The 72,089-nt window shown below is 32.6% G+C and overlaps 3 protein-coding genes across 6 annotated transcripts; 2 read left to right on the forward strand and 1 right to left on the reverse strand.

Annotated features, from left to right (window-relative positions):
- Window positions 1-21,308: 21,308 nt before the first annotated feature.
- On the forward strand, window positions 21,309-21,941 carry LOC128041044 (secreted RxLR effector protein 161-like). Its single transcript, XM_052630348.1, has one exon. The coding sequence runs from the start codon at window positions 21,309-21,311 to the stop codon at window positions 21,939-21,941; it is 633 nt and encodes a 210-aa protein (XP_052486308.1).
- A 26,990-nt stretch (window positions 21,942-48,931) lies between these two features.
- Window positions 48,932-54,054, forward strand: LOC105765889 (hypothetical protein). Of its 3 annotated transcripts, none has more exons than XR_001124919.2 (5): window positions 48,932-49,574; window positions 50,361-50,792; window positions 51,002-51,305; window positions 52,725-53,115; window positions 53,762-54,054. XR_001124919.2 is itself a non-coding variant. In XM_012585161.2 (4 exons), the coding sequence occupies exons 1-4, from the start codon at window positions 49,098-49,100 to the stop codon at window positions 52,865-52,867; spliced, it is 1,356 nt and encodes a 451-aa protein (XP_012440615.1). In that variant the 5' UTR covers window positions 48,932-49,097; the 3' UTR covers window positions 52,868-53,324. The 3 variants fall into 3 exon arrangements, 1 of the variants encoding a protein (XP_012440615.1); XR_008195963.1 differs by lacking the exon at window positions 53,762-54,054 and adding an exon at window positions 51,522-51,687 and having other exon boundaries at window positions 52,725-52,910; XM_012585161.2 differs by lacking the exon at window positions 53,762-54,054 and having other exon boundaries at window positions 52,725-53,324.
- Window positions 54,055-63,531: 9,477 nt separating this feature from the next.
- LOC105765891 (hypothetical protein) lies at window positions 63,532-67,147 on the reverse strand. Of its 2 annotated transcripts, none has more exons than XM_012585163.2 (4): window positions 66,302-67,147; window positions 65,121-66,208; window positions 64,910-64,991; window positions 63,532-64,042 (listed from the first exon to the last, which is right to left on the reverse strand). In XM_012585163.2, exons 2-4 carry the CDS (start codon window positions 65,954-65,956, stop codon window positions 63,833-63,835), a joined length of 1,128 nt encoding a protein of 375 aa, XP_012440617.1. In that variant the 5' UTR covers window positions 65,957-66,208; window positions 66,302-67,147; the 3' UTR covers window positions 63,532-63,832. The 2 variants fall into 2 exon arrangements, with proteins under 2 accessions (XP_012440617.1, XP_012440616.1); XM_012585162.2 differs by having other exon boundaries at window positions 65,121-66,221.
- Between the last annotated feature and the right edge of the window lie 4,942 nt (window positions 67,148-72,089).

Genomic DNA, 72,089 nt, shown 5'->3' on the forward strand with positions numbered 1-72,089 from the left:
TAACTTGAATTATAGTAATACAAACTGTAAATCTCCCGCTTTAGTCCTCGATAGCTTTCCCTTTTCCTTTTGATGCCGATGCCTCGGGTTATTTGTTAGCTACGAAAATAATAATAATTCATACTATTAATTTCAACACTAATTATGATAAATAATTAAATTTCTATTCAATTTCTTCCTTATTCTCAATTTAATCCTAACTAAATTCACTTACTTTCCTAACTCAATTCACACTCTATTTCTATTCAAATTCCATCCAAACTCAAATTTAACTATCAAATTTCAGCATATTTTCCTAATTTCGAATTCCCTCAATTTAGTCCCTAACACATAAAACTTATAGTTTCTTTTATAATTTAATCCTTTTATCAATTCTAACTTGAAATTTATTCAATTAAATCCCTAATTCAACAATTTATTCAACATGAATCATGCTTAAAAAAACTATAAACTTCCAAAATATCAACTTAATTTCATCAAAACTTTGTTTTAAAACTTCTAAATCATCAAAACTAAATAAAAAAAGGGCTTAATTGACTTACCAAATTAACTCCAAGCTTTAAAATCTATTTTCCCTTTTTCTTTCTTTTTTTTCTTCTTTCTTCCCTGCTTCGCTTGCTTCTCTGTTTCTTTTGTTCTTTCTATTCTTTCTTTTCTTTTGTTTTTATTTCTTTACTTTCTTTTATTTACTTTATTGTTTTAATTATAACAATATAATAATATATTTACTTAATTAATAAGTAATATATTTTATTCTTAAATACATATGTTTATTATTATTACACATGTATTTACCAACACCACCCACTTGTCTATTATCATCACTATACATTTGTCCTTTTTAATTTATTTCTTAATATAATATTTATAATATAATTAATTTAATAATATACTTTATAATTAATTTATATATTATATAAATAAATAATATAAATATCTAAGATTTTTCCCATGTATTGCCGCCTATTCTTAAGCCATTGGCTTATTTACCTATTTAGTCCCTTTTATTTTCTTTTGATTTATAATTAGACTTTTACCCTTTATTCATTTTAATCCTTTTTCCTAATTACTCTTAATTAAGATAAATTCACCTTTCTAAAACCTAATTAAATACACAACTAGTCGAGTAAATATTTCTAATAATTATTTTCAAACTCAATTTACTAAGACGGAGGCCCGATATTATACTTTTCCGATGCCCGTGAATTTTGGGTCATTACAGATTCAATCTTCTTTTCAGTCATTTTTGTATCAAGAACATAAGCAGAGTAAGTTTCATAGCCTTTTCTCACATAACTCTGAGCTTTCATCGACGAAATCACAGCCGACAACCCATTCAGATCATCTGACTCAATCCGGATAATCTCATTATTTTGACATCTCAAATCGATCGTCTTTCGTTTGCAGTTCACAATCGCATCATGCAACGTTAGCCAATCCATACCCATAATTATATCAAATTCATCAAATGGTAACAACATCAGATCGGTCGCAAAACAAAAATCTCGAATCATCAACGGACAGTTCTTGCACACTTTATCTATCAAAACACACTTGCCTAAGGGGTTCGATACTCTAATTATAATTTCAGTAGACTCTACAGGCAAAGTCTTATTGGATACTAAATTCACACATATATATGAATGAGTTGATCTTGGATCTATCAATGCAATTACATTAGTATCATAGAGAGTGAAAGTACCGGTAATCACGTCTGGCAAGGATGCCTCCTCTCGTGCACGAATAGCATAAGCTCGGGTAGGTGCTCGTGCTTTAGATTTAACAGTAGAATCTCTCGTAACACGTCGGTTACCATTCATATTTCTCGCGTTTTGAGGTGGTCTCCCTCTAGTAGCAGTATTACTGGATCTCACATTCTGAACTTTATCGTTCTCTTCTGACTCAGGGCAATCTCGGATGAAGTGATCTAACGAACCACATTTATAACAAGCTTTATTACTTCTATTCCAACATTCTCTGGATTTCTTTGATGAAGATTGACACGGCTTACTCATCGATCTTTTTCTGGTGTCTCTAGCCTCTGAATCTGCTTTCTTCTTTTCCTTGCTGAGATCTTCGGCTCTACAAGCCCTTTCAACTAAAACAACGAATTCCTTCAATTCAAGAATCCTGACTAATAGTTTTATATCTTCATTTAATCCGTCAACGAATCGTTTACACATGATTTTTTCAGTGGAAACATATTCCCGGGCATACTTGCTTAATCGTACGAATTCTTTTTCATATTCTGTCACCATCATCCGACCTTGTTTCAATTCTAGGAACTCTCTATGTTTCTCATCAAGGAATCGCTGACTTATGTACTTCTTTCGGAACTCAAATTGAAAGAACTCCTAGGTAACCCGTTCTCTAGAAACTAAAGATATCAACGTTTTCCACCAATGATACGCATTATCGCTCAGTAAGGATATGACACACTTGGTACACTCATCAGGAGTACAAGAAAATTCATCGAATACTAGGATCGTGTTCTCTAGCCAGAACTCAGCTCTCTCAACATCATCATCAATGGTAGCCTGGAACTCTTCAGCCCCGTGTTTACGAATTTTATCAACAAGTGGTTTATTTAATCGCAGAAGATCAATACCTTGAGGAACTATAGGGGTTTGTTGAGGAACAAGTGGGGGTGGAGGTTATTCAGCAGTCGGATTTGTTCGAACGAACTCCATAAACCACTGATTCATCTTTTGGAAAAATGCTTGCTTTACCTCTCCCCCGTGGCTACTAAAAACAAATCTAGAATCATATTGCACTACCCCTTGAGCGGGAGCGGGTACATTACTTTCAACATCGTCAGCTACGGCTCGATCGGGATCGATTTGCTATACGAAAACACATTTTGAATTGTCAGGAATCATCACACTATCGCAATTCATATATATGGAATGTATAGCTAGACTCTCACATGCTACTTTAGTCCTAGAATCGACTAAACTGTAGCTTTGATACCAATAAAATGTAACACCCCTAACCTGCGTCCGTCACCGGAATAAGGTTATGGAGCATTGCTGGACCTATAGGACAATTTACAATTAATATATAAATAATTATAAAATATAATGGAAAATAATCTTAAAGTCCCTTAGATAAACCCTCGAGGCCAATAATACGAGTTAGGAGCAATTCAGGACTAATTCAGAAACTTGGGGAAATTTTTTTTGTGCGAACTCAATATAACCCCTTTATAAATATCTAACATTCCCTGAAATTTACTTAATTTGTTTTATTATAATAATAATTAATTACCAATTTAATTTTGGTTGAAAGTGATGAAAGAAAGACGGTAACTTAATTTTTTTATTATAATAATTATTAATTACCAATTTACTTAATTAACCTTGAAAAAATTTAAAAATTACACAAATGCCAAGCCATTAAAATCCACTATCAATTCTAATAGGCTAATTACCATATAAGGACTTCCACTTTAAAGCCTTATAGCTATTTAATACCCTTAGCTATTAGAAATCAACTTTTACGCTTTACGCGATTTAGTCTTTTTTACCGAATTAAGCAGTCAAATAGTAAAATTTCTTTATGAAACTTTCACCTAATAATTCTATCATGCTGTAAAATTTAATATAATAAAAAAATTAATATTTTAACTTGAGATTTATGGTCCCGAGACTACTGTTCCGATTTGACCCGAAAACAGGTTGTTACAATTAAAAACAATGTTTATTCAATTTTAATATCCCAATACATTTTCACCAACTAAAGGTTTAGGACAGGCTTTCTTGTTATGACCTATTTCCCCACAATTTTTACAAGTCATCCTCATCCCCTTCCTTTTGAGATGTCCTGACATTGGTTTCTTATGTTCATCTTTTGACTTCCTTCTTCGTTCTAAAAAGAAAATTTTTTTAGATTATCTAATGGCAAAACGAAAATATCATGAGAACCAAACTGAGAACTAAGGAGAAACAAAAAAATATACAAGGTTTTATTGTTCTAGAATGAATCCTCCCATGTTCTTAGCACAAAGCCATTGTAGAACCAAACAGAGTATGTCATTACAGAACCAAACGTGAAAACACTCAATCGCTCACATGTACAAAGCCAAAAAAAATTACAGTATCATCTTAAATAATTTATAGTGGTTGTAGCTTGTGGGACTGTGGTCGTGGGATCAAACAAGAAGCGAAAAATGGGTAAACAATTGAAAGTGGGGGGGCATCAAGCGTGGGGAAGGAATCAAAGCTTTTGAGTAAAGGAGAAAGGGAAAGTGGCGGTAGATTTGGAATGACGTAGTTTTTCCTGTTCTTATTTAGATTTTTGGATAACTCGAATTGTGTAATTCATAATTGAGTTAGACCGAAAAATTTGATTTTTTTTATTTGAGTTGATCCAAATAACTTGAATAACTTAAACTATTTAATTTAAAATTTGAATATTTTTATTGAGTTTTTCGAATCGAATTGGATTTTGCTCACCCATAGCTATTAAGGTTCCGAAAAAGGAAAATGGGTGTTGTCATCATGGATTAATATGATGGCTTGAAATCCAACATAAGTTATGGATTCTCTGAAGCTAGTGTTAGTAGCCTCGTACTAAACTAGTGTCAGCAATCCTAATTTGAAGCTAGTGATAGCAGCCCGAATATGTCAACTTGTATAAAAAATGGGTGTTGTGATTGGGAATTAATTCGATGACTAGAGATCCAACATATGTTGTGGATCCCCTAAAACAAGTGTTAGCATATTCGAACTAAGCTAGTCTTAGGAACCTAGACTCGAAGCTAGTTTTAGTAGCTCGATAATGTCAACATATGTAATCATATCAGTCTTGTGTATCCCAGTTCAATTTACTTTAGTTTTCCGGGTGAAAAATAGAAATGGAAATGGTACTAAATGGAATCGATATGTTTGAAATGAATATATATGTATATGAATGAAATTATATATGTGTTACAAATTGAATATGATTTGGTAATCATATGTGATATAATGGATTGTTATTTCAGTATAGGAATGCGTTTTAAGCTTATGACACATAATCAGACTAACCTATTTGATGTATTTTTGAAAGTATATGAATGTGCAAGATGCTAAAGGATTGCTATGATTGTACCAATGCATTTTAATTTCTAAATTAGTGTAATTTCAAGTTAAGTAACTTTTATATGGACTTACTAAGCATCCAAAATTCTTACCTATTGTCTCGCTTTGCCTTGTAGATTTTCAGGTTGCGAAACTCGTTGATCGAATCAACTTGAAGATTACACTATTCCATAATCGCCTCGATAGTCTTTTGGCTCATTTTAATCTTGATTATGTGGCATGTATTTAGGGTTAATATATGGTGGTCGTAGGAAATATGCCTATATTATAGTAAACATGTAATTATTTTCTATGTGTTTGAACGATGAATAAATAAAGTTAATTTCACATTTCACTAGTATGTCTTTTGTATTTTTGTCTTTCATATTTTTCATGCTTAGCGAAATTGTGACAATCAAATATTAGCTCATTGATTGTCTAAGTTCAAACTGATGAGAAGTGACATTGTAAGAACGTTGACATTGCGAGAAAGATAACTTACTTCAGTAGATAATCTAAACGAGTCAGTAATCTCGTAAAAGAATCAAATCAAGCATTTGATTCAAATACTTAGAATGATTATTATGTCATCTACAATTCCAATTGGGGAGATGGCTAGTCTTGGCTATTGGAGCAGTTGACTTCACGGGTAGAGACATAAATGTATTTATTGAAAGAATGATACATTGGACTGGACCCAAGATGAATTAATTTTGAATCAGTTATTGAATTAATTCACTTGTGACATTCATAGTGTGATTTACCTAAATCCTGAGTTAGTCACTAGCCATGCATATGTAACTCATGTGCTTTGATATAAGTGAAGGCTTATGCTCTAAAGATGATTGAGTCGATAGTCAGTATGTTGGGTACATTACTTTATGTAGATTGATAAATATGGAACGTGGCCACGGGTTGCTTTTTCTCGAACGAGCAATTATCAGATTCATTTGTTGATAGTGATCATATTAATTATTAAGAAGACACAATGATGACAATGAGATAAAATAGGATTGTATTGAGTGAACGAATTTAACTCAAAGGAATCAAGGATATCCTATGAGGGTAACACAAACATGACGAGGTCATTGGACAAAGTAGTTGGATGAATTGCTTTCGTAAAGAGTATACGATAATGAGTTTTCAATCATGGTACTTCTTATGGACTGACTCTATGATTAAGTAGTTGCAAATTATCGGAACAATGCTTCTGGACATAATTGCAATTACTAGGGCCTAATTGTATATGTCTAATTGGTCCCTCTGCTAGCTCAACAAAAGCTCGATTGGACTGCATTTGAATCAGAAGAAAATACCATGACTTTGGAAATAATTTAATTGAGTCGATTTGTTTGATGTGGAATTAAATTGGGCGGTCATAAGAATTGTTCAACTAGAGAATTTGATTAAAGAAATTTCTTGAAAAATTAATTAGGAAAATCTAAGTGATTTTTGGAAAAATTAATTTTGATCAAGTAAAATTAACTTAATCAAATTAATTAAAATTAATAGGATATTTTGGAAATTAATTTTCAAGTGAAACAATTGACCCAATAGATAATTGAACTTCAAAATTGGACCTGAAATTGTAAATTGGGTCCAGGAGCCCAAAATTGAGACCAAAACCCAAAAATTGGTCCAACCAGGCTTGGTATGTGAAACTGGGTCGACGGTCCAACTGTTGGCTAGAATGGATCGGTCGGGCCGTCACTAGCCCGGGCCAAATTGGTAGAAACAGAACCAGCTCGGGGTGTTGGTGGCTCTGACGGCAACATTCTGGTGGTTGGCAAATGGTCGACGACGGTGAGTTTTCGGTGGCTGAGCAGTGAAAGAATTATACTCATATCGTAATTTAATGTTTATCTTGTAGATAAACATTCTATTATTTTAATAAGATTTAATAGTAAATTTAATCTAATATTTATCTTGATAAGTATTATATTAATTTAAAATTAAAGTGATTAAGATTAATAATAGTTGAACTCTCTAAACTCCTCTATATAAAAAGAGCCTTGGATTATTATTTTTCACACACTTGAATTCAAGAGAAAGTTGTAGAGAGAAAATTCTCTATAAAAATTTTTTCAGAAAATTTCTAGAGATATTTTTCTTATTTACAACTTAGCCCAAAATTTTAGAGAAATTGCAAAATTACCCCATTAGTAATTTTTGAGAAAAAAATTTCTGATTCGAAGTGAGACCACCCTTGGTAAATGTGAGCTTGAGGATAGCGGAGAAGACTACTCGGTCGAAGCGTTCATCCTATATGAATCGAAAATGTACAATTTTGATTAAGTGTTTATTACTTTAGATATCACAACCAAATTTTTGTTTTGGAAAAATTTTAAAACAGTAGTTTTTCCTTAAATTTATTTTTACTGCATTTTCCAAACCTGATTTTCCAACATCGTGGTTGTGGGATCAAACAAAAAGCCAAAAATGGGTAAACAATTAAAAGTGGGGGGGGGCGTTAGGCGTGGGGAAAGAATCAAAGCTTTTGAGTAGAGGAGAAAGAGAAAATGGGGGGTGGATTTGGAATGACGGGAAGGAAAGTAAGGCTGATAGATTAAAAATCTTAATTTAAGATTTATCAAAACGACATAGTTTTGCCTTTTCTTATTCATATTTTTGGATAATTTGAATTGTGTAATTCATATTCAAGTTAAATCGAAAAATTTAATTTTTTTTTCGAGATGATCCGAATAACTTGAAGAACTTGAACTATTTAATTCAAAACTTGAATTTTTATTGAGTTTTTTTGAATCGAATCGGATTTTTCTCACTCCAAGCCATTAAGGTTCCAAAAAAGGAAAATGGGTGTTGTGATTAGGGATTAATACGATGGCTTGAAATCTAGCATAAGTTGTGGATTCTTTGAAGCTAGTGTTAGTAGCATCGTACTAAGCTAGTGTTAGCAACCCTGATCTGAAGCTAGTGCTAGTAGCTCAAATATGTCGACTTGTATAAAAAATGGGTATTGTGATTGAGAATTAATTCGATGACTGGAGATCCAACATATGTTGCGGATCCTCTGAAGCTAGTGTTCGTAAATTCAAACTAAACTAGTGTTAGCAACCTGGATTTGAAGCTAGTGTTAACAGCCCGATAATGTCAACATATGTAATCAGATCAATCTTGTATATCCCAGTTCAATTTACTTTAGTTATTCGGGTGAAAAACAGAAATGAAAATGGTACTAAATGATATCAATATGTTTGACATAAATATATATGTATATGAATGAAATTATATATGTGTTACAAATTGAATATGATTTGGTAAGTATATGTGATATGATGGATTGTTATTTCGCTATATGAATGCGTTTTAAGCTTATGACACGTAATCGGACTAACCTATTTGATGTATTTGTGAAAGTATATGAATGTGCAAGATGCTAAAGGATTGCTATGTTTGTACCAATGCATTTTAATTTCTAAATTAGTGTAATTCCAAGCTAAGTAAACTTTCATATGGACTTACAAAGCATCCAAAATTCTTACCTGTTGTCTCGCTTTGCCTTGTAGATTTTCGGGTCACGAAACTCATCGATTGAATCAACTTGAAGATCACACTATTTCATAATCGTGTCGGTAGTCTTTTGGCTCATTTTAATCTTGGTTATGTGGCATGTACATAGGGTTACTATATGTGTTTACTTGAGATAATAGTGATTGGTACTATGGTTGATCCTTGAATATGAATTTGTTAATGTTTAAGCGTATAAGTGAATGTTTGATAACATGTTCAACTTTTGTTAAAGTTTGTGAATGGCCTAGTTGGAAATGAAATGGTTTGTTTGAGTTTTGAAAATGGTTATATGAAAATGAGTATATGATGATAGTTTGCTAATTGGCGTAAGTTTCACTTGAATTGTAAATTTGGTGGTAATTTGGAATTTACTAGTAGTTATTAGGTAACCTTATAATGTTAAGATGGTTTGAAACCTTAATTGCTAATAGAATTAGTAGCAAATGACAATTGATATATATATATATATGTACATGTATTTAGTTTATGAAGTGTTATGTGTGAATGGTAAATGAAGATGTGAGCTTGAATGAAATTTGACTTGAGAAATGAATAGTTGGTATATTGTAATGGTATTAATAGTTTTGATGTGAAAATGGTGTCATTTGAAGCATATTTGATATTTGGATGATAATGTGTTTTAATGTTATGTTTGGAACGTGTTTGGACTTGAACCTATGCAAGTGATGTGGTACATTCAACATGAAATGGTTTGTGGAATGTTGAGCTAAGTGAAATTGATGTTAAATGACCAATTTTTGCATAAAGCAGGTTCTTTGTCCCGACGTTGATTTACCTTTGTTGCAACGTCGGCTAACAGTTTGTGACGTTTGGGCGTCAAGTGGTACAACATCGTTACGTAACATACTGTTTTGACAATGTCACGACGTGTAGGAAGTCAAATCACGGCGTCGATCTTGTATTTTTGAAAAAAAATTCAAATATATTTATGTGCTATAACATGGAATTTGATATATTATAACAATATTTTTATTTAACATGTTTAATTTTTTAAATTTAACTTGAACAATTTCACTCTATTCGAGTAATAAAATTTTGAGTTAATCGAGTTTGCGAGTCCTATTTTATCATCCTAACTCAATTTGAAATTTTTCGAATCGAATCGAGTGAAATTAAAAAATTAAACATGTTAAATAAAAATATTGTTAGAGTATAACTAATTCCATGTTATAGCATATAAATATATTTGAAAATTTTTTCAAAGCAAAACAATAAAAAATAAAATACTTGAGTATGATAAATTAGAATCATTAAATAGGTCCAAGAATTATTATTTTAAAAATTTCAATTTTTTTATAATTTTTTAAAAATTTTAATTTTTTTTAAAAATATAATCTTTGAATTTTTAAAAAATTATTTTTAGACCAATTTGCTTACTTTCATAGATGACATGGACTAAAAGGGTATTTACACCAATCTATTATTCGAGTTATTCGAATTGTGAAATTCAACTCGAATCAAGTTATTCGAGTTGACTCGAATAATTCGAATAGCTCGAATCGATTAACTCAAAATTTGAATTTTGTGCGATTTTTTTGAATCGGACCGAGTTTTGCTTACCCGTAAAGGTAACCTAGTTAGCTTATAAAAATTTTGGTATTACAAATCTATGTTGTTGGCAGTTGGCTTGAATGGCATGGAGATAAATTATTCAGTTGATGTACGCTACCATTGAATTAATTTTAGTTAAAGAGAGTAATAAGCAAGACAAAAAGTAAACAGGGCCTCTGGGTCTACATTTTATGCTTCTCTATATGATAAGTAAATATACATTAGGCCTTTGAAAGAGAGATTTAGTTACTATTGCTAAAGGCAAAGACACAAGATAACATCAGGTTTTTACATTGTTTTCTTTTTGGGGTTATGTAATAAAGCAATAGATATACATGTTTTGATTCAAGTAATACTAGTATTTAACATCATAAACTACTTCATAACTTCAACTATACATTTTTTGGGGTTAAATCAACTTAGAGTTTTTGAAGTGCAAAGCATAAAGTTGAGTTGACTCGGAATGACCAGAGTTGAACAAGATCTACAACTTTGAGTCTGTTGTTCTTTACAATAGAATTCCAAGATGTCGTAAGGACATAGATTGAATTTTTGTGCATATCCCACCATTTAAAGTTGATTTCAGTTTCCTCCATTGATGGTTCCACCGAGCAAGCTTTAATGCTTCTTTATTTTTCAAACGCTTAACCTTGGATACATTGAGGAACTCATGGGATTTGACTTGCCAAAACAGTATGAACAATCGACTCACTTGAGGGTTCACATCGGAGAAAAACAAATTTTTAAAATCACCAAAATACAATTTGATCTACCCATGTTTTCAACAATTGTAGTTTCAAGCCTTTAGGCAACGGTGGCTTAGGTGGATAAGAGGTAACGAGTCTCTTGTTCTTGTTATTTTCTCCTTGGATTCGCGTTTCCTTTTCAATTGGCCATTCTTATTCTTCTTCATAAAGATTCATTCTTGCATTTTTTCCTGCTCGACTCTCACAACTTCTAACAAATAAGTTATACCTGTCCATTCAGGTTCAATCCTTATGTTCTTGACATCTTCAGAACTAAGAAGCTCCATTTTTGTTTTAGATAATTATATGGCTATTAGGGTAGAAGTATAAACATATAGACATGAGAGCTGAACAATTTGTGTAGAGTTTTTTTTTAAGTATTAAATTAATCCAAATACAAATAAAAATAGGATTTGAATTATCCATATGCTCAGTCGCATTCGAATACATCATGCGATGGAGCTACTAAAGCCAAACCAGTCCTTGCAGGCAGTGGGGGAGTATTGAGGGACTCCAATGACAGTCATTAATTGATAGATCAACAAAAACCAAAGGAGCACCAACATTGAAAACCAAAAATAACAACTACAAGGAGAAATTGTTAGTTCAAAACTCCGGTAAGGAAAATCTCGAACACACGATCGAAACTCGAACAGAAAAAAATAGGACAGGCTCCAAGGCGTGTATCAAGTCACTATATTTAAGGTTATATTCGCCCCCACCTACCTTCGGTGGGCAAATGAGTTCCAAGCAAATTAACCTCGAGGATACAATGAAGCCAATGACTATTTACGTTTTGCACTGACAAGAATAGTCCACTATGCATTGAGCAATGTGTAACAAAAAAACTCAATTTCTATAAAGGATTTCTTCAGTAATACTTTATAGAATAATCTAATAATATTAGAAAATGAAGGAAGGAAAGAAAGAATATTAGAATTTGTTGATATGATTTCCAAATGAAATCTCATTCCTATTTATAGGAATTTTCATGTCTCTTCATAGAGACATCTTTCAATAGGTTTCTTTATGAATCAATAAATAATAATTATTCATTTAATTTTGTAACTATTCAAATAATATTTTTGAATAGTTATAATTTTTTTAAAAAAAAATCAAATGATATAACTTTTGACCAATGACCAAAAGATTTATCTTTTGATTAATTACACCCATTCATTTATAGTTATTGGGATACTATAAATATTTGAAAATGTTCCAACAATCTTCCCCCATTTTCAACATATTTAGATTTTGACATCCTTGGAAATAAATTTGCATAAATAAAGGTGTCTTACGATTGAACCTTCACTTAGTGAAAACATGTTAAAGCTAATCGAAATTGCTTGGTAGACTAAGCTTTGAACCAACTATTCCATTTGATTAACTAAACACATCTCACACAATGATTTCAACATCGGTCAATGCATAGTATCTAGGGACACTATTATGGCCATGTGTCTATGTCCTCTTTTCATGAGTGCTGTCAGAGCCAAGCCCTTGAGCTCCTAGAAGCGGCCACACTTCCACTCACATAGGTGGATCCCATCAAAAGTGTTCCCGTAATTATAACACTCTAACATATTTATGTTATGGGTCCATGAAGAATACATTACTCATCCTTCCCTTATCATTACGGGTACCTAGCACTTTAATCTTAGGATGGATTTATTTATAGTGCTAACAGTCACATACTAATGATGTACTTTGTCTCATTGAACTCAAGACTTGACGTTATACCAAGCGTTGAGTCTAGTTTCCATTATGGGTGACTCTAATTAATAGGCTTGAGTCCCATCCCTTTTGAGGTCCTTTTTACTGCATCTCTAGCAAGACTTTTTGTCAAAGGATCTGCCAAATTTTCACTTGACCTCACATAATTAATAGTGATCACTCCATCAGAGATTAATTGTCGGACATAACTATGTCTTAATCCAATGTGTCTAGACTTTCCATTATATACTTGGCTATATGCCTTTGCTAGAGTAGCCTCACTATCACAACGGATAGAAATAGGTGAAATTGGCTTAGGCCATAAAGGTACATCATAAAGCAAATTTCTTAACCATTCTGCTTCTTTAGATGCAGCGGCTAATGCAATAAATTCTGCTGCCATGGTGGAATCAGTAATACATGTTTGTTTTTTAGAACCCCAAGAAATGACTCCTCCACCAAGAATGAAGATCCATCCACTAGTAGATGCATGATCTTCCAAACTTGTAATCCAACTAGCATCTGAATACCCTTCTAAAACTGGAGGATATCCATTATAACACAATCCATAGTTAATAGTTTTCTTTAAGTACCTAAGTACTCTATTCAAAGCTTGCCGAAGCAAACTACTTGGATTACTTGTGTACCTACTCAATTTTCCAACAACATATGCAATATCTGGTCTTGTACAAGTCATTATATACATAAGACAACCAATTAGACTTGCATATTTCAATTGATCAATTTTCCTACCAGCATTAGATACTAATTTTAATTGAGGATCCATGGGTGTAGATGCTGTTATACAGTTGAAAAGATCAAACTTTTTAAGCACATTTTCAATGTAATGTGATTGTGATAAAGCTATAATTCTTTCATCTCGGGTTATTTTAATCCCAAGAATAACATCTGCTACACCCATATCCATCATAGCAAAGTTGTTTGACAAGAATTTCTTTGTGTTTTCTATTTGTTCCAAATCCGTGCCAAAAATGAACATGTCATCTACATATAAGCAAATTATGACACCTTTTCCATTTTCGAATTTGCTATATATACACTTATTGGATTCATTTATTTTATAGCCATTAGCTAAAACAACCTTGTCAAACTTTTGGTGCCATTGTTTTGGTACTTGTTTAAGCCCATATAAAGATTTAACAAGCTTACATACCTTATGCTCTTCTCCTGGAACAACAAATCCTTCCGATTGCTCCATGTACACTTCCTCTTCCAATTCACCATTTAAAAATGCAGTTTTAACATCCATTTGGTGAACAACCAAATTATATATAGAGGTAAGTGATATTAAGAGTCTAATTGTAGCAATTCTTACTACTGGAGCATAGGTATCAAAGTAATCAATACCTTGTCTTTGTGTAAAACCTTTTGCTACCAACCTTGCTTTAAATTTATCAATGGTTCCATCGACCTTCATTTTCTTTTTGAAGATCCATTTACAACCTATTGGTTTAGAACCTGGTGGAAGATCAATTAAGATCCAAGTTTGATTTGCCATTATTGAATCCATCTAATCATTTATTGATTCTTTCCAAAAAGCAGTCTTGAGATTTCACTGCCTCTTCAAATGTAATAGGATCAGATTCAGTATTATAACAATAAGGTATCTTATTGCATATACTTTCATCTTTTCCTTCTACAAGAAACATAATGAAATCTGGTCCAAAATCTTTGACCTTTTTAATCCTCATACTTCTTCTTAATTCTTGACAAGATTCATCATTATTATCAATTTGTTTCAATGGAATCTCATTCTCATTTGAAAAATGAATCAATTGTTGTGGTTGTAATTGTCTTGATATAGAATTAAATCTATTTTCATCAAAAATAGCATCTCTTGATTCAATAACAGTATTAATTGGAATTGAATCATTTGGTTTAATTACCATGAACCTATATGCCTTGCTATTATGTGCATAACCTATAAATATGCATTCAATTCCTCTTTCACCTAACTTTTTATGTTTAGGTGTTGGAACCTTTACAATAGCTCTACAATCGCAAACCTTCAAATAATTAATGTTTGGTTTCCTTTTCTTCCATTGTTCATAAGGGGTTATTTTAGTTTCCTTATTAGAAACTCTATTCAATATATGACAAGCTGTTAGAACAGCTTCTCCACAAAAACCTTGTCTAAGACCTAAATATGATAACATTGAATTTACCATTTCAGTCAAGACTCTATTTTTTCTTTCAGCTACACCATTTTGTTGTAGTGTGTAAGGGGCTGAAACTTGATGGACAATTCCAGTGAGTTCAAAATAACTTGGATTATAGTATTCTTCACCTCTATCCGATCTTAAGCACTTGAGAAATAATTCACACTGAAGTTCAACTTCAGATTTATAAACTTTAAATTTATCAAGCGCTTCATCTTTTGAATGCAATAAATATACATAACAATATCTAGAACAATCATCAATAAAAGTAACAAAATATTTCTTTCCACCTAATGTAGGAGTATTATGCATGTCACATAAATCACTATGTATCAAATCAAGCAATTTTATTTTCCTTTTAACCTTAGGGAAAGGGTTTCTTGTAATTTTAGTCAACATACATGTATTGCATTTTCAATATTATTATTAAAACAGAATTAAATCTAATTTATACATGTCATTCAATTTTCTATAATTTAAATGACCTAATCTATAATGCCACAAACAAAAGATTCAACCATATAAGCAAAAATAGTATTTTTATTCTTATTAATAATATTGAGTTTGAACATGCTCTCATACATATACCCTTTCCCCACAAAAATTCCTACCTTATACAAAATAAACTTATCTGCCTCAAAAACAAGTTTGAAACCAAACTTTCAATAGACTTCCAGACACTAAATTCTTCCTAACTTATGGTACATAACATACATCATTTAAGGTTAAAACTTTTCCAGAAGTGAATTGTAGTTCAACAGACCCTTTTCCTTTAACTGCTGCGGTAGAAGAATTTCCCATGTACAAGACATTGTCTTTTTCACATTGTGTAAACTTTGTGAACATGCTTTTGTCTTTGCACACATGTTTGGTTGCTCCGGTATCAATCCACCATGTATTATCATCTTGTGCCATATTAATTTCAGATATCATTACAATGAACTTTTTGTTATTATCAGCCTTAGAAGATGATTTCTTATTTAAAAATCGACGTTCATTCTTGAAATGTCCCGGCTTTCCAAAATGATAGCATGAGCCCTTTTGTTTCTTTTTGAACTTAGGTGCTCTATCAGTCTGATTGAACTTTCTCTTGAATGGTTTAATAGTCTGTACTTCTTTCGTAACATGTACTTTGGCATTTTCAAAATTTAGGTTCTGATAGCCCCCAATGCTCAGCTGCATTCAAATATATCATGTGATGGAACTGCTAAAGCCAAACTAGTCCCTGCAGGCAGTGGGGGAGTATTGAGGGACTCCAATGACACTCATTGATTGATAGTTCAACAAAAACCAGAGGAACACCAACATTGAAAACCAAAAATAGCAACTACAAGGAGAAATAAGAACCAATTTGAAACAGGACGTTATCACACCTAGAGCCAAGTAAAGGTTGCTACAATTGGCCACATGTCAAGGAAAGGTTGCTAATTCTCGACACACAACAGGTTTCTCCAAACTATCGGCTACACGCTGAGAATGATGCAGCCAAGTTGACATATAAGGATCTGAAAATTCACATTCATCTTCTAACTTGAATAGAGTCAAATTTAAGATCAAGTAAACCTCTTCTAACAAGCTTAAATTTTGTTCTTACAAGTTGCATCACCCACCAGAAATATGGAAAACATTTTATCCAAAAAAAAAAACTTGTGATTGGTTTTAAGAAAGAAAATAGAAATACAGTGCCTGATTCAGGCATTTCATCAAACGACCAAGATTCTCAGCACAAATCCAAGAAACTGTTACAATAAAAACAACCAATGGAAAATGCTTTAACCCATTTCCCAAAAATTGGCAAATATGTATGTATCTAGAAACCTATGACAAAAACTCTATTTTTTCTACCGAGATTGACAGAACGAAACAAAGAATTACAAATATATATATATATATATATATATGGTTCTGATTTTCTTGAAGTATATATACAATATGCTCTTTCAAAGATTTAGAAAGAGGAAAAAAATTCAAACAAGGAATCTGTCGGAGGAAACCGAAATATGAACAGAGAGAGTCTTAGTTACCATTGGTGATAATATATCTTTCAAAGATATCGTTTGAGCTACTTGACTTTGAAGTATAGAAGCTCAGACTCTCTCTAAATATTCATATATCAGCAACACTATGGTACTTAGGTGGGAACCCAAATGAGCATTTGTGCACTTGCTACCACAAGGACACCTACCTAAGATTTTGCACTTATCCAATGCAACCAATAAATGGTAGCCATGATTGGCCAAAGACATGAATTTAACATGTACTTCCTCCTATTGAGAGAACTATGCCTGGGAGGCCAAAGAAAAATAGGAGGAAGTCAAAAGATGAACCTAAGAAACCAAGGTCTGGAATAGGAAAGGAATGAGGATGACTTGTAAAAATTGTGGGGAAGTAGCTCATAATAAGAAAGCATGTCCTAAACCTTTAGCTGGTAAAAAGGTATTGGGATATTAAAATTGAATAAACACTATTTTTAATTGATATTTTCTACTAATTATCATTTCCCAACATTTTGCAAAGATCCCAATCTTCTTCAAATGCTATTACTAGAAGGTCCAACCAAACCAACAATAGAAAAGCCCCTCAATAGGTATAACTAAATGCAAATTGGTAATTGAATTGCATTGCGACATAAAATTAACCAACCCAAACTATGAAATATGTTGTGCAAATTTGCAGTCAACCCAAGCTCAGCAAGGAGAAGGTAAATGAAGTTGATGCAAGACAATCCTTTCAATAGATTGGACTCTACACAAATCTCAACATTGGAGAGTTGTTGAAGCAATGGTCAGCATGCAGCAACCAAGACTGCCGAGGGCACTACATGCAGAAGCTGCTAGTTCATCAAGCCAGCAAGCTGTTTTTTACTTATTTTGTATTTTTAAGTTAATGTAATGTAACTTAGTTGTATTTCAAATATGTTAGGTTTATGTTTGATGTAAAACTGATGGTGATTGAGCTGATTAATCAGCTTTGTTGATTTGTACAAGTTAATTAGCTCAAGTTACTAAGTTTGTTAGTGGTAGTAGGTAGTGTTTAGGTTAACCTACTGTTTGGTCAAGTTGTAAGCTTGTTTATGTATTGGCTTTATGCCATTTTCAGTTTTTTTGAATGAATTCAACAAGTTTTCATCCATATGCTCTCTATTTTAGCTTTGCTTCAAAATCTGTTTTGTTTTTCTGCTTTGTTTCTTCTGCAAGTCACGATTCTTGCTCGACAAGCTTCTTGTTGAACTTGCTGTTTGTTGCTCTCGGCTCCAACAATTGGTATCTAGAGCCATATTCTTAGAGGACCTGTTGTAGTTCAGTAAAAAAACCATGGCATCATCAGGTTTTTCACCAGCTTCACCACCTGTCTTCAATGGAGAGGGCTTCAACATTTGGGCAGTTAAGATGAGGACTTACCTACAGGCATTCGACTTATGGGAAGTTGTTAACTCAGATGCTGAGCCAGCACCTCTTCGAGCTAATCCAACAGTTGCTCAAATAAGGCAACACACTGATGAAAGAACAAAAAGGCACAAGGCCATGTCATGCATACAGAATTGTGTGACAGATGTGATCTTCATGAGGATTATGGCCTGTGAAACACCAAAGGAGGCTTGGGACAAATTGAAAGAAGAATTTTAGGGGACTGAGAGAACAAGGCTACAACAGCTGCTCAACTTGAGAAGGGATTTTGAAAATCTCAAAATGAAAGAGGAAGAAACAGTCAAGCAGTATTCAGATTGAATTATGGCTGTTGTAAATAGTATAAGGCTCCTTGGAGAGCAATTCAGTGCAATTTAGTGAAGTTAGAATAGTTGAGAAGGTCATGACCACTCTACCAGAGAGGTATGAAGCTAAAATTTCATCCCTCGAAGACTCAAGGGACTTGACAACTATCTCCTTAACTGAGCTAATCAATGCCTTGTATGCACAAGAGCAAAGAAGAGCCAGTAGACAAGAGGAGCACCAGGAAGGGGCTTTTCAAGCCAAAGTAAAAGAAGCCTCGAGCATCAAAGCTCACAAAGGCAAGAAGTTCTAGAAAAACAGGCCTAAGCCTGATGCTGCTAGGAGCAGTGACCAACTCTGCAGGCATTGTAAAAAAGCTGGTCATCCAGAAGATAGATGCTGGTTTAGGCCAGATACAGTATGCCAACACTGCAAGAAAAAGGGCCATGTTGAGAAGGTTTGCAAGAACAGAAGCAAACCAAGGCAGATTCAATTTCAGCAACAAAAGGCAGAAGCTAGAGTGGCTGAAGAGAGCAGTGATCAAGAAGAACAGGTTTTTGTTGTGTTATGTGCAGCAAATCAGAAGAAGGGTTAAAAGGGCTGGCTTCTAGACAATGGTTGCACAAACCACATGTCACCAGATGAAACTATTTTCAAAACCTTAGACAGAACTTGCAAAACCAAGGTAAAAATTGGGAATGGTCAGTTCATAAATGCTGAAGGAAGAGGAGATGTGCTGATCTATACTCCAACAAGTGCCAAAATCATTTCAAATGTACTCTTGGTACCTGAAATTGATAGGAACCTTCTCAGTATAACTCAACTGCTTGAGAAAGGTTACTCAGTTGTGTTCAAGGAGAAAGAATGCCAAATTTTTGATCCAAGTGGATCAAACCTCATAACAGTCACCATGACTGACAAATGTTTTGAAGTAGACTGGCCAAATGACTTGCACTCAGCCAGTATAGCCTCTACTGATGACTCTAGACTCTGGCACCAGAGGCTTGGACATGCAAACTACAAATCCATAGCTCGAATGGCCAATGAAGGACTTGCTGAAAACTTCATCGATTCAATAAAGAATGATGAGCTTTGTGAAATATGTCAACAAGGAAAATTGGCAAGATTGCCATTTCCTACAAGCACAACATGGAGAGTATTAGAGAAGCTGCAACTTGTGCACACTGATGTGTGTGGACCAATGAAGACTGACTCTCTCAAAGGAAACATGTACTTTATTCTCTTTTTTGATGATTATACAAGATACTGCTAGATTTATTTTCTAAAACAGAAATCAGAAGTTGCATCTGTGTTCTTGAAGTACAAAGCTGCTGTAGAAACTGAGTCTGGTTGCAAACTTAAAGCACTGAAGTCAGATAATGGAACTGAGTATACCTCAGCTCAGTCCCAAGCCTACTGTGAAGAAGCAGGCATCAAACACCAGCTGACTAATGTGTATACACCCCAACAGAATGGGGTCAGTGAAAGGAAAAACATAAGCTTGATGAATATGGCAAGATGCCTTCTGTTTGAGAAGAATTTGCCCAAAACTCTGTGGGCTGAAGCAGTTAATACAGCAGTTTACCTCCAAAATAGGCTCCCAACCAAGGCTCTAGCTCAGAAGACTCCATTTGAAGCCTGGTTTGGGTTCAAGCCATCTCTGGCTCATCTCAGAACATTTGGTTGTCTGTGCTACACTCAAGTTCCAGCTGAGAAGAGAAACAAGCTAGATAAAAGGGCTCAAGCAGGGATCCTAATCGGCTATAGTATGGTTAAAAAGGGCTACAGAATCCTAGAACCTGCTACAAACAAGATACTGGTAAGTAGAGATGTTGTGTTCAATGAAAAAGGATGCTGGAATTGGGGGAAGGCTGAACCAGAGGAAGTAACTGAAGACCTGGCATTGGACCAACCTGAAACTGATCAAAACACATCTAAAATGGATATAGATGATGTTCCAGTTAGAGGCACTCGATCATTGACTGATGCCTATGAAAGAGCACAAGTGGCCATTGCTGAACCAAATTGTTTTGAAGAGGCAGAAAGTTAGGAGGGCTGGAAACAGGCAATGATTGAAGAAATCAAAATGATTGAAAAGAATCAGACCTGGAGTCAGGTTGAAAAACCAACAAACATGAAGATTATTGGTGTAAAGTGGGTCTATCGAGTCAAAAACAATGCTGATGGTAGCCTAAACAAGTTAAAGGCTAGATTGGTTGTGAAAGGCTTTAGTCAGAGGTATGGATCAGACTATCTGGAGACCTTTGCACCAAGGGCGTGCTCGATACCATCAGACTGCTAGTTGCCTTAGCAGCACAAAGGCAGTGGATGATACATCAACTTGATGTAAAATCAGCATTTCTAAATGGATACCTTGAAGAGGAGATTTATGTGGAGCAACCTCAAGGTTTCAAGGTGTCTGGCAAGGAAGTAATGGTGTACAAGCTCAACAAAGCCTTGTATGGCTTGAAACAGGCTCCAAGGGCTTGGTATAGCAGAATAGATGGCTATCTGACAAGTCAAGGATTTGAAAGAAGTCTCAACGAGCCAACTTTGTATGTTAAATCAACTAGTGTTGAAACTCAGCTTATTGTCTCAATATATGTCAATGACTTACTGGTGACAGGAGGAGATCGAGAGATGCTAAGCAACTTTAAAGCCAAAATGCAACAGCACTTTGAGATGTCAAACTTGGGATTGATGTCTTACTTCTTAGGCATGGAAGTAACTTAAGCTGAAACTGGAATTTGGCTAAGTCAAAAGACCTTTGCTATGAAAGTTCTCAACAAATTCTCAATGGAGAATTGCAAAGCAACTAGCACACCGGTTGCTGTTGGAGAAAAACTATCGAGCCAAGATAAGCATGAAAAGGTTTGTGAAACAACCTATCGAAGTCTAGTTGGATGTTTGTTGTATTTGACTGCTACTAGACCTGACATAATGTATGCTGTGAGCCTACTCTCGAGGTTTATGCATTGTTCAAATGAAAGTCACTTTAGAGCTGCAAAAAGGGTTCTAAGATACATCAAAGGAACCTTGTCCTATGGAATGCAGTTTACCAAGGCTGAGAACTTGAAACTGGTTGGCTACTGTGACAGTGATTGGGCAGGTTCTTTAGATGATATGAAGAGCACTACGAGTTATGCATTCAACATAGGCTCCGCTATGATTTGCTGGAGTTCAAAGAAACAGGGAGTAGTGGCTCAGCCGACTGTAGAGGCAGAATATGTGGCTGCTGCTGCAGCAATCAATCAAGCCATATGGCTTAGAAAATTTTTGAAAGACATTAACCATGAGCAAAATGAAGCAACTGAGATAATGTGTGATAACCAATCTGCAGTTGCTATTGCAAAGAATCCTATTTTTCATGGAAGGACCAAGCACTTCAATATCAAGCTCCATGCAGTTCGAGAAATGGAACAAGCTTAGGTTATTAAACTGGTTCATTGCAGTTCTGAAGAGCAAATTGCTGATATCTTGACAAAGGCACTCAGTGTTTCAAAGTTTCAACATTTGAGAGCTAAGATGGGAGTTAGCAACATGCTAACCAAGGAGGAGTGTTGAAGCAATGGTCAGCATGCAACAACCAAGACTGTCGAGGGCACTACATGCAGAAGCTGCTAGTTCATCAAGCCAGCAAGCTGTTTTTTACTTATTTTGTATTTTTAAGTTAATGTAATGTAACTTAGTTGTATTTCAACTATGTTAGGTTTATGTTTGATGTAAAACTGATGGTGATTGAGCTGATTAATCAGCTTTGTTGATTTGTACAAGTTAATTAGCTCAAGTTACTAAGTTTGTTAGTGGTAGTAGGTAGTGTTTAGGTTAACCTACTGTTTTGTCAAGTTGTAAGCTTGTTTATGTATTGGCTTTATGCCATTTTCAATTTTTTTGAATGAATTCAACAAGTTTTCATCCATATGCTCTCTATTTTAGCTTTGCTTCAAAATCTGTTTTGTTTTTCTGCTTTGTTTCTTCTGCAAGTCACGATTCTTGCTCGACAAGCTTCTTGTTGAACTTGCTATTTGTTGCTCTCGGCTCCAACAAGATTAAACCTTCTATGCACGCAATCTGAACATACTCATTTCCTACTAACACAAAGACAATGAAATAAGTTTTTTGCCACTGACTTTATATTTATCTATTGTTGCAGTCTGGTTCAAGCACTAGGGCAAGGTCATATAATGCACCTCGAAAAATTGGTGGAGATTCCTCAATGCTATCTAAACCCACAAGCAACAAGAGGAAAGCTAATGGAGACCCTATAGGAACACAAGAGTCAGTAGCACCTGTCAAGATGAAAGCACCAAGGAGCAACAACTCACCAAGGAAGACAAAACCAACAAACAAGTGATGTTTGTAGAAGTGAATGATGACATTTTTTGTTTTGGTTTTTTCTTTTTCGTGTTTGGTATAGTTGATTTCTTGTAAATCGGTATAGTATGGTTTGCAAAGGCACTATGATAACAAAACTAGAATTGGTTGAGGCAAGTGATACATATATAGATTGACTATTTTTGTATAGCCAAGGTGAAATGGTATACCAAAAATGTATTGTTTGGTTTATTTTGTTAGAAAGAATAGGTTGTTTGATTTTGTTAGAAGGAACACGTTATATGCTTAGGCTCAGTTGCATATTTTGTAACTAGACATTATTTCTAATGAACTTATTCAGTTTGATCCATCAATTTGATCAAATTGAATATACATATAATATAATTAATATTTATGGAATTATGTTTTATATTTGATTTTTTTATCAGTTTCATCATCCCAAGCTAAACCCAACCTAACCCTTACAAGTCTTTGATTATCTTCAATATAAATGTGAAACTAAAATTGAACCAATTTCAATGTAATACAACATTTGGTATTAATATAAAATACACATACATTTCATTTACATCCTCGCGTTCCCCAAAAATTATATATTCGTTGTGGTAATTTGAATGAGGTTTTACCACTATTACCAACATATATCCCTATCAAAATACAGATATTGAAAATTACATTGAAAATAAGCAATGTCTTAGACAAATATCCCTTTTTGCTTCATGCTCTTAATCTGCTTCAATAATAAAGCCTCCCCTTCAACATCAAAAGCTAGTTTCGACCCACCAAACCCACTTTGCACACTCATACTTTCGGAGTAAGAAACCTTGTCACTTTTTACCTCCACCGTAACTACCATTATCACTCCCATAATTCCTAGTCTCATATTCTCCCTTGCTAGCTTTCGTTCACCATCCCGTAATTCTCGTAATAATTCAGTAGCATGATTACACATTCGATCATCATACTACTGGAAAAAATATGTATTAATAGGTATTTAGTTAGGGAAGATCTCGTTGTCAGCCTGAAAGTGTAAAAAGAAAATTGCAGTTGTTGATGAATAGAATTAATTAAAAAAAAAAGAATGAATAACATAATAGCATTATATTGTAAAATTCAAATATGTTTATGAGCATACACTTGTTTGATATGAGTTTGAACAGTGTTACTCTCATCCTCACCTCTAATATTATATAAAAATTAATATAATACATAAATAGTATAAATCAGTTATATAATTAACATATGAAATTATTAATTAAGAAATGTAGTTTTGTGTTTAGATTTTATAAAATCAAAAATATATATACATAGCCAATTTCAATATATATTAATTAATTTTAATTGTACAAGTTTACAGTATTAATTTTGAGTTGAAATTATTGGTACATTTAAAGATGTAAGAGCACAATTAAAGAATGTATTGAACATCTAAGGGACGTATCAAGACATCTCCTTTTAAGGTTGTAATTTGGTTAATGACATGCAATGTACTGAAACCTAGATTCTTAATATCAATACAAAATACCAACATGCTTTAAAAACATTTACAGCACCTTGGAATATTTTGGAATTGATTTAAAATTAAAAATTTAAAAACATTATTATTATTATATTTTAAAATATAAAAATTTGAGAAAAAATTACAAAAGAATTATTTAAAAATGTTTCTAAATCTTAAAAAAATATAATTTTGAATTTTAATAATATTTTAAAACTTTTATAGAAAAATTTTCAATTGGGACTTTTATTAACTTTTAGGAACTTATTTTTTTATAACTATAAGAATCTTATATATATTTGAATTTTTTTATTTTTTAAAATTTACATATCTTGTCTATTTCTTCTTTTGGAATTCTTTAATCCCTCCAAACCCTAATTAGGTGGATTTGATTTTTTTTTCTCAGTACTGGATTATAGGTTTGAACATAAAAAAAGAAGAAGAAGAGTGAAAATGGTTTTATTTGAAGTAATTAATAGTTTGGTTCTTTAATTTCAGTTAGCAAAGGTGGGGGCGAATCCATGGCAGAAACCCAGATGCTTTTATTAAAATTACGTGCAATTAATTATTTAATTGTAATTTCTATATATAAAAAATCTAATTAATCTGTTCTTCGTGGACTCGATATTTTGGGCTGTAGAGGTAAATAATTTTTTATTAAAAAAAGTATGTGCATATAATTAATTATTGACAAAAAATGGGCAATGGTTATTATGTTCTATTACCAGACAAGAGACCTATTACCTCTTATGAAACGATATATTGTTGAAAACATGGGCAGATCAAATTGTGTTTTGGTGATTCAAAAACAACTGTTTATCTCCGATGTGAATCCTTAAGCGAGTCGATTGTTGATATCATTTTCGCAAGTCGGATCCCATGAGTTCCTCAACGAATCTGAGGCTTAGTGTTTGAAGAATAAAGAAGCCATTAAAACTTGCTTGATGGAACCATCAATGGAGGAAACTGAAATCAACTTTAAATGGTGGGATATGCACAATAATTCAATGTATGTCATTATGATATATTGGAATTCTATTATAAAGAGCAACCAACTCAAAGTTGAAGATGTTGTTCAACTTTGGTCGGTCCGAATCAACTCAACTTTATGCTTTGCACCAGTCGTGAACCCAGGGGTGGTAGGGGCCCCAGCCTCCCTAAAATGGAAAATTGCCCTTTGCCCCCCAAAATAATAAAATTTTGATTTAATACTTTAAAAATTATAAAAGATATAGGCTATTAAAATGGTAAAATTATATTTTTACTATCGTGAAAATATACAATTTAATTTCGGCCCTCCGTAAAAAATTTCCTGGTTTCGCCACTCTGAGTTGATTTAACCCCAAAAAATATATAGTTGAAGTTATGAAGTAGTTTATGATGGTACTCAATTTTTATCAGACATCCAAAAAATAAATTTTTCCAGATTCTTATTTTTTTATTTTTAGTTTATGTAATATTAAATTATGTTGGTGATGATAAACTAAATTTATTGAAGTAATATTTTTCCATATTCAAGTTTCAAACAATTATATAAGCTAAGCAAAATTTTCATCAAAATACATTACTGTATCAGCGTATGGATGCATGCATGCTACTATATATAAGGCAATGCAGAGTGTTGAAATTTTGTTAAGTTAAATTTGATGAAAGCTTGGTCGAATCTTGTGGTAGACGTTCTTATTCAATTATTGGTGACTCTGCTGGCGGAGATACCACCGAAGACGTCTGTTTAGTTGCCCATTCGAAGCTTGTAGTTATAGGTGCTTCCAATGGTGACACCAGTTGGATCTGGTACGTGGATATGGGAATTAGATAGCTTTTTTTTGTTAACAATATGAGACTTCAAACCATGTAAAACTGCACTACATTTAAGGTTAAATATTATTATTAATTGAATCAGAACATGTAAAATACAAAACATATATATATTACTTGAATCAATTCTGTTTATCTATCAGCACCTTGGTTTATTACATGACCCCCCTGTCATTTGCTATTCTCGCAACAACATAATATCAAATATGACCCCGTTAACTACTTGCTAACTTCATCTCTACATATTTGCCGGTTTTTGGGAAAATGGGTTAAAGCATTTTCTAGCGGTTGTTTTGATTGTAATAGTTTCTTGGATTTGTGTTGAGAATCTTGGTTGTTTGATGAAATGCCTGAATCATACACTGTATTTCTATTTTCTTTCTTAAAACCATAAGGTGTTTTTTTTTGGATAAAATGTTTTCCATATTTCCGGTGGGTGATGCAACTTGTAAGAACAAAATTTAAGCTTGTTAAAAGAGGTTTACTTTATCTTAAATCTGACTCTATTCAAGTTAGAAGATGAGGGTGAATTCTCAGATCCTTATATGTTAACTTGGCTACATCATTCCTAGCGTGTATAATGACATTGCCAATAGTTTGGAGAAACCTTTGTGTGTCGAGAATCAACAGCCTTTCCTTGACCTGTGGCCAATTGTAGCAACCTTTACTTGGCTATGGGTGTGGTAACTTCCTATTCCAAATTGGTGCTTATTTCTCCTTGTAGTTGATATTTTTGGTTTTCATTGTTGGTGTTCCTCTGGTTTTTGTTGAACTATCAATCAATGACTGTCATTGGAGTCCCTCAATACTCCCCCACTGCCTGCAGGGACTGGTTTGGCTTTAGCAGTTCCATTGCATGATGTATTCAAATGTGGTTGAGCATTGGGGGCATTTAGGACCGTTCTATGGATAAGGATTTGGATTTGAATTAATTCAAATTCTATTTATATTTAATTTCAATAATCCTATTTTTATTTGTATTTGGATTAATTTAATATTTTTCAAAAAAAAAACCCCAACTCTACACGAACTGTTCAACTCTCATGTCTATGTATTTATACTTCCACCCTAATAGCTATATGATTATCTAAAACAAAAATGGAGCTTCTTAGTTCTGAAGATTTCAAGAATACAAGGATTAAACCTTAATGGACAACTATAGATTATTTGTTAGAAGTTGTGAGAGTCGAGCAGGAAAAAATGCAAGAGAAGGAGAATAACATCTTGGAATTCTATTGTAAAGAACAACCGACTCAAAGTTGAAAGTGTTGTTCAACTCTGTTCATTCCGAGTCAACTCAACTTTATGCTTTGCGCTTCAAAAACTCTGAGTTGATTTAACCCCAAAAATATATAGTTGAAGTTATGAAGTAGTGTATGATGTTAAATATTAGTATTACTTGAATCAGAACATGTATGCATATTGCCTTATTACATAACCCCCCCCAAAAAAAAACAATGTAAAAAGATGATGTTATCTTTGTCTCTTTGCCTTTAGCAACAATAACTAAATCTCCCTTTCAAAGGTCTCATGTATAAGATACTCAGTTTGAGCAAACGCTCACCCCTAGTTATCTTTACATAACCTATGGGTAAAAAGTTGTCTCAACTAACTAAATCCTCTTCTCAATCTCGGTCTTGATCAAGAACTCATGCCATTCGACTTTCAAAATCGGTATCAATAATTGAATTGCTTGAGGGTTCACATAAGAGAAAAATTATTGTTTCCGAATCACCAAAATGCGTTTTGATCCCCTCATGTTTTCCACAATACGTCGTCTCCTCCATAAAATTTCCTTCTTGCATTTTTTCTTGGTCAACTCCAACAAATAATACAAAGACAAATAATCTAAAGACCTCCATTCAGGATCTAACCCTTGAGTTCCCAAAATCTTCACAACTAAGAAAATCTTAGATAAGTATGCAACTATTAGGGAGAAAGTATAAATACACACACACACACACGAGAGATGAACTGCTCTTAGATAATTCCGAAACACATATTATTAAAATTAGATAATTAATTGCAAGTAATTTCAGTAAACTATTTTAATATGGTTAAAATATGCCACAAAATCTTCTACTCTTCTTAAATTTGCAATTTAGTCCTAACAATTTTATTTCTTAGAATTAGTCTTTCTACTTTTAGATTTCAAAATTTAAGTCTAATTGTTAATATTATTAAAATTATTTTATTAAATTCAAGTTCATTATAAGGTCATTTTTCAATTACATGACTATTAAGTGAGTATTTTTATTTCAAAATGTCACGTCAACAAATTTAACAAAAAGAATTAATTGTTTTAACAATTAGACCTGAAATTTAAAATTTGTAAAATAAAAGGACTAAAATTCTAAAAATAAAAATAAAAATATAAAAACTAAATTCTATTTTTTTTGAAAATACAAAGCCTTATATCATATTTTAACTTTTAGAAATTATACAGAATTTTATTCATTTTTGGAGTTAAATTACTCGTTCGAAAGTGAAGAGAAAACTTAAATGATATAAAAGATTTCTGTAACTAAAATTACAAGATTTAGTAATATTAAAACATCTTAGGAACTTATTTCCAAATGAAACTTAATAACCGTTTTTGGCTTTTTTTTTTTTGAAAACTGATTTTTTTAGTTTAATTATGCCTTTCAATTAATATCTTTATTTTTAATTTAGGTTAACTATAAAAATTAGTACCCGAACTTGTCAACTTCTCCCAGATTAGTACCTGAACTTTTTTTTCTATATACTATATTGGTACTTGACACTAACGACGTTAATTTTTTTGATGATATGGCAGTGCTGGCCAATCGTGCGCTGCCACATGGCGTCCTATTATACTTCATTTTTCTTTTTATTTTATTTTTTATTTTCTTTCATTTTCGTTTCTTTTATTTTTTTTTCTGGGTCTTCTTCTACATCTTTCTTCTTTATTTTTTTTTCTGTCAAACCCCCCAAAATTTCCCAATGTTCATACATCGTCTCATTCCCCTTAACCTAAGTTGTTGCTTCCGTCGTTGCCGGCGGTTGGCCTCTTTTTTGGCCTGAAAATGGCACTAGAGCTGAGCTGATTTGGGGTTTCCAATTAAGGTTTTCTTTCAAATTAAGGTTCATCTGAATTTGAATCTTTTAAAATCCTAGTTTGTTCCATGAAATCGAGCTTAAAGAAAACTCAATTACCGAGAAATTTGAACCCAGTTTCAAATTATTGAAATTATATAAGTGTTTCCAAGAAATAGGAAAGGGTTTCTTCAACATTCATATTCTAATCTTAAACTGAGAATCCACTAACAAACATGTTAAGTAAGATGCCATAAAGGGGAAATGATAAAGTAAAACAATTGAATACAATGGAGAATAAAACGGTGAACATAAAGGAATGATTGAATTCTGGAACATAATCAAATACAAATAAAGTGTTCATCGAATTATACCCAAATTTTTTTTGTAAAGTTGGAGGGTCAAATAAGTCATTGTGCAATTTAAATATGTGACATTTTAATATTTAATAGTTTTATTTAATATTCATATGGAAAGCCGCCTAGTAACTAGATTTGAGTGCAATGCACATGTGTGACATGTTTGGATAACCAATGTGATTAGTAACTAGATTTAAATCTAGTTCGATTTTAATCTTTAACGATCGTGTGACCCCTGTTTTCACTTGTCACCTAACTATTCATAAAAATTTCAGTTTAGTCCATATTTGTTTTCTGGTTAATTTAAGAGCTATGTAAGCTCAATTAAGGTTCGGTTTTGATTGGATATTGTTGAATAATTGCAATTATATTGCATTATGGATTTTTGGATTATTTATGCCGAATTTTTGCACGATAGTGATGTTTAATATTTTTAATGCTTTATAGCTCGAGTCAGGTGAACGAACCGGGTATAGATTGTTATATTTAGTGGTATCTAAGCTACGATTTAGTCGATTCTAGGACTAAACATAACATGTATTGAGTCTAGAAATACATGCCACTTCATAACCTGTGATAGTGTGATGACTCCAGATCAATTTGACTTGATTTTTTATACATAAAAGATGTCAACTGAATTCAATCGAGCAAATTTCGACGAGGTACAAAGTAATGTTCCAGCCACCGATCAAGGGGTTGCTCAAAGTGTGCCCGAGTCTTAAGGGCTTGGGGAAGAGGCTCACGATGCCTTTCGCTGAATGATGAGTAATATGTTTGCTAATTACATGCGAGTCAACCATGCTTTCTATAGATAAAGTTTGAAAATGTAGGGCTAAATAGTTTCGCGGTGAAGTGGGTGATGATCCGGCTAGAGCCGAGTATTGGTTAGAGCATACGCAGAGGGTTTTAGATAAGATGTTGTGTCCTCCCCAGGATTGGTTGAGATGTACAGTATCGTTATTAAAAGAGGAGGCTTTTCATTGGCAGTCGAATTTATTAGCTGTGGTACCAAAAGAGAGAATTAACTAGGATTTCTTTCGAGCTGAATTCCGAAAGAAATAAATCAGTAAAAATTATCTCGACAAGAAAAAGAAAGAATTTCTAGATACGAGAGTGAGTTTGTTCAGCTTAGTAAATATGCTCGTGAGATTGTTTCGACTGAAGAAGAAATGTGTGTACGCTTTGAAGACAGATTGAATGATGAGATCAAAATGCTCATGGGTGCAATAGAATTACTTGAGTTTGTAGTTTTATCTGATCGGGCTCAGAAAATAGAAGAAATTTGCAATCACAAGAAACATAATGAAATGAAAGCTCGCGACTTCAATAAGCGAAATACATCCAAAGTGTTTTCTACTTCCCCGCCGAAGAAAATAAAAGAATCTAGTAGCCGTTTTTCAGTACCATCAGGGGTTTCTTGCCAAGATAGAACGAGATAGAGTAATGTGAGACCACTGAAAACTTCAGTAGTCAGTGCTGGTAGTGTACAAAATGTGGATAGTCTTGAATGCAGCCCTTGTCGCCGGAATCATTCTGGGGTGTGTAGATTAATAGACGAGTCATATTTCATTTGCGGATCTCTAGATCATTATAAGAAAGATTGCCCGAATCAAGTTGATTTGAACAAAGATCATAATGTGAAACCTATTGTTACTCCTACGAGAAACAGACGGCTAGGAAATAGTGGCATAGTTGGAGTCAGTTGAAAATTGGTTGGTTTAGAAGGTATGTTTAGGTGCATAAGGCCTGCCACACGACCATGTGACATACACATGTGTAAGGCACGACCATGTGGTTTATTGAAATTAGGTGTAGGTTGATTTACACGGCCACAGTCTGTTACACGACCTGGCGACACAGCTGTGTGACGCTAGTTCACACAGCTTCAGTTTGTTACACAGTTAGGCAACCAAACCATGTTATAGAACCACACGACTGTGTGACCCCTGTTTTCACTTTTTACCTAACTTTTTGTAAAAGTTTCAGTTTAGTCCAAATTTTTTTCGGGTTTTTTAAGTAGGGTGAGTATTCGGTCGAGCCAAGTTGAATCAAATCAAAAAATTTCGAGTTAGTTGAGTTGACGAATCCTATTTTAGCAACCGAACTCAATTTGAATTTTTTTTGACTTGAATCGAATTGAGTAAAAAATTTCGAGTCAAGTCGAGTCGAGTTAACAAATCCTATTATTTATACTCAATGTTGCATTTACATGGATCAATTATTTAACTAGTAGACGAAGTACAAGATTATTTAACTACATAAACAATATAATGGTTTTGCCTTTAAACGTAATAAATAAACATTTATCAAAACGACATAGTTTTGCCTTTTAACTTAATGGTTTGGAATTTGAACTTTAGAAAAGATAAACATTATCAAAATGATGTAGTTTTGCCTTTTCATTTTTGGATTTTCTGATAACTCGAATTGTGTAATGCATATTCAAGTTAAACTGAAAAACTTGATTTTTTATTTGAGTTGATCCGAATAACTCAATTAACTCAAATAACTCAAACTATTTAATTCAAAATTTGAAATTTTTTTATTGAGTTTTTCAAATGGAATCGGATTTTGCTCACCCCTAATTTTAAGATCTATGTAAGCTCGATTGAAGTTCAATTTCTATTGAATATTGTTGAATAATTTTAATTATATTGCATTATGGATTTGTGGATTATTTATGTTGAATTTTTGTATGATAGTGATGTTTAATAGTTGTAATACCTTATAGCTTGGGCCAGGTGACGGACCGGGCATAGGGTGTTTCTGTAACAACTCGTTTTTTAGTGGTGTCAAAAACAGTGATTTCGAGGCCACCAAATCTGACAAATAAGTTTGTAAATTTTATATTTAACATTTACGAGTTAATTTTGATTTTAAAAAGGTTTTTGATATAGTGATTTTTGTTGTGTAAATGATTTATTAAGTTCAAGTGGTTTTCGAATATGAGGTATCGGGACCTTGTTTCTATAAACCATGCCGTAAATATTTTTATAAATATTTACGGAGGGTAATTAAGGTGGTAATAAAGTTTTGTTGGAAAATTTTATCGTTTCGATAGTTAATTAAGCAAAAACGACTAAATCGCGTAAAGTGTAAAAGTTGTGTTCTATAAGCTAAAGGTATTAAATAACTATAGAAATTTAATGTGGAAGTCCTTATATGGTAAATAGACCATTAAAGGTGATAGTGGATGTGCATGGCTTGGAATTAGTGTAATTTTTAAACTTAGGTAAGGGTAAAATGATAATTTGATTATTAAATTAAATAAAATAAAATAAAAACCAAAATGTTATATCAGTATTTTGGTGTCTTCTTCACGAATGAAAAGAAGAAAGAAGCCATGGCTATGGAAGCTTTGTTCAGCCATGTTTTATTCCTTGTATGTAAGCCTCTAAGCTATTAGTTTCTTGTAATTTTTATGTTTTTGAGATCGTTGCAACTAGGTTCAACTAGCCTGTACCTTCGATTTTGAAATTGTTAAAGATTTTGAATGTTACCATTGATGAATCTTGTGATTTTTGATGTTAGATGATGAATTTGGAATGTTGATTTATATTTAAAAGTATTTTTGTTAACTGATTTTGATGAATTTTTTGATTAAAGACTAATTTGTTAAAGTAATAAAAGTACAAGGATTTAATGTGAAATTGTTGCATAAATGGGTTGTTTTGGATACAGGTTAGGGGTGTTACAGTTACAAGTGCGATCCCAGAGCAATCTCCACTTACAACTGTCTTCACAACAGAATAGAAAAGTTCTGAATACACGAACATGAAAAGAAAACTAAAATTTGAATAGTAAAACTGTCTTTCTAGGTTTGCTTACAATTTCGGTGACCCTAAGGTTGCTTATATAGGCAAAGGTCTACTTGGTGACCGCTCAACCCAAGATACACTTAGATACCAATGAATAAAATATTTTGCTAAAAGCTAGGGTCCAAATAAGGAAATTTCCCAAATGTTTCGTCCAAGGAATCGACCATATTATAGACTTCCATCGTCACATCGTCGTGACGTGGGAATGCTTCTCGTCACGACGTCGCCACTATGAATTACCTCCCCTACTCGTCACATCGGCGTGATGAGAGAAATTTTGTCGTCATGATGTCAAATGTGTCCTGGGCCTTTGGTAGCTTTGTTGGCTTATCAAGTTCCTTGTCTCACGACCCAATCATCCTTCCTTGTATTCTTGGACCTAGATTAGCATCCTACACACTTAAAGAACTCATTAGTCACTTATGAGGCCTAATTCGGCCTTACGAGTCATCGGAATAGCAGAAAATGCGTAAAACGCTAATTTTTATTAACTTTTAGTTCCTAACCTACTAATGTCGAAAATGTAATATTTAATTATAAAAGTCTCAGAAAATAAACTTGTTAAATACGAAAATGACCTAAAATAAATACTACATTTGACGTCAGGTCACAATGATGTGACCTTTGACAGATGATGTGGTCGTTGATCGATGTTGAGTGGCTAAAATGAATCTGGACAAATGGATGTACAAATTCTTTTGAATCTGGACAATCATTTTGAACGTGGTTCAATATTATATAAAATATTGAAAAATTATAAGAATTAAAAAAAATTTAAATTTAAAAAAAAAAACTAAAAAAAGCAAGTCCATAATGAACATAGACAAATGGATGTCTATTAGCTTTGATGTCCCAAGCTTTGATATAACACTATTTAAGATAACTTTTTATTAATTAAGTCATTCCATGATCAAACATTTTCAATTCATTTTCAAAGACTTGCAAAGTACTCAAAAACATGTTTCAAATGTGATTTAACTTATGCAAATGTTTTTTAGTCAATACCAAAATGTTTCCAGCTGTTTTAAATGTTTTTAAAGCATTTTGGTAGTTTTGTATCGATATTAAGAGTCTAGGTTTTGATGCATTGCAAGTCATTAACCAAATTACAACCTTAAAACGAGATGTCTCGATACATCCCTTAGATGTTCAATATATCCTTTAGTTGTGCCGATACATCTTTAAATGTACCGATACATAAGTTGCAGTGACACTTTTTCAACTCAAAATTAATACTTCTAATGACTGTAAACTTGTAGAATTAAAATTAATTAATATATATTGAAGTTCACTATGTATATATATATTGATTTTACAAAATCTAAACACATAATTACATTCCTTAATTAATAACTATATTGGTTAAGTACTAAATATTCTAATATGTTAATTATATAACTGTTGTATACTATTTATGAATTATAACGTTCTTTCCTGTTAATTTTTTATACAATATTAGAGGTCAGAATGAGAATAATATTTAAGGTTGACAGCAAGATCTTCCCTAACTAAATACCTATTAATACATATTTGTCTTTACTAGAGGCGTTAATGGGTTGAATCGAGACTCAGTTTCAAAAAATTCAAGCTCAAGCCAATTTTTGACTCGACTCGTCCAAATTTCCGTTTTACTATTTGAAAATTAATAATATAATAATATATTTTTTAATTAATATTTTATACCTGAATTTATTTTCCATTATTTAAATTGAATTTGGGTCGGCCGATGTGCAAAAACACTTATCCAAACTTAACCCAAATCGGGTCGAGCGGACCACCTAACCCATGAATAAACCTAGTCATTACCATATATATGATAAAATTAGTCGATATTATATGATTTGTATATAATATATTTGTGAACAATTGCATTTTATTTTATTTTTACAATTTGAGATTCATTTTCGCTAACTAGACTTATATATACAGTATTATTTGTCATTTCCATATATAAATACAATATTATATGATTCGTAAAAATATATGATATTTTTTTAATTATATATGACGTTATTTTATAATTAAATAAATCACAATTGAAATCTCTAGATCATGACATTACAACTTTGATATCTTCCATATACTAAATTTATTAGTTAATAATGAACATTACATTTTAGCATATTTTCGCTCCCTTCATCTCTTTATATAGCATAAAATTGGTGTTTGGGTAAGCAATACATAAGAAATCCTTCGATTTGCAAGGCATGACCATAAAAAAAAGTGAAGCTTACCTATATTATCATTGACTCGACAAGGAAGGCCACCTACTAGAAAAGAAAGAATGGGTTTAATGAAGAAAGAAAACCCTTTGTGGGATCAATGCTTGTGATATTATGTATAGTTTTTATGCATGTTTGTGGGATCAATGCTTGTGATATTAGGTATAGTTTTTATGCATGTTTATTATATCTCTTTTCCCCATAATTTTAGTTTGCTTAATAGCTAAATCAAGTCATTTTAATAATAATTCATGTTTTTACATGACTCAACAATTGAATCGTTGGAGTTATCGTATTATTAGTCTCGGGTTTATCTTTTTAACCATAGGAATTCTTTCGGGAGCCGTATGGGCTAATGAGGCGTGGGGATCATATTGTAATTGGGACCCAAAGGAAACTTGGGCGTTTATTACTTGGACCATATTCGCGATTTATTTCCATACCCGAACAAATACAAATTTGGAAGGTGTAAATTCCGCACTTGTGGCTTCTATGAGATTTCTTATAATTTGGATATGCTATTTTGGGGTCAATCTATTAGGAATAGGTTTACATAGTTATGGTTCATTTACATTAAATTAACATCTAATTGAATTGAATATAGAGGCTAGGCCTAACAAATACTAACACAGGATGGCGTATATATTATATATAAGTATAAGAAAACTTATTGTAAGCTGTCGAGAACCTTTTGAATCGCTCCACTACTTGATTCAAAAGGTTTTAACAAAAGCCAAAGATGTTTGATTAAAATTCAATTTAATGCTTTTACCTTTTTTTACTTAACTTAAACTTAAGAGAAGAAAAAAAACTTCTTTTCTTTTTTTCTTTTTCATTGTACAACGACCAACTTTTAAAACCATAGAATTCCTTTTTGATTTTTTTTATTCATGAAAACTATCTATAAAAATAATTATATAGAATAGTTTCGACCTTCTCACCTAATAATGAGAGGACCGGATTTGTAAGTAGTTAATTTATGTTTTTCAATAGTTTTTATTGTATTTGATAACTAAATAAGGTTATGTGGTTATGTAGGATGAACCGAAAGCTAAATATGCAACTTCGGGCTAAACTTGTTGCCAATGACGCAACCACGAAGTATGAAAGTTGCAACACCAAAAACATACACGAAAGTAGCCTCGGGATTTAAACTAGTGTAAATGTCGCGACATTGAAGACAGATGCGAGGAAGGGCCACAAACAAAGTCGATGTCACAATGAGCAAGGTACTCCATATTGCGATGTCGCGATGATTCTCCAAGCACGACAACTACGATTTTAAGGGGCAGTTTAGGGTCTTTTTCGGATTTAAATCCCTAATTGTTGTATTAAGTAGAAGGGCATCTTAGTCCTTCTATTTTAGCCTATATAAGTAACATTATAACTAGAATTAGGGAGTTCTTTGGACGACTTCTCATATTTTGCCATTATTCAGTTTTCAGTTTCTACTTAGTTTAGGTTTTTCTATTTGCTTAATCAGAAATATTCTATTCTAAAGTTGAAACATTGCGAACAAAGATTGTTCCGAATGTGTGTTTTTACATAAATATATCAATGAGCATTCTCTTTCTTATTCTTTTTATTTTTATATCAATTTCAATAATTTAGTTAATTGAATGTTTGTATAAATGTTAGAAACCTTATGCTTTTATAAATATCTCGCAAGAATGGATTGTTTAACTGATTGATCAATTACGTAAATAGTTATCCGAAATTGGGTATTTATTTGAGTTTGGTAAATAACTTAGTATACTAGGATTGACAATCCTAGTAGAACATCTAGACAGGTGAGAACGAAAAGGTATCCTGTTGAGTACACATTTAGTGAATTTGTGCTAAGCGGTGAGACCGGAATGGTATCCGTATGCCTAGGTGAGACTAAAAGGGTATCTTAGGTAGTAACTCTTAGTGAGGATGAGACCGAGAGGGTATTGTTAGTTAAGAGTGGTAAATAACTCAATTAAGGGTAATAATTAGCTTAATTAATAATTAGTAATTTAATCAATTCTAGGCCTTGTAGCTCGTATCGTTGAAACTAGGAATAGAGAGTTCCAATTGGTTAATCTAGGTTAGTTTAATTTAGTTAGTTTAATTGTCATCTTAATTTAGAATTTGCACTACTGATTCGTAACTCGACTAGACTAGTAATTGTTTTCAAATAATTGATTTTGTAATAGTATTCACCAACCTAGTAATCCATTGGGTATGATTCTCGAAATACTTATGTGTTTTGTTGTAAACAAAAATCTATATTACAATTTGACATGTTCGGTTGCAGATAAAACACTCTAATTCCATATCTAATTGTAGTTTTCTAAGCCTCGGTGCACGCACATTACGGCTCAGTCAAGTTGTTGGCACCGTTTCCGGGGACTTCGACAGTGTAAACTTGTTACTAAATTAGTTGTCCAGTAAAAAAATATTAGTTGAAAGATGAACGTGCTAGATAGTGCTCTAATTATCTTATATAAATATTTTTATATTTTTATATTTTCACTATTATTACTATTTTGTTTTTTTACCTTATTTACAATTTAACTTAATCATGGATTATTGTGAATATAGGTGGTGTGATGATTGGTACATATATGAGTAGGACTCGTCATCCAATGCTTAGATGAGTGCATTGAAGGATGATCTAGTTGAGTGCAGGATGATGTTGTCATTTGTTAAAAGCCACATGTCCCATACGGCGGCCCAACTAAACCAGCTGTCCATCCTAGAAGACATAACGACTCAAATGAATGAATTTTACCAGAAACAATCCGAAGTAAATACTCCAACAGAAGAGGACATGCATGATGTTACTGACTCTAATGATAAGGACCATTGTATTGTCGTTAACCAAGTCGAGTTAAACTATAAAGTTGAACAAGTGATTAGAATCAGAGACCATGATAAGGATTTGAACATGGAAGAAGGAGTTTCCAATCCAATTGACGTAGGAGTAGGAGTAGATGTAGAACTAACTGGTGACAGTGAGCTTAAATCGTGTCTAATTGAATGTGTAATAGAGCCAGCACAATTTTTGGCCTTAGTAGGGGAGGTGCCAAATGTAACACCCCAAACCCGTATCCGTCACCAGATTAGGGTCACGAGGCATTGCTAAACATAAGTACAGATCAGAACAATCACTTATTACAATTCATGTATAAAATTCTATCAACTTCTTTATCAAAGTTCTCAAGCTCAAATAACATCTCACTAATCATACATAAATGTCAAGTCATTACATATATATATATATATATATATATATATATCACATATCCAATTAAATAAATCATGAATCATTCACGAACCAAGTAGCCATAGTTCACTCAATTACATAAACCAAATTCGCATTACAAACCATGCTCTGAAACTCAACCAAGTCATTACCATTTACTTATTCAAATATTCGTACCAACTAATATTTATATCCATATCCTGTTTCTTATGCTTCATAAATTCAATGTTCAAAGCATATGCCCATCTTTTCATGGCATTTGAATACATAAAATATAATCAAATATATTTTGTTCCATATAACAATCACATATTTCATCTCATCCTTTTGTATACATCTAATTCAATGGCTAATTATTAAACGTACCATTTCATAAACCTAAGTGCGTTAGCAAATAAATTCAAACCAATCCATATTATACGACCTATTAATTCTCCAAATATAGGTCATTATCAAATATCACCAGATAGTCAAATATAGTTTTAATACATTACAATTTCATGCTAATATGCTATAATAACAATAGCTATTCCTAAACTCGATTGCGAATCAAGTATACCAAATTTATAAGCTTTACACATTTGTATATTATACCAATTCGACCATTTCCCACAGCTTAATTTCCATTAACAAAATAGATAATAACTAGCATTATCACATTATCAAAATATACCTCTTTTCACATTACAAAAAAAAATATGCGCATATTACATATCAATTTGAACCATTTTCGAACACTAATAAATAGACATTTCATGCCTAGTTCGCATGCTAAAATCATGTCAAGATATCACCCTTTTCAAGCATCCAATGAGTCATTTAAAAACCGAACCTAAATGACCAACCATTCAAACATAAAACATATGTATACTTTGCCATCACCAACCGTACCTAAACAACCAATATACAAGCCATCAATAATACCAAACTTAGTTTATAAAAACTCATGCATTTTAGCAAAACACAACCATCAACTAACTCATTATTCAAACCGAATTATATAACCAAATATCACACATATATACACCATGAAACATACTTCCATAATAATCTTGAGATATGACTAAATACACACAAGCATTAACATCATATAATCAGCATTAGCATCATGATCAAACCATTTTCGCATGGCTATACACAAAAAATTTTCAAACCAAATCTATCAAAACTTACCTATACATGCCACATAACCAAAACTCAAAGCATTTATTTATTGAAGCTAAAACTGGATAGTGTGATGTGGTCTCCTATGACTTCCAATCCGAGCAAGTCTCCGAAACTCTATAAACATAGGGAAAATACACAAAGTAAGCTTTGAAAGCTTAGTAAGCCATAAGCAAATAATTCATCACAGTAACATATATAATTCAATTCGAATAGATTGAATTTAGTTAATCTCATACACATATACAACCATGCTTTAATGAACATATAAACCATGCTTTAAAATTCAACCATTTCAATCCATATTGTCACATTACACAACTTCACTTACCTTATTTATTAATGAACATATAAACCATGCTTTAAAATTCAACCATTTCAATCTCATTTATCAATTCAAAATTCAAATTAACTACCATACATCAAAGTCATATCACACATGCTTCATAATTCCACTGTTCGAACCATACATACTCCTCATTCAAATATCTCACATTCGGTCCTACAAAACACATAACTAACAATTCAAAACATGCTTATTTAACTCTTTCACATACACATAACATATTTAATAATTTAACCTTATCAATAACATTTATCTAATCATCTTTCAACCTAAACTAGCATACCTCAAAACCATGTTTCATGTTTCATAAATCCCATGTTCGAAACATAGGACCACAATTTCATGGTATTCGAACTCTTGAATATAATTAAGCTTATTTTATTACAATTTCATATAACAAGCATACGTATCACAACGTTCATTTATATACATTCATTTAATTCATTGTCATGTATTTCACATATCGTCATTTGAAACATACCCACCTTTCATTCTTGCAAATCATATACACTTCGTACGTACCTGAATCAGATATACTTTCACATAGTCATTCATTTCTCGATATTGCCCGTTGAACCGTTCGGAATCAATAAGGATACTCGGATAGCTCGGAAGCCCTTACAATGCCAATGTCCTAGACGTGGTCTTACATGTAATCAAATATCGATGCCATTGTCCCAAACAGGGTCTTACACGAAATCGTATACGATGTCGATGTCCCAGACATGGTCTTACACGTAAATCTCAAATCAACGACAACGTCCCAGTCGTGGTCTTACACGATAACTCATACCGGAATCCTATGTCATGACATATGTATCCTAAATTATTCCTATGGTTTATACAGGGCTTTCAGATGTCATAATTCGATCGATTCAAGCTCGTAACTAGTTCTCCAATGCTTAATTCATTTCGGCATATACACATATACTTATTATAATTCAATTCATCACATATAACACACAAAATTTTGAATTTAACAGCATTTATTTACTTATGAACTTACCTTGTACAGACATGAACGAACCGGACGGCTATTCAAAAATTTTTAATTTTTTTCCAATCCAAATCCGATTTCTTCTTTTCTTGATCTATTTCAATAAAAATTTGACTTGCTTAGTAATCTATTTATTCAAATTTATTCAAAAACACATAAATGGGAAAATTGCATTTTAGCCCCTAACATTTCACATTTTTTCGATTTAGTCCCTATTTCAAAACAACTCAAAATATTCAAAATTTCAACATACTTCAGTTGGACCAAATTTACTTTAGGTCCCTAGCAGCCCAATTCTATCATTTATTTCACATTTTAGTCACATAATTTCAATATTTCATAATTTAGTCCAAAATTGACATTTTTATCAAAAATTCATTAACAAAAATTACATATCTAACAACAATGATTTATTTTCCATCATTAACTATCAAAATACTCATGCATTCAACAATGACAACATTTAAATACTTTAACAGTTTTGAAATCGGAGATACGAGCTAGCTAGATTAAGGTGCAACGATCTCAAAAACGTAGAAATCATTAAAAATGAAGCTAAAATCGTACCTATTTGGGCAATGAGAGCTTGGCCAAATGTTAAAGCCAACAATGGCTTTTTTCTCCTTGAATTTTCGGTGAAGATGAATAGTGGAAGATGACAATGCATTTTTTTTATTTAATTTAACATATAATTGCCTTTTTACTTATTTAACCTTTAATAACATTAATAAATACACCAAATGCCACTCCACTATCATCCACTAACTCACAAATGAGATATTTGCCACACAAGGACCTTCACTTTTAAGTTCTATAGCTATTTAACACCTTTAACTAATAGAACTCAACTTTTACGCTTTACGCGATTTAGTCATTTTTATCAAAATTAACCATTTAAACGGTAAAATTTTCACACGAAATTTTCACACATAAATTAACATGCTGTAGAAACCAAAAATAATATTAAAATGTTTTTCTAACTCAGATTTGTGGTCCCAAAACCACTGTTCCATCTAGGGTCTAAATCGGGTTGTTACACCAACTGAAGGAGTCAATGAGTTCTTTTCGTTCTCATTCGATGATGGAGGCAAAGCTCGAGAAACCAGAGCCACATGCGATATTAAGGTGAGGATGCACGAAGTAATAATATCTTGAAAGCTAGTATAGGGTTGGCTCGAATTTGACATCAAGTGGCTCGTAATGTGGATGTTGTGTCGGTCCAAGATAAGGCACTATTGGTGGAATCAATCGAAGATGTTGGTTCAAATTAATTGACGAAAGAATAAATGAAGGATCAAAGTGTTAAGGAACTGCTGGAAGTTCTTCTACAATGGCAATATGGATCGTCCTAGTTTTTAAAGGACTTCTATGATTTTTTTTACTTTTTTTTAATATTTGTTTTTTAATTTTTCTTGTTTGTTTACTTTATTTTTAGTGTCAATCCTAGTTACTTTTAATTTTTTTCACAGCAAGTGTTGATATAGTGAACTGATGGAATCGAAAAATTGAAGAAGCCAAAAACTGGGCTCAATGTTGCGACTTTGCAACCCGATGTCATGACAATCAATTCAATATGCTACATCGCGATGAGGTAAGGTTTGGTGTCACGACAAGCTATCTCGGTGTAACGACTATATCATATGGTGTCACAACGAACACTGAAGTGCCAGGTTTCGTGATGCGAACCGGCTCGGTGATGTGAGTCGAGTCGTTAATGTGCCCAATCGTTAAAATGAGAAGTATCGCTCGATTTAAAATAAAGGGGTTAAATTTAGCTAAGTGTGGTATTTAGCTTCCAAAATAGGTTCAAGATGGCTAAGTATGATATGTAATAGATTCAGTTAAGTGAAGAGGCTAAAGGTTATTTGAAGATGGATTTGCGGTTGGCTCGAATAGTTTTAAGGTCAAGAAGGAACCAGTACTAAAATGGAGTACTAACCCGAATCTTATAAGACACTTAAAGGTGATGAAAAGGATCTTGCCCCTCTAACTATAAGAGTTAGGAACCAGAGGTATCAAATGGTTGAACTCCACACTCGGGATTGAGTGATAAGTTCGAAGAAACAAGGAAGACGCCACTAGCAAGCTAGATAAGTCTACTTGAGTCTAAAACGAAATAAGAGAGTTGAAAAACTCACAAAATGTATAAACATTAATCAAAGGTTCAAAAAGTCCCTACAAACAGCAACTAGCTAAGTATTTATAGTAAAAATGGCTGGGTTAGCCGAATAGGCACTTTGGATAGCCTAATGGACAACATGCATCAAATAAATGAACTTGAAATTTCTTGGCACCTTCCTAGAACGTCCCTTGAAGCTTCTTTGAAACTTCTTAGCTTGGGATACATCAATGGGCAGATTCTAGAAGCCTTCAATCAGCTGGGCATGAACGAAATTAAGTAGGAGCTGAATTGAGCTGAAATGACTTTGTAGATTCGGTTCATGTGCTTGAATGGCTTTAATTGAAACTCTTTGTTCAGCTGAATAGTTTAGTAGCTTTAATTGGTAGCTTGAGTATTGTAATGGTCATCCAAGTATGAAACCGAATGCAAACAGCCTTGTGTGTGTGAGAAAAAAAATCTGGAAAGCCTTGTGATGTGAACGGAATGTGCAACAGGTGTGAAAGCTTTCAAGGTAGCTTTGGGGAGCTAGCCGGCCACTTTGGGAAGAATAAGCATCAGCTACTTGTGGCTGTTGCAATGACCGAACGGTCACTTGGAGGAGAGCAATCAGTAGCTCACTCTTTTAAATGCCGTCCATGCATGGTACCTGCATCCAATAAATTCAGCAAATTAATTCTCTTTTAGACACATAATTCAGCAACTAAAACACATTAAAATGATGCATTCAGTTAGGGCACATTAAAGCTGATAATAACTAGGACATATTAAACACAAAGAAACTAAGACACATTTAAAAACCTGTATTTAAAATGTTCAGCTAAAGGCACATTAAAATGTTGTAGCTAGACATATTAAAAACAAATATTAATTAAGACTCAAATTAAACATAACAGCAACTAAGACAAATTAATTAAAAACACGAAATTAATTTTTCCCAACTTTAGACACATTTAAACACTTCTAATTAAAACGTCCAGAATTAAAATGCAATTTAATTATTTAAGCTGAATAAACTAATTGGCATTTATTTTATTCCAGCAACTATAGAAATTAAAGTAAGCTCAAAACGAGCAAACAAGCTCCTTGAGCTGGAAACGAGCTGAATTGAGCTCAACGAGCTAGAATCGAACTAATTCAGCTTGCAAAAGATTGCAAGCAACGCTTTGAGAGCTGGTCCAAGAGTGTGCTCGGGGCATGGCCATATCATCCCCTCCTTCTTTAAAGCGGTTTGTCCTCAAATCGGGCCACTTGCTCGCGAAAAATTTCTCATCGTTATCAACCCTTTTGTTAATGGAATTGGCATGGTTGCCCCTAAGAACCTGAAAGTCACACATTACTCGAAAAGATGATAGATTAATCACATGCCCTCCCTTTTTAGGACTGAGCCGATTCAAAGTGTCATCTAAATGATAATGAAGAGGATTAAAAACACGATGGATTAAAGACTTACTGACTCTTTCTGAATTCTGAATCCAAATTTGAGCACATATACCATGGCAGAGTTCAAGAGTATGAATGGATCTTACCTTCTCAAATTGGTTTTCCATATTCGGCGGTAGGGAGAACAAAGAGATCAATCTTAAATTATATCCAAAAGAAATGATAAATTCATTCAATCGGTCATGCATCCAAAGTCTTATTCGGTCAAAACTTGCATACCTCAAATTATCAAACAGTCTTGATATGTCATTATTGCAAACAAATGAACTCAATCGGTTCAAAGGATAATTAATCATGCATGTTCGCACACAATCAAATTCAACAGTCCTTTTCCATGCCTTTCCAACATGATCAATCTCAAAGAAAGATTTATATGGATGTTCATCTTGCACAGTCAAAGTGTGCCAAGGACGATGGATTACAATTTCATTTGTTTACTGATTAGCATCACAATTTGTATTAACATTATTCTTGCATTCATCACTCAAAACATACACTTCATGGCTTTAAGTCTCTTATAAGAACCGGGTTAGTACTCCATTTTAGTACTGGTTCCTTCTTGACCTTAAAGCCATTCGAGCGAACCGCAAATCCATCTTCAAATAACCTTTAGCCTCTTCACTTAACCGAATCCATTACATATCATACTTAGCCATCTTGAACCTATTTTGGAAGCTAAATACCACACTTAGCCGAATTTAACCCCTTTATTTTAAATCGAGCGATACTTCTCATTTTAACGATTGGGCACATTAACGACTCGACTCACATCATTGAGCCAGAAACGAGCCGAATTGAGCTCAACGAGCTAGAATCGAACTAATTCAGCTTGCAAAGGATTGCAAGCAACGCTTTGAGAGCTGGTCCAAGAGTGTGCTCGGGGCATGGCCGTATCATCCCCTCCCTCTTTAAAGCGATTTGTCCTCAAATCGAGCCACTTGCTCGCGAAAAATTTTTCATCGTTATCAACCCTTTTGTTGATGGAATTGGCATGGTTGCCCCTAAGAACCTGAAAGTCACACATTACTCGAAAAGATGATAGATTAGTCACATGCCCTCCCTTTTTAGGACTGAGCCGATTCAAAGTGTCATCTAAATGATAATGAAGAGGATTAAAAACACGATGGATTAAAGACTTACAGACTCTTTCTGAATTCTGAATCCAAATTTGAGCACATATACCATGGCAGAGTTCAAGAGTATGAATGGATCTTACCTTCTCAAATTGGCTTTCCATATTCGGCGGTGGAGAGAACAAAGAAATCAAGCTTAAATTACATCCAAAAGAAATGATAAATTCATTCAATCGGTCATGCATCCAAAGTCTTATTCGGTCAAAACTTGCATACCTCAAATTATCAAACAGTCTTGATATGTCATTATTGCAAACAAATGAACTCAATCGGTTCAAAGGATAATTAATCATGCATGTTCACACACAATCAAATTCAACAGTCCTTTTCCATGCCTTTCCAACATGATCAATCTCAAAGAAAGATTTATATGGATGTTCATCTTGCGCAGTCAAAGTGTGCCAAGGACGATGGATTACAATTTCATTTGTTTGCTGATTAGCATCACAATTTGTATTAACATTATTCTTGCATTCATCGCTCAAAACATACACTTCATGGCTTTAAGTGTCTTACAAGAATCGGGTTAGTACTCCATTTTAGTACTGGTTCCTTCTTGACCTTAAAGCCATTCGAGCCAACCGCAAATCCATCTTCAAATAAACTTTAGCCTCTTCACTTAACCGAATCCATTACATATCATACTTAGCCATCTTGAACCTATTTTGGAAGCTAAATACCACACTTAGCCGAATTTAACCCCTTTATTTTAAATCGAGCGATACTTCTCATTTTAACGGTTGGGCACATTAATGACTCGACTCACATCATTGAGCTGGAAACGAGCCGAATTGAGCTCAACGAGCTAGAATCGAACTAATTCAGCTTGCAAAGGATTACAAGCAACGCTTTGAGAGCTGGTCCAAGAGTGTGCTTGGGGTATGGCCGTATCATTTCGTCTGAAACTATTTATTTTAATGTTCTATTATCCATTGTCAACACTTTCTTTGTTCCTATTTTTGTTGTTTTACATTTACATTATCATGTTTCATGTTATTTGGTCGTAGTTTTTGTTTTTCGTTAGGTTCTTTTCCGCATGCTTGGAGCACATGGGATCCCGATGATAGTTGACAGCAAGGATGCGACCTTTTCTAGGGATGTTTCCTTGTTTACACTTCATGTTTACATTGAGGACAATGTATGCTCTAAAGTAGGGGGGATTACACAGGGTTATGTTTGTGTGTTTTCTTTGTTATTTATTTTATGATATATACCTAAAAATTATTTTTGTTTGAATTGCACGGTGCTTGGAGTATTTTAATGCTAACAATATTGGTTGAGAATAATAGTTGATTTTTGTCAAGCATGCACTTTTTGATTGATATGAGATGATTTACTTAGTTTTAAGGTAGATTAATTAGTTTACTTAGTTAAATTGCATAATAGACTAGAGGTACGTATGTAAAAATGTTTGATTGTGTGTCATGGGATAAATAAGCATTATAGATATTTGTAGATACATGATGGTTGAATTAATTATTATTCATTGGTTTAATTAAAAACATGAAAGAGATTGTGTATTGTAGAATGTTTAGGGATGACCTAAACCATTATCTAAATAACTAGAAATTAAATAACTTTCTCTTATGCTATGTCTCCCTAGTTCTCATATTTGATCATATTTACTCTTCCTTGATGGACCTTTCGGCAATATTGAAACCTTGAGCCAAAAATTTAATTAAAACTTGAACATTTCCATATCTTTGGTCTCTTATTGCATTATGAAATAAACCCCAAGCCATGAACATAGAGGGATTAGGTAGAGGTACCTTGGTTGTTTCAAAAGAATTGAGTGGAAAAATAAGAAATGATACAATATAATGAGTATATGACTCTTACAAAATTGTGCTTAAAATAAAAAAATTAATTTATTGAACAAAAGCATTGTGAGAGTTAAAAATAAAACGAAATAATTAAAACATGAAACGAGATAAAATTAACTTTTACATTTAATACTAAATTTATGATTATGCCTAATTATATATCAAACATAAGAGCCTTTGGACACTCGTTCCGGATTCGCATATAATAGCAATGGTTAGTCTATCTTTATGTCTATATGTTTCTGCTTGTCTTTTTCTTCTCGTACGCGAACCTGACTTTGTTCTCGACAAATATAAAATATAAGTTTTTTTTCTAATTGTTTTAAAGAGAGAAACAAAACAATTTAAACTCAAAATTTTAATTAAAAAAATTAATTTATTTCCAGTAATACACTTTAATCCGCCAAGTGCCTACTTTAACTATATTATTCTCCTTTAAAACTTGCATCCTGTTTGGTTTCTTACCTTTAAAAGAAAAAACCTTGCATTTAATTATGGCGGGAAACTCCAACCCTCCCTCCTTCTTCGTAATAATTTCAACAAAATTTTAATTTTTTTTTGAACGAAATTTCTTAATAAATTTGCTTATATCCAATGTGGTAATGTTTATTTATTTTTGAGTATTTTATCTACCTAATCTTCTTTTTGTTCATAAATTAAAAAGAAGTTAAAAAAAAAAAACAAATTATAATAAAAGGGATTCAGTGTCAAATTATAATTTAATGTGCTTAGCAATATGTCAGTCTATTGAATTAAAAAAAAATTATTTATTAATATATTTTATATCAAATAAATTTTAAAATACTTTTTGCACCGGATGTCTCTTTACTCGCTTTCATGAAAATAAGAGAGTACAAATTCCAAGTAATAAAGTCCGGTCCCACTTCCACTAATCTGACGCCTTGATCATAATCACACGCGAATTGGCCAGAGATCTCAGTATATCTACGGCTGAAATCACATGATCATCAGCTAACCGTTATTAAATTTCAATAAAAACGACTTCGCTCAATAATTACCCTCCACACCATATAATTAAAAAAAATTTAAAAAAAGTTTCAACCATCAAGGGGATAACCTCCGACACACTCCAAAAATTCATCCTTCACTGGTTTTTTTTCTATTAACGATCTTAAGAAACAGCGAAATACTTTTCTATTCTTTTTTAAAAATTTAGAGCTGATTGAGTGAAATTTTTGAAAATCTTTTTCCATTTTTTTTATGGGTGATAATACTGAGTTACGATCAGATGAAGAGCAACCACCTCCCGCGCAAATCCCTTTGCTCAGTTCAAACCTTCAAAACGACGCCGTTGGAGGCCTCCACCAGCGGCAGCAAGAGATCCGAACGAGTAACCGTCTCGATGATTCGTTGGAATATTTGGAGAGGTTTTTGACCTGCCTCGGTTTCAACCAGTCGTCTTTGCTGAGTTTTTCTTTATCTTGGGCGGCGTTCACGGTGGTCGGGGTTTTGGTCCCTGTTTTAGCGCTGGAACTTTCTCAATGCGACGGTTGTGAGATGTACCAGATTAAGAATTTCGAGGTCGGTATCGTGGCTTCTCAGGCTTGTTTGGCGGCCGTTTCTTTGTTTTGCATTTCGTTTAATCTCCGAAAGTACGGCATCCGGAGGTTTTTGTTCGTTGATCGATACGGTGGTCAAATGGTTCGCTTTACCGATCTCTATGTTAAGCAGATTGCGGTAAAGCTTCTCTCGTTTCTTCGAAAACTTGTGGTGTTAAAATCGATTAGTTAGGATTTATACCTTGCTTTATCATATGATTAACGCATTCAATGTTCTGATCTTTGGTTTATAATTTAATGTTAAATATTGGATTCATGTTGCTGGATTGGTCACTGTTACTAAAATAGAAAGATTAATCCTAGCTCGGAATGATCTCTGACTTCGACTTTTGCTTGTTTTATAGATTTGGAAATTACTAAGTATTTGAGTAATTATATTTCGGTTTAATTAGATCATTCAACAAAACAAGAAATTTGAATCCTATGTTTTTCGGATTTGGGTGAGTTTGTGTTCAGTTTTTCATGTATTTGGTGGGTTCTTGGGGTCCTATCCCTATATATATGTCGAAATGTGTTGTATACAGGTATTTCAGTCAGAATGAACAGTTGAAGCAGCACAGTCTGAATTTTCTAGTAGTTTTAGCACCACCATATTGGTAATAATAATGAATCCTATGTTATTCAACAAAACAAGAAATTTGAATCCTATGTTATTCGGATTTGGGTGAGTTTGAGTTCAGTTTTTCATGTATTTGGTGGGTTCTTGGGGTCCTATCCCTATATATATGTCGAAATGTGTTGAATACAGGTATTTCAGTCAGAATGAACAGTTGAAGCAGCACAGTCTGAATTTTCTAGTAGTTTTAGCACCATCCATATTGGTAATAATAATGAAACTACGATGCACTTGAAAAACTTTCCTTTGTATACCACTGTTTCTTGATTTGGGTTTACTTTCGTACAGGCTTCTATGCGCCTGCTGATATGGTGGTTGCTTCCATGCTTTATTTTGAAGACAGCACGTGAGGTTATCCGAATTTTATATGTGCAACACGATTCACGGTGGATATCTGTTGCTATTTCAGTACCTTTGACTTTGTCCTGGACTTATGTTAGTACGATTAGTCTATCCGCCAGCATCTTGTTTCATTTACTCTGCAACTTGCAATTCATTCACTTTGATGATTATGCAAAACTCTTGGAAAGGGAATCCGATGTTATGGTATTTATAGAGGAGCACATTCGACTGCGGTATCATCTCTCCAAGATAAGCCATAGGTTCCGGATTTTTCTTCTTTTACAGTTCTTGGTTGTCACGGTTAGCCAAGTTGTGACTCTTTTCCAGACAACAGTTTATAGTGGAATGATTAACTTGAGCAATGGCGGTGATTTTGCAGTAAGTTGTGAATACTTATTTCTCTGGAGTTCAATTGTTCAGTCCGTAACCTTTACTTATCTCCTGAATGAAAAAACAGAAGTTGCTAATTTAAATGTTAACTTTCCAGAAATTTCTTAATTTCTTGGCATATTTTCTTCAGAGTTTAACCATTTAATGCTTTCATTTAATTGCATCATTTGTCTGTTCTTTTTCTTGCCTTTCTCTAGATCTCCGCGATTGTTCAGGTAGTTGGGATCATTCTTTGCTTGCATGCAGCCACCAGAATTTCTCATAGAGCTCAAGGAATTGCATCTTTTGCATGTAGATGGCATGCATTGGCGACATGTACATCTACTGATGCTTGCCTGAGACATTCAAACAGTTTAGGAAGCATGGAACCTTTAAGTCAATCAAACTTGCTAGATATTACTTTTTCGGAAAGTGATCTGGATTCGATGGATTACATTGCCATGCCTACAACCACACAGTTGGCTTCTTATATGTCTTCATATCACAGAAGACAAGCTTTTGGTATGCAATTTATCTTGTTTCTATGGCTAATTCTGTTTATTTCTCATGCAAAGATTTAGGACCTTACTTTTAATCAAGCCAAAATGCGAACCCTCTACTAGCATCATAAATAACCTGGATAAAAACACACACCAGTGGCTGCACTCTATGTTGCTCCACCTCTTAATTTTTCTGAAGTATCCGTGTTTGACACTTGTGTCTGGATATATAAACTAGGGTATAAGACATGATCCTTCAAGTACCCTCCAAATATGTGAAAATCTTGGAAAATGCTGAGCATACTTGTTTCAGATATACACCCATGTCCAACAACTTGAGTCCAAGTAACATTGGCCACACTTGCTGGACTGTTTTTAACGGCATACTTTGTGATGTTATGAAGGTATAATACGACTCTCCTAGACATAACTAAAATATTGTTTGGATCATGCAGAATTATGTAGCTATTCAGGGTGCTCATAAAATCTCTAAGATATGTTTAATTGCAGCTTCTAGATCCCATACTCCATCCAATATAAATCAATAGAATATGGATGGTTTATATCAACTTTATTTTGTTCTATTTTTCTTATTGTCCCAGATATTCTTACTTTATCCTTTTGACCTATGTTGCTCCAACTCTTCATTTTTCCAAAAGCACCCATGTTAGACACCTGTATCTGACACATAATTAGAAATAGTAGATTACCTTTCGAGGATCCTCTTCATAAAAAAGTTCTAAAATTTTGAAGTTTTTAACATAACTGTCTTGGACACATACCCACATTTGACATATACACCCGAACTTGAATAACATCAAATTTGACCTAGTAAATGGATATATACTTGCTTTGCATCTATAATTTATAGCATTTTTCAACATAGTTGCTTGAAGAAGAGGGCTAGAGATATTTAGTTTACAAGCATGTTCATACTTTTGAAATGACAACTAGATCACCTATAGTGTATCGCTAGGCACAGTAAAAAAAACCTGTTCTTTCAACTATAAAACCCTTTTTTTTGGTTGGTTATCTTGTCCTTTTTTTTATTGATCTTCTCATTGGTTGACATAAATGCTTTGATTGTAGGGTCATAGTTGAATAGCCTAGAGCAGCATTGAGAATAAAAAGTCTAGCTTGTTTCTCTTTTAGGACTGCGACCTTGAAGATAGCATCCATTCAACTTTTTCCATATAATTTAGAGATAAAAGAAAATTCTTACATTAACCCATGACGTAACCTAGTTGTTTTGTGTATTCATGTTTAAGAGGTGACATCTAAACCGATTCAAGATTTAACCTAGTTGATTTGTTATATTGAACCGGAAATAAGTTGATATCTGGCTTGGTTTGACCAACTGATTCGGTTTGGTTTTTTAATCATTGCTTATGGTGTTTAATCCTTGGGTATATTGATGCAAGTGGTTCTTTGTGTGATGCAGTGATGTATTTGCAAGCCAACCCTGGGGGCATTACTATATTTGGATGGACGGTTGATCGGGGACTTATCAACACAATATTTTTCCTTGAACTTACTCTGGTGACCTTCGTACTTGGACAAACCGTAGTCTTCAATTCTGCATGATAAAACCTCCGATCATCAAATCAGCTTTTTCCAGAGATCACACCTTCAAAATGAGTTTTTTTTTTTTCAGATTTACGGACCGATGATTGTTGTTAGATCATAGCATTGTTGAAATGACTCGACAACCGCTGCGATTGGTAAATTGTTAGAAATGGCTGAAGCAGCTATAACGGAGTTAGCCAAGGTTTTGCGATGATAAGGCTGTTGGCTGAAGGTTTTGGAAGGTTTGTAGACTGCGACATTCGGAAGTAAGGCAAATTCCTAAACTTTCAATTACATTAATTTGTTGTACTTCCATTGTATTTATATCTACCTCTATACTGGTACAGTAAGGAAAGTGCACAACCACCAAACTCTAAAATAAGCAATATAAATTTATAAAGGTAATATTACTGAGGAAATAAAATTTTATCCATTATTTATAGCATGGAAATGATGAAAATTCAAAATTTGCAAATATTTGACTTACTTTTTACTGATTTAGATAATTTTTTATATTTTAATTATTATTCAAGGATGTAAATAGTAATCTCTAGATATCCCATATTTGAATCCATGTTACTTTTGTTAATTAGGATATTCGCGTTATTTTTCAAAAATTATTTTATTGTAAAGATGTTTTAGACCTACTAAATGTGAATTTTAATGGATTTGTATATACAACGAATAATTTAATTAATTTCAATTCAAATAATAATTAATCAAATTTAAAGTAGAAAATAAACAAATTTGAATTTCAAAGCAAATTTGTAAATTTATATTTTATAGAATTTGTAAATATCCAACATGCTCATCCCTAATTATTTGTCTACTTCTCATGTTTTATTTTTTGAAAACAATTATTTTAAGGGTTTTTTTTAAACTTTAAATAACTTCTTTTTTCTATAATTGTAGTTCTACGATCTAGACGGTTGGCAGGCGTCGTCCAAGTTCGAGTTTCCTAATTACACCGTTGGTTGGAAGGTTGGAAAGACAACAATTTATATCCTTCAATTTCCTACTTGATTTATTTCTTTAATCCTTAATTTTATTTATCAATTCTCTAATTTTGGCCACTTACTTTCTCTCTTTGTTTTCTTTATTTAATCCTTTAATTCCATATTTAAATTTTGATTTATTTTTGTATCTAATTTCAGATCGAAACTTCATCTACTATAATCTATTCAAATCCAAATTCTTAAAATCAAGTATCTAGTCTTTCGGTTTTTTCTCAATAAAGAAATTAAATATCATTAAATTAAAATTAAAGTATTATTTGATACATGATACTAGTTAATAGAGAATTTAAACAACTAAGAGAGAGTTTTACATAAATAAAATAAATTTCGAATTGATATAACATTATCTATAAATGAATTGGGTTAAAGTTACTCTCAAGTCAGACTAAAGTATCTGTACACTTGTGGCCTTCTCGAAATACATGCTTCAGTGACCTAAATGTCATATTGTGAAAGAGTATCCTACACTCATCAATCAAAAGGGATAAATAAATATTATAAACTTTATCAATAGACATAAATTGAATAATGGTAGTAATGTCCACTACTATTTCAAGAGTAGTAATGTCCATATCTCTAAAGCCCATCTCTCAATGCCCATACTACCTCAACACTAGTGGCTTTTTGAGTTGATAAGCTCCAATTATCCACCCACCAAAATAATTCTTAATGAGAGCTCCAGTCTCCGCTCTTTTAGGATCACTTATGGATGATCTATTAATGTTAAATTTGAATCAATCTATTAGAGACGTTTTCCAAGACACTAAAATAAAATAAAGTAGTTCTTTTTCCTATTCATTATTGGAAAAAGAATAAACTTTCCGGTCGCAGGGTTCTATCAAATCCACATCAACTAGTGATTGAACATGATTCATAATAAAAGCAAACAGAAATCCTAAAGTTTACAAGAATTGTGATGATCCTCTATAAACCATGTGTTTTATGCCACATGTAAACTTTGTTCAATTGGGCACTTTTCCCTTAGCATGAATCAACAAAATTTTCTTAATAAATATCTCTCATTTAGACGATGAATACAAATAATTCCCAAGATATCAGTGTCAATTCAAATGCACAATTCTTCATTAGGTATGTTCCACTTTAGACATAGAAATGCCATGAGATTATTATCCTTAGGCATCTGAATTGTATAAGGAGTCAATGATATATATAATAATGTAATACCAAGAAAGCGTTCTCAATTCAAAAGAATGGTCTCAAAATTATTTTTAATATACCATAATTCTAAAAATGTGATAAGATACCTTAGCCCTCAAGAAATTCATGACTAAATTTACGGTTGTAGAGGAAAATAGGAATGGGAATTTGAAGAACTGAACATCACATTAAATGATGATATGGATGGTAGCGACCTATAATTTGAATTTTACTTTATTTAGGTTTTTTTTGCATGTAAAAATGTATCTTTTAACTTTAGGCTTTGTGTTAGGAAGATTATTTTGTGTATGTAAAATATCTTTTGAACTATGTTTGTGGTGTTTCTTCTCTTATCCTCTACATTACGAGAAGCTTTAGTTGTAAGATGGCAACTTAGCCTCCAATAATAAAACTTAATATGTTTAATTAGCCATGATTTCCTAAATTTCTCTTTTTTCCACTTAAGAATTTTACTCGAAAATATATTATAAATCATTAATGAATTTTTTGAAAGTATGGTTTGGATTTCTCTCGTTGATTGAATTTTGTATATAAAAATTTAGATAATGATAATAGTAGTTATTGGAAAATAAGGTAAAAACATTGCTTAAATTATTATAGGTAAAAGGCAATGTCTCATCCTAAGCCAAAATGAAAGAATTTCTGTATATATTCAACAATAGAAGAGTTACAGTATATATAACCTACGGCACATGAAGCTTTACAGGGAAAAAGTTGAAGAACCCCTATAATCAAGGATTGACTCAATCCTAAATAAAGAAATAAATAAAATATCATCAAATTATAATCAAGGATTGACTCAATCCTAAAGAAAGAAAGAAATAAAATCTTATCTAATTTGTATCAATCAACTCATTGATTTCTATCACTCCCCTTAAGTTGGTGCATGGATATCACACATGTCTAACTTGCATAAAGTTTTATCAAAAGCTTTTCTGGAAACAACCTTGGTAAGTATGTCAGCATAGATCTCGAGTGCCATCGATATAGCTCTTGGGGGGCTAGTAAAAGGGCTTGAGAGTTGATCTTCGGACTTTACAAAAGGAAATGGAATGGTTCCAGCTTCAAGTTTTTCTTTTATAAAGTGTCTATCAACTTCTATGTGCTTTGAATGATCATGTTGAACTGGGTTGCGAGCAATCTCAATCACTGATGTATTATGACAATATAGGTTCATTGAACTTTGAGGATTAATGTCTAATTCTTCAAGCAATTTCTTCAACCACAACAATTTATATACTCCAAAAACCATGCCTTTGTATTTTTCCTTTGCACTTGACCTTGCAACGATTGGTTGTTTCTTACTTCTCCAAGTTACAAGGTTTCCTCCAACGAAAGTGAAATAACTTGAAGTAGACCTTCTATCATCAATTGATCCTGCCCAATATGCATCACTATAACCCTCTATTATCAGATGATCACATTTCTTAAAAATTATCCCTTTTCCCGGAGCATCTTTTAAATACTTCAATATGCGTTCAATAGCCTCCATATGTGACTTTCAAGGATCATGCATAAATTGACCTACCACACTTACTACATAAGCAATATAAAGTCTAGTGTGAGATAAATAAATCAATTTTCCCACAAGTTTTTGATATCTTGCTTTGTCAGTTGATGATTCACCTAAACAGTAATATAACTTATGATTTTGTTCAATGGGAGTAGTCACAGGTTTACAACTAAGCATTCATGTCTCAGCTAACAAATCAAGAATATATTTTCATTGAGATAGGAAAATATCATTATTTGATCTACCTACTTCAATACCAAGAAAATACTTCAGATTACCCATGTAACAGCCTGATTTTTTTTACTCTAATCGGAACAGTGGTTTTGGGACCACAAATTCGAATTAGAAAAAAATATTTTAATATTATTTTGTGTGTTTATGATGTGTGAATTTAATTGTGTGAAATTTTCGTGTTTTAATTTTGTCGTTTGAGAGATCGATTAAAGAAAATGGCTTAATCGCGTAAAATAAAAATTTAGGGGTTAAATCTAAAGGTACCAAATTGTTGTTATCTTTATAAAATGGAGGATTTATGATGTAATAAGCCAAAATATAGTTAGTGGGTGGCAAAGTACAAGTATAGCCTTATATATATATATATATGTATATATATATATATATAAAGGTTAATAAAGTAAACTAATTATTAATGTTAGTGTATGTTTAATATATTAAAACTAAAGCATTATTTCTCCATCTTTTGGCTGAAACTAAGAACAAAGAAGATTGTTTAAAAGCTTTAACATATTCGGCACTTGCAAGCTTGATTGAGGTATGAATTTTGTTTGGTTTTTGATAATTTTTACGTTTTTTGAGATCGTTGCTTCAAGTACTACAAAGCCCATGCTTGAATTTTTGAATTGGTTGTGTATTTTGTGATATGCCATTGAAGAGAGCTTGTTGTTTATGTTGTTAGATGATGGAAAATAAATATATGTTGTTATATTTTCATGTTTTAAGTAGTAATTTTTGATAAAAATATGTATTAAGGACTAAATTAAGAAAAGTGTAAATTGAGGGACTAAAATGTGAAATAAATGACATGCAAGGATCTATGTCGGTCTAGGAAATATTTGGCCAAAACATAGTGTGCTCAATTTGGAATATTTTGTGTTTTGTACAATTTGGACTAAATTGTAAAAATGTTAAATATTAGGGGCAAAATGGTAAATTTCCCATTTATGTGTTGTTGGACAAAATTGAATGAAATTATGTTTGAATGAGTTCAATTTGAATGTGTTTAGATCAAGAATTAAAGAAATCGGACTTGGATCGGGGGAAGACTAAAGTCATTGACTAATCGTTCCATTTCGATTACCGTTGTCAAAGGTAAGTCTATTAGCTATTTAATTTTATTAAATCAGTATATGTGTATGTATATCAATTGTATTTTGTTGAGTTAAATTTAAAAGTATAAAAATCGAATTGAAAGTATGAAATTATGTATATATATATGTGTTAGGTTCGAATGACCATGAATATGCAAATATGCATATAAATGTCCTTGTAATAAATTTAGGTATGAACATATATGTATGTATAAATTATATTCGAATATATACATATATATATACATGTAAATTTTATTGTAATGAATTTAGGTATGAAATTACAAAGGTATGAGATATATTCGAACATATGCATGTATGTGTGAATAAGGTGTAATTTAGTATAAAATATTTGTATAAGTTGGAACGAATAAGCATGTATACTTATGAATAAATATTTATATTGTGTATAAGTATGAAATTATATTTATATATATATATATGTTAAATTCAAATATGTATGAGTATATAGGTATAAGTTCTTATTTGAATATAAGTATAGAGTAATATATATTGTTAGATTCGAATATGTATATAGGTACATGTATAAGATCTTGTATTGAAATGGTATATGAAATTATATAGGTATATGTGGAATTGAATGTTGAAGGTACATAGTATATTATAAGTTGAATCTTATGATATTAGTAGTGGAATCTAAAGTATGAGGTTATATATATAAATGTGTTTGATTTAATTATTGAATTATTAAAGTTAGATTTGATGATTGGGATTTATATATCCATGTGTTTCAAAGATATAAGTTATGAATATTGAGCTGAATTTTAAGTGGATTTTATATATAATTATGAGATACAACTTCTGTGAATTGAGATTCTTTTGTTAAAGCTCAATACCAACCGGATTTATTGCCAGTGAAATAATTCAGACTTTAGGTCTAGCAGGCTTGATGCCGGTGAAATTATTCAGACTATACGTCTAGCAAGCTTAATGCCAGTGATACATTTCAGACTATAAGTCTAGCAGGCTAAAAGACGGTGTACCAAATCAGGTTTTAATACCTAGCAGGCTAAGTACCGATGAATGTGTTTAAATTATGTGAGAATATACAATTGATATAGCTATGATTTTGATTATGGAATTGATGAATACATAAATATTTGATCTATTTTTTTTAGTTACATATATTTGATGAGTATACAAATGTTCAATCATATGATTTTGGTTATATTAAATTGATGAATATATGTATATTTGGTCTAAATAATTATTATATATATATGTGTGCATTCGGTATATGCATATATTAAATATATATGCATTAGGTATATGCATTTGATAAGCAATTGATATATATATTCGGAAAATGCATTTGATAAGTATATATATATGTATTTGAGGTGTATATACATTTGCTTATAAGTTTTTGATGAATATGTTTGCATTTGTTTATAATGTTTATTAGGTATATATATATTTGATTATAAATAAAATGGTTTAAAGAGCTATATAATAATTATTTGTGTTATTTACGACTTCATTGAATTTGATTTGGAAATTATATGACTTATATATATACTTTAGTTATGTTATAGACTTACTAAGCTATATAAGCTTACTTTGTTCATTTACGTCTCTCTGTTTTATAGATTTTAGATCAAGCTTCAAGCTCGGGGATCGTCAACAAGTTCATCACCCTATCTATTATCTCGGTATTTTAAATATTTAAATTCTAACTATGGCATGTATAGACTAGATAAATGTTTTGAAGGTCGTATTTTGTTGTTTTGTATATGATTATAATAGTCATACTAAAATGGTTTATTTTCTTATGGATTTGCTAGTTTGCAATGTCTATATTAGTTAGATTTTAATGTCTTTGTTTATTAATGATGGTTGTGTTTGTTCGGTAATGCCTCGTAATCCTAATTCGGAGACGGATACGGGTTAGGGGTGTTACAACCCAGCCTTTTCATTTCAAACTCAAAGGCTAAATATTTTTGGGGATTTTCTATCTCATCCAAATCATCACCTGTTAGCACCATATCATCCACGTAGATAATCAATGCGATCACCTTTCCTTGTATATGTTTCAAAAACAATGTGTAATCAGCATTACTTTGCTTGTACCCAAACAACTTCATGGATTTCGTAAATCTACCAAACCATGCCCTTGGAGATTGCTTCAATACATACAACGTCTTTTTTAGTTTGCATACTATTGCAGTCTTTGAGTACTTTTCAATTCCAGTAGGAGGATCCATGTAAACTTCTTTAACGAAATCTCCGTGAAGGAAGGCATTCTTGACATCAAACTGAAGAAGAGGCTAATCTTGATTAGCAACCAAGGATAGCAATACTCTTACTGTATCAAGCTGGGCAACAGGTGCAAAAGTTTCTTGATAATCGACTTCATGAGACTATGTATATCCTTTTGCAACTAATTGTGCTTTGAACCTTTCAACTGTTTCATCTACTTTATGTTTAACAGTGAATATCTATCTACACCCCACTGTTCTTTTTCCATCGGGAAGAGGCACCAAGTCCTAAGTAGCATTTTTTTAAGTGCTGCCATTTCTTCTACCATAGCTTGGGTCCTCCTTGTGTCTCCTAAGGCTTCTTGTAATTTACTAGGAATAAATATAGATGATAATTGCAATACATAAGATGCATATGACTTTGATAAATGATGATAAGACACATTATTAGTAATAGGGTATTTTGTTTTGGCTTTAATATAAGGTTCATATCTTGCATGAGGTATACCACGGTTAGCACGAGTTGGAATATGATATTCAGAAGTTACCTCAGGTGAAGATTGTCGGTTTGGTGGTATAGGAGGATCAATACTATTTGTGAGAAGATCATCTTGTAATTAATCACATCCACCCAGCTCAGTGTTTTCATTTTCATCACCTCTCTTTGCACTTTCCAAATCAATATTTTCATCATCTTTCTTTGCAATTTCTGGAATATGTGGTTGTGCTCTCGGTGCAGTATTTTTATCAATACTCTTTTCATGCAATGTGAGAAATTTCTATACTACATCATCAAGATTAATCACTTCATTATGTTTCTCCCTCTGAAGTGAAGAATTTGTAGAGTAGAAAAACTCATTTTCATGGAAGGCAACATCCATAATGACATGAAGCCTCTTAGAGGAAGGATCGTAACATTTATACCCCTTTTGATAATTTCCATATCCCACAAAAATTCATTTTACAACTCGAGAGTCAAACTTATTTCTTTGATGAGGATACAAATGAACATAAACAACACATCCAAAAATTTTGGGAGGCAGATGAACAACAAGTGGAAGACTGTAATGGTCATACAATACATCTAGTGGTCGTCAATAATCAAGAGTTCTTGAAGAGTACAATTAATTACATAAATTTCAGAACTTAAAGCTTCACCCCATAAGTAAGATAGAACATGTCCTTCAATTAAAAAGGATTGAGTGACCTCCAAGAGTTGTCTATTTTTTCGTTCTGCAATGCTGTTTTGCTGTGATGAGTAAGGGCATGTCGTTTGATGAATCATGCCAACAGCGCCCATGAATTATTTTAGTTCTTGGCTCAGATATTCCCCTTCATTATCTGATCTAAAAACCTTTATTGACATACCAAATTGAGTTAAAATCATCTGACGAAAAAGGCGAACAATAGAACTTACATCACTTTTCTTTTTCATTTAATAAATCCAAGTCATCTTAGTGCGGTCATCAACAAAGGAAATATACCATTTCATTCCATTAAGAGTTGAAATGGGTGTTGCCTCCAAACATCGGAGTGAACCAAGGAAAATGACATACTTGTTTTATTTTCATTTAAAGGAAAGTGAGCACGATGGCCTTTGCAAGGGCACAAGTTTTACAAGAAAAATCTGAAACATTAAAACCAACAAATAATGAAGGAAATAATCTTTTCAAATAAAAGAAAGATGGATGTCCCAAACGTTTATGCCATAACCAGATTTGTTCTTTTTTCTTGTCAACTGAATTCTCTTGTACCACATAAGCCTGCCCTTTGCTAAAACATTGAAAACCATATTTGAGTTAGTACAATCCTCCCATTTCTCTACCACTACCAATCTTCATCTTGGTGTGAAGGTCCTGAAAAATACAGTGAGTGGGAAAAAGTACAAGAAATATTATGATATTTGGTTAATTTTTGTACTGAAAGAAGGTTACAATTTAATGATGGCACAAATAAAATATTTTTTATATCAAAAGAAGGAGATAATGGGACAGTACCAATACCAACAATTGTAGAAGAAACTCCATTAGCATTAGTGGCAGTATTGATAGAACAATTAGATAATTGTCTGAATTTTTATCTATCACAAGTCATATGATCTGTTGCACCTAAGTCAATTATCCAATTACTATTACTAGTAAGGGATGTACCTAAAATAAAACCCCAACGCTTTCTTCCACGAATCTTATTTTGGGCATTTAGGGACCACTCAATATAATAGGTTCCATCAAGGCGATCTGGGGTGATTAGAGAATTTTTCTGTATTGAGAAAATAGTTGTAGGGTGGTTATTTTTTTCATGAGAACCATTGTCACCATTTTTAGAATCAGGCATAGTGACCATGGTACAAGGAAGAAGCTTGCAACGAAAGCGTTAAACATAAATAATAATTGTGTCTGCTTCAATTCCAAAAGAAATTGTAGGAGGCTTTGATACAATCTAAATTAATACAATTATAAAAGAATTTCTGTATGTATTCAACAATAGAAGAGTTACAGATATATAACTTACAACACATAAAGCTTTACAAGGAAAGAGTTGAAGAATCCTTATAATCAAGGATTAACTCAATCCTAGGGAAAGAAAAAAAATTGTCAAATTTGCCTCTTGATTTCTATCAAAATATATAAAATTTCTAGTAAGGATTTTCTAAGGAAAGAGCTTGAACATTAAAAAGGCATCATGTGAAAAAAAATCATCTTTATATAGAATTACTTGAAGATTAAAAATCCAAACCACGATCTTTCTTTGTAAATCAATATTCATAATTATTTCATTGACCATACGAGTACAAGAGTAATGCTTGACAATACCTTTTTAATTATTATAAAAATGAATATTAACATTACGCTTTAAAAGGTTAAATCTACTATTAGTTCTATATTTGTAAAAGTTATAGATTTAGCCCATATACTTTAATTTGATCAATTTTAGTTTTTGTAATTTTAAATATAATCCTCACCCAAATAGTAATAGTTTGGTTAAATTCAATTATTAGTCCTATATCAAGCGTACAGTTGTAGATTTGATATATACTCTCAATTGAATCATTTTATGTCCCTATACTTATCAATTTTTAGATTTCAATCTTGATGCAAATGATAGTCGTTAATCCATTAACTAGACTTTTAGTGAGTAATATATGGAAACAAGTTAACATGGCATTACACATATGATGATATGTTGGCACATCATATTTTAGAAATAGTAGAACTTAATAAATTTAGCAGTTATCGTTTGATAAATTTTAAAATTTGAAGGACTAAAAAAATTTTGCAAAGTAGAAAGAATAACGACAAAATTTAATCCACTAGGTAATTGAGAAATGTGATTGGATACTTCAATTATTTACTTGCAATGAAATTCGAATAAAAATTATATATCAAAATATTTTAATATGAAAAATCTTATTCCGAAAAAACCTGTCTAATAAAACGAAAGGATCAACTCAAATCCTTTAAATAAGTGTAATTAATAATTGACAACTTTCTAAAAAGGCAAACCCTTGGTCCAAATATGTAACTCCAACTTTTACATTTATCATGCAAACTTTTTTCATAGACGAGGACATAACCTTTCCACGATCTTTGATTACATGAAAAATTATAAAAAATAAAAAAGTCATATGTATTCCGAATATACTCAAATTTGAATCCGAGTAATACGAAAACACATTACATATATTTAAAAGAAGTGGCAGAACAAGTATTGAAGTAAGTGAGATTTGGCTACCAACAAAGGGGAGGCAACTTGAAAGAGAAAGAAGAAGGCAAGTGACCGGTTCTCCTTATGTAATCCGCCCTTTCTGAAGTCCTCATTGCCTTTTCATTTAGTTTTGATTCTGCATTTGCTCGCTTCTCTTCAGCTATTCTCCTTGTTGCCGCTAGTTTGTTTGCACATTTTTCTTTTGCACGTGCTTTCAATCTCTCAGCTTTCACCTATACATCAACATAACAGTATAGGTAAAGATGAGATGGAATACTATTGTGTGCTTGGGACTCGAGAATGAGTGTTGAGTAAAAGTTATATCACTCCAGTTTTTCGTTTTTCTTGAAATATCTTTATCGGACACTTATTTGGAAATGAGTAGAGAATAAAAAATTGTAGAGATATTGAACATGCTTGTACCAATTACATACACGTATTGGACGCTTGCACCCAAGTCCGAGTAACATAGGACACAAGTATATGTCCTACTTGAGTGTATTCAATTTTTTCCAAGTTTTTACATATATGCACAATATCATATCTTTATACCCATGTTTGAATATTTGTCAAACATAGATATCTTAAGAAAATGAAGAGTTCCGGTAACATATACTGATTGGATAAATACAAACATACACTTTATGCAGACAAGTGGAACTGTAAAACCATCTAAAGGGTCTCTGGGTTTGGCTCTGCACTATAACATTCTCTTGTGCTTGTTTAAAAAACTAGGTTCATATTCAACCAACACTAAGAAATGGAAAATTTTCTGGCATTGAGTAATTGCTGTTATAAATGCTTAATACATAGCAGGCATAACAGGGAAAGATATGACTCAATACTAAGGAGATTTGCCATGCCTTCAAAGTGATTCAGTTTATGTAAAATTCACCATGCCACTCAGACTCAGGTGTGAGTGTTTGATATAATTATGCTTAATTTTTTTTTCTAAGTTTTCATATATTTGGAGGGTTTCTAGAGGATTTTATTCCCAAACCCATATTCCAATTATGCATTCGATACAAGCGCCAAACATGAGTATTGGAAAATAAAGATTCGGAGCAACATAGGTCATATGGATCTAGCTAATCTCTTACCTCCATTTTCTTCATCTCCATTTCTGCCTTTCTCTTCTCATGATTTTCCCAGGCCTGTATCTTCACTTCTTCACGCTTATACCTACAATGCAAGACATGCTAATCAGATCAGCTAGAGTTAAACACACACACACACACACACACACATTATTATTATTAACAACATCTAATCCTATAGAAATCACAATTCTTAAAACTAATTACACATCACCTTGCCATATATTTGGCACGTTCAGCCTCATCCCAAGCCATAGCTCGAGTTTCTAGTGTATTTTGCTTGCTAACTTGATCTGAATTATTGTTTTCATGTATCCTGGATTCTTGTTCATGCAGTCCATTTGATCCATTTCCCCTGGAAGCTCCATTAGTTTCATGTTCACCCTTGGCATCAGTTGATGTTGTTGTACCTGCTTGATGGTTTTCAGCACAGGCTTGACCATAGCGGCAACGGACCGGTGTGGAAGATCCCGACGTGATAGGAGTAGGATTCCTTGCTGAAGGACTCATGGCTCGTATTGGTGTTGCTGTTCTTGATGGCTCTTGGCTTGCGGCAGGGGTCATCTCAGTCCCCATATCTCTCACACATACTGATCTAACAACTGATGTTGAGTTCTGATTTGCAGGCTTGTAATTGATTGGCCAAATAGATTCATCGCAATCCACCTGTTTTGTTTCATCTTGGTATTCAGATGGCACTGCTGCAACAGCAGTGGCAGCCATTGCCGATCCATTTGTTTCTTCTGCTGCTGAACCTTCACCTTCACTGCTTGAACAATCTTGTTCTTTTTGTGGAACAAGTGCTATCAATCTTCGGTCATCAGCATTGGAGTTTCGAGGTGTGGTTTCGGGTTGGCCCTTGTTTCTACCTCTTGACAGCCCCACCAGCCATTTCTGCGCATCATCCCATTTTGAAGGTGTTGGTTTGCCAAAGCCACCGGTTCGATGATGAGAACCACGATTGGTAGCCCCATTCCCTTTATGAAACTCAAAACTAATGCCACTGCTGCTTGAAATCTCATAGTATCCTTTATCTTCAGTTGATCTCATTTTCTAATGAACTAAAAGCTTCTATAGGAACTTTGGCAATTTGTTTACACAACAAAGGCCAAAGCCGTAAAGATGAGAGGATTCAAACCCCAAATCTGTTGGATGTTACTTTTAAGAGGATTCAAACCCCAAATCCGAGTTCAAAACTTTGAGAATCTTGAAGCTACTAAAAGCTAACCACCAAAGACTTATAGTTTGCAGACCTTAAGTGAAGAAGTACGCAAATCTTCTCCACGGATTCGAACTTCAAATCTATTAGATGTCACTTTAAAAAAAAGTGAATAAATCAATGAGATTAAATTCGGATTCAAAAATTTAAGAATCTTGAAGCTATTAAAAGCTAACCTTATTGAAGAAGTCTGCAAAAGCTCTAGTTATTACCAAGAGAACTTCTCTGAGTCATTTTTACAAACAATTAAAGCACAAATGGCAGAATAGTATTAAGTGCAAACAGAAAAGAGAACCAAATCATGTTTTTCAACAGGAACCATTGAAATATCTGAAACTTGGGTTCACAAAAATCAAGGCAACAAAAAGGGTCCCATCACCCATGTGGGATTTATCCATTAAACTAACTAATCACCAGTTTTTATAAATCACCCCATTAATCAAAAACACCTAAAAGCTATCTGTTAAAGCAGTGGTGCTGCCAATGAAAAGTTTAATGATTTCACAAAACCCAATAAACAAATAAAATAGAGATATTAGTGACACCATTGTCAGAGATAAGTTAAAAAAAATAAAGAGAAGAGTTTCAGAATTTGAGATCCATTCAACATTAAATAAAACATTGCATGGTTGGAAACTTGAACCATTTCCATGACTACAAATGTGGTAACAATTAACATTTAAAATGACAATGATAAACTATTTAAACCTGAAACTGAAAGAACCAAAAAGGGCAAAAACCAAACAAAAGGCAGTTTGGCAGATGCTTGGCAAAGTAACTAATGGCATAAAAGAAATGGAAATTCTAAACTCTTTTTGCCTTGCACTAACAATGGGAATCTTGGGAATCGAATATGAATAAATTACTGACTTCCAAGAGAGAAAGGTTTATTGTTCTTGAAATATGGTTACCCATTCAACGGTTACTATTTCAGTGAAAGAATGTGGTGTTAGATGATGGGCGGCAAGTGGATTGAGGGAGCATTTGTCATATAAAAATCTCGATTGCATTGCAACTACATTTGTTTATAAATCTACCGGATGTTTCTGCCTTCTTCTTCTTTTTTAATCTAATCTAATATTTAAGCATTTAATTGAATTCAACATGTATTCTATAATATTAAAATACAAATTTATTATCACTCAACCTATATTTATTATTGATTAAATTTAAAAATATATTTTTAGTGTGAGAAAATCTAATTTTTCTAAGTCATGTTTATTTTATTTAATTCGAAATTATAGTTAATTTTAAATTGTTTAACGATAACATTTAATATTTTTATTATTAGAGATAATATATAATTTGCCCCTTGACCACTTGTACCTAGTTGTTATCAAAGTTTTAAAAATAGGATTAGTGGTAGACCACCGATTTGTTCAATTTAATTAAATAAATTATTTAAAAATTCATAAAAAATATTAAATATAAAAAATTGATTCAATTGGTTTTTTTTAACTTGGTTCTAAGCTATTTGCGAGTCAACTAGTCTAACCCCTCTTTTTGGAATAATTCCTAGTCTAATTGGTCGGCCCGATCTAATTTAAACAACATTAGTTGGCACCCAAACTTTGTTTTAACTTAATTGATACTTGAACTTGAAATCCGTTGCATAATTTGGTACTTTAGCTATAGCACCATTAGAAAGTGATGATATGCTACTGTTAACTAATAATACTATGGCACATGGCAGATTAATATTATGACATGTGGCAAGCATTGATAAAAAATAAATGTTTGAGAGGTAAAAAAGGCCCTTGAATTTTGGCAAAAAAATCTATTAAGCCCTTCCGCAGAAAACACATACAGTTAAGCCCTCGAACTTCCAAATTGTATTAATTAAGCCTTTTATCCATTATTTTTTTCTTTGAATGATACATCACTAATGTTGCTATTAATGACTACTAAGTCGGCCATTCTATTGTTGACATGGTGGTCCACGTCAGCTATGGTTGCTGACGACTACCATGTTAGCAAAAATTCAAAAAATATTTTTTAGAAATTTTAAGCTTAGAATGAACTTTGTTTAGGTTCATTTTAGGTGTAATTTTAATATTTTTTTTATACTTAAGACTCTTTAAACAATTATTAAACACAAAAATTAATAAAATAACCTAGAAAATAAAAAATAAAAAATTTATTACATTTTAAATAATTTTTAATATTCAAAAGCTTTTTTATGATTAAAAATAATCCATAATGAATCTACACATGGTTGTCCAGTCTCATTTGAATCTGAGCAATCATTTGTCCAAATTTATTATAGACTTTATTTTTAAAATATTTTTAATAAATATATTTTTAAAATTTTATTTAAAATTTTATAATTTATAATAATATTTCAAAAATTTTAAAAATTATAATTTTAAAAAATACATTGAGAATGAACCTATACAAATGGTTTTCTTGACTTAAAATTTTTAAATTATTTTAAAATTTTTGAATTTTTGCTTACCTAAAATTGTCACATTAGCAATGAAACATGTTAGGTCCAAAAGTACTAAGAGGGGTGAATTGGCATTTAAAATTTCTCTACAAACTTTTCTAAAAAAAAAAAAAAAGAAAAGCTTTCAAAAAATTATTTACAGTGGTTCAACCCCAGTTGCCTATATCCACTACCTTAGCTTTCCACCATTATGAATTTCTCAATTCACTACTAAAATTGATACCTTTGAAGACAGTGTATAACATTTACAATTCTATCTTTTCAAAATCTTAGACATAACATTTCCCTCTAGGTTTTATGGTGAAATGAAGACAAAACAATAACAACCTCTAAGAAGGGGGGTGTTTAAAGTTTTGGTCTCTAAACAAATATATATGAATGATAAAAAATTTGACACTAAGCTTTTAAAGAATATTTACAAGAGAAATGAAAAAACAAAGAGTTGAAGATTTTTCTCTTGTTCTTTAAGTTTGGATGTTATTTTCTTGTGTCTTGATGTATTTTTTTACTTGTATTTATACCAAAAATGAATTTGTGGACATTTATGGTTGTTGGGGGTAATTGCAAGCATTAAATTTGAGTTGAAAAAGTGACTCTACAACCTAGGTTTTTGAGACTTACAAAGGGCTATCAAGACTTGATTGAAAAATAGTTATTATGTAGCTATTAGGGGGCCAAGTTTTGAGGCTTCCAGCCCAAGTCTTGAGAATTGGAGGGCAAGTCTCAAGACTTACTAGCTAAGTTTGAATACTAGGCCTTTAAGGAGAGTTTTGAGGCTATTAACTTGATCAGTCTTGAGATCTAGACCTTTAGTCTCAAGACTTGTCTCTTAACTTGCCTTGTAAAAATTAAAAACACTTGAAAGCACTTTAGGAACAACTCAAAAACATTTGGTTAAAGATGAAACACACTTAGGACATGCTTTTGAGTATTTGCAAGACTTTGGAAATGTTTGATCACTAAATGACTTAGGAAATAAATAATTAAAATTTATCTTAAATTTTGTTGTATAAAAATCTTGGGACATGAAAGCTAACAATTTCTCCATTTTTTATATAAAAATTTAAGAGAAATTTACATTTTTAGAAAGCTCATTCTAAACCACTTAGACATTTTCAAAATATGACTACCCCTTTGTTACACTCCTCACTCGTCCTGATATCCAATATGGATAGGAGATTCTACTGAAGCATGTACATAACAAGAATCTCAAAATTATTTAAGATTTCAAACATTAAAACATTTTTATAAAATCACTAAATCAAGTTTAGGCCAATTTAGAGACTTTAGAAACAATTTAAAATAATATAGAATGGTTCAAGAGTTATTGAAGGTGTTCGAGACCTAAAACAAGCCCTTGAAAGTCGAAACAGCCCAAAATAGTGCAATGAGCCAATCTGCCATAGTTGTATTGGTACCACTAGGGAGTTGTACTGATACATCTCTCTGGTACTATACATTTTTGTTCATTGTCTCAATTGTTCCAAAACAATTGAGCTAAGTACTAATACCGTGGACCCCTAGAGCTAAAATTGAGCAATTGACGTAGTTATTTTGATACCTAGAAGAAAGGTACCAAAACATTGGAGTAGTGGACCGAAAATTCAAGTTCTAAACACCCAAAAAAAACTCTAATACACCTTCTAACAAGGTATCCATAAAACATACTCAAGAATCATTCAAGTTCATATCCACCCCAAAACATGCTCAAACTTATATCATAGACACATATCATTGAAGCAATAAAAAAAACATGCAAGGTTTCGTGATTTCATCCCAATAAGTTTCACCCAAAACATTGCCCATATCAAAAGACAATAAAAAAAAACATGCAAGATTTCATGATTTCATCTAAATAAGTTTCATCCAAAACATTGCCCATATCAAAAGAGGGATATGCAAGCATGCATAGTAAATTTTCATACAATACTTAAGTTTAAACTAATCAAATGAGTCTCCAAACCCAACAAATCAATAACCAATCTTCAAGTACTAACTGGAACATGAAACTAGCATATATACAAAATCTTAAAACCCTAACTATTAGAAAATCTATTTAGAAAATAGTGTTTTTAGGCATAACAGAAGTTCAAAATTTCTTAAAACTGACTCGTAACAACCCTTACATGGTCTGGTCATACGAACCGAGTAATAGGATGCTACAACAACTATCGTGTAACACCCATAACCCGTACTCATACCCATCACCAGAACGATCAATAACGACGTATCACTAAACAAAAAAAAACGATCAGTAACAGATAGCATCAACTTACCAATTTAATTAACAGAATTTCATAATAATTTAGATCGGAATAATACATACATTTATGAGCCTTAAAAATAGTTTAGAAATAATCAATGACCAATTCTAAACAAATCAAAAAGTTTAGGGAAAAACTAAAAATTTTCAAAGCAGGGATCGTGTGTTCAGGCTGTGTGACAGAGACAGAGCCAAGACAGTGTGGCTCCAGATATGGCCGTGTGGTCATCTCACAAGCTCGTGTGTGATCTCACAGGACAGTATATGTGGGCTATGTAACTCACTGCCTTAGGTCACACGGTCATGTCGCAGGCCGTGTGTTAGCCCGTGTGAAGCTTGCACCTAACACGCTATGGGCACACGCCCATGTGTGACACACGACCGTGTGATATCCCGTGTCCTAGGCCGTGTGTGTACCCAAAAGTGACCAAAATCATGCTCATTTTTCATCCAAAACCTTAGGTACCTAAACCAACTTATAACATATGACCACAAGACCTTAAAACACATTCAAGAACGACCAACATATACCAAATCAACAACCAAAGACCTAACCAATGTGTCATCAATGACACCACATCTCATTCACCCAATATTTTCCTACTTAGTTACATTACACAAGCCACATTGTACCAAATATAACTTACCTACATTTCCTTTATACAATACCTAATTCAAGCCACAACTACCATCTCAAGTTTGTTCACTTATGCATAAACATGGAATTAAACATACATACCACATTTTACCTATCATACCACAACATCAAAATGCACAACCCAAAATAGATTATATGTACTTATGAAACATTATAGAACATAACCGAATGCTCCTATTACATGCCATATAAGCTAAGATGTATTCAAAAGCTACCAAATAATCCCTGGATAGTGTGATTCTTCGAACTAATCCGATCTTCCGATCCACAAAACGTATCTACAAGAAATAAGACAAATAACACGAGTAAGCTTTCGTAAAGCTGAGTAAGTTTGTTGATTGAACGGTAAAGCTTACCAAAGCAAACTTAATAATAATTCAAATAAAAGATTAATGAACAGAGTTCCTGTTAACGAGGTTATTATCAGAATTCCTGTCACTCATAACTCACAACAGGTGAGAATTGCACAGTGCATTAATTCACATCCCATTCTCATTCGTCGCATTAATAAGATTTAATCTCAAGTAATCAGAGAGTATCACTCATTTGAGTCAATTTCATAGTTTTGACTGGCTCACGATGCTGCTCACACAAGCT

The sequence above is a fragment of the Gossypium raimondii genome, chromosome 5 (genome assembly GCF_025698545.1).
Source record: "Gossypium raimondii isolate GPD5lz chromosome 5, ASM2569854v1, whole genome shotgun sequence".
Taxonomy (NCBI): Eukaryota; Viridiplantae; Streptophyta; class Magnoliopsida; order Malvales; family Malvaceae; genus Gossypium; species Gossypium raimondii.

What these genes read in the sequence shown, in the direction of transcription:
- LOC105765889 (XM_012585161.2), top strand. Translation starts at nt 49,098, where the DNA reads ATGGGTGATAATACTGAGTTACGATCAGATGAAGAGCAACCACCTCCC. An exon ending in TCTATGTTAAGCAGATTGCG is followed by an intron (nt 49,575 to 50,360) that starts GTAAAGCTTCTC and finishes ACTTTCGTACAG; the next exon opens with GCTTCTATGCGCCTGCTGAT. An exon ending in GCAATGGCGGTGATTTTGCA is followed by an intron (nt 50,793 to 51,001) that starts GTAAGTTGTGAA and finishes GCCTTTCTCTAG; the next exon opens with ATCTCCGCGATTGTTCAGGT.
- LOC105765891 (XM_012585163.2), bottom strand. Translation starts at nt 65,956, where the DNA reads ATGAGATCAACTGAAGATAAAGGATACTATGAGATTTCAAGCAGCAGT. An exon ending in CGTGCCAAATATATGGCAAG is followed by an intron (nt 64,992 to 65,120) that starts GTGATGTGTAAT and finishes CTTGCATTGTAG; the next exon opens with GTATAAGCGTGAAGAAGTGA. An exon ending in TGGAGATGAAGAAAATGGAG is followed by an intron (nt 64,043 to 64,909) that starts GTAAGAGATTAG and finishes GTTGATGTATAG; the next exon opens with GTGAAAGCTGAGAGATTGAA.
- LOC128041044 (XM_052630348.1), top strand. Translation starts at nt 21,309, where the DNA reads ATGGAGAATTGCAAAGCAACTAGCACACCGGTTGCTGTTGGAGAAAAA.